The sequence below is a fragment of the Oryctolagus cuniculus genome, chromosome 8 (genome assembly GCF_051225735.1).
Source record: "Oryctolagus cuniculus isolate XC-2025 breed Fujian yellow rabbit chromosome 8, ASM5122573v1, whole genome shotgun sequence".
Classification (NCBI taxonomy): domain Eukaryota; kingdom Metazoa; phylum Chordata; class Mammalia; order Lagomorpha; family Leporidae; genus Oryctolagus; species Oryctolagus cuniculus.
Genome location: NC_142874.1, coordinates 30,965,726 through 31,036,270, shown reverse-complemented (window position 1 = coordinate 31,036,270; position 70,545 = coordinate 30,965,726). Strand labels below are relative to the sequence as shown.

Genomic DNA, 70,545 nt, shown 5'->3' with positions numbered 1-70,545 from the left:
AGGGAGTGCAGTGGAGGATGGCCCAAGTGCTTGGGCCCTGCACCCACATGGGAGACCAGGGGAAGCACCTGGCTTCTGGCTTCGGATCGGCATGGCACACCAGCCGCAGCGCACCGGCCACGGTGGCCGTTGGTGGGGTGAACCAATGGAAAGGGAAGATCTTTCTCTCTGTCTCTCTCTCACACTGTCCACTCTGCCTGTCAAAAAAAAAAAAGAGAGAGAGAGAGAGAGCGAGAGCGAGAGAGAGAGACTGAGCTGGTATCCTCTCCAGCAGTGAGACTGAGCCGTGACCCTCTCCAATACTGAGACTGAGCCGGGATCCTCTCCAGGACTGAGACTGAGCCAGGATCCTCTCCAATACTGAGACTGAGCTGTGATGCATGCAGCTGGGGCCCAAAGTTTCCACCATCTGTGCCCAGGACTTGCCCTCCAATTTGACTTAGTCGGACTTGGTAGACCGACTATGAGCGGAGCAGCAGAGTCAAGTGAGACCAGGCCCACAGAAGCATGCGTGAGAGGGGCACAGAGCCAACATAAACTCCCAGCACAGCAAACACCGGGGTATCTTCAGAGGGGCTGTGGCTCGCTTGCTGCTCTCCTGTCTTCTCCCCATTTACCGCAGCCTCCGAAGCTGCTAGGGTAGAATCAAAGAAAATAAACCGGGTGAGCTTTGGGGAGTTCCCAAATTGAAACAAAATTGCATCTCATTAAAATGTGCCGCACACTCACACACAGCGGACTGGAGTTCCAGGTTATAAGAATCCCCAGATCTCTGGGTAATTTATTCAGTTCCTATTCCCACAGTCTTAAGAGGCACCAAAGCACAAACCAGCAAACACAAATAATGAACAGCTTCAGTGCCTTTATCAATCATAAACACTGCACGGAGTCCCACAGCAGAGGCTTGCACTGAAATCTGCCCCCAGGGCTCGGGTGCCTGCTCCCTCCCGGGGGGTCTTGTGACCCAGCCTCACCCCCCACCCCAGGATACTATTCAAGGGAGCAACTGCCAGACTGAACCTGCTTTTGAGCCAAGAACAGTCAGTCTCACAGCCCCTGTCCATCAGAGGGACAGAAATGATGAAACCACTTCTGCGAAATAGAAATGGAATTTAAACCATGTAGGAAATTCTCGCATTTTCCAGCAGTCACAATGTTTAAAGTAAAACAAACAGATGAAATTAACTTTCATAATACACTTTAACCCAATAGATCCAAAATGCTGTCGCTTCAACATGTAATCTATGCGTTTACCAACGAGCGATATCGGTGCATTCGTTGTCCTGAGCCTTGAAAATCTAACATGTAGTTCACGCTGCTGACTCATCTCCGTTTGGACTAGCACATTTCGCGTGCTGCACGGGTGGTAGCAGCCATACCAGATGGTGCAGATCTAAGCCCTGAGCAAGCAATGGACGAACTAGTGAGTGAGTGAGAGATAAAGAGAGTGAGTGAGTGAGTGAGTGAAAGCCTAGGGCTCCTGGCCGGCCCCTCCCCCATCACACCTGTAGGCTGGAGCAGGCCAGAGGCCTGCAGACCCCAAAGTTACCACAAGTGCAGAAATGCCCCAGCTCTGCAGAAAGGGGCAGCAAGGCCCTCCTCTGTGTTTTTCCAAACACACACCCTTCGGTCCTCCCAACTCGCGTGAGACAGCGGTGGGGTCCGTGGGTGTCCCAGGATCCCACTCCCCCGCTGCCACCTGCGGGTGGGGGTGCAGACGGAACTGCACAGTTCCGTGCCTCTGGAGTGTCCCAGAGGCTGTGCGGCCCCTCCCACCGTGTCTGATCACTGCTGGGTCCCGTTGCAGCTCCTGGATACATCGTGTCCCCTGTCATCCTTCGGAGGACCCGCCTGCCTGCTGCAGAATGGTCTAGCTCCATGTGGCTTCCCAAGGACTCCCCTGCCCCCGCCAGCTCCAGCCCTCCCCTCCCAGACCGAGGCCAGCCCAGCGGGGCTCAGGCAGCAAGGCAGGTTCCAGGTGATTCTCTGAGCCCACCATGGAGCCAGGCAGGAGGCCCTTCTACCTTGAGCATCGGCAAAGGCAGCGAGAGAGTGAGTGCAAACACTGGGAGGCCCCAGGGCTATTTTCGAAACGCAGCCGATCAGAGAGGACAGTAGGGCAGGCTGGGGGAGGCAGGACCTGGAGGTACAAGTCCTCCTGGAAATCCCACCAAGGGAAGAAGCAGCTGACAGGTGTCACGGCCGGGGAGCAGGGAAGGAAGGGGACTGAGCACTTGGAGGGAACGGGGTTTCCTTTGGGGTGATGGAGACATGCCGCACCGGGCACTGGCAGCCGTCACGCAACACTGAGTGTCCCCACGGCCACTGGACCATACTCCTCAATGCTGGTAACAGCGGTAGGCTTTGCGTCGTCCGTGTTTTGTCACAATAAAGAAAAAAGAACACTCGTACTAGAATGTCAGCCTGGGTTTCTCTCTTCCCATCAGCCTTGGCTTACGCAGCCCAGCACCGACCCCTCCCCTTGGGCTTCAAACACCCTTTAGAGACAGCCCCCACACAGCGGCAGCACAGCTGCCCAGCCAGAGACAGAACCCAGACGGTGGGACTCGCTTCTAGGTCTGCAGGCAGCAGCAAGAAGCCTGCTCCAGGGTAGCAGCCATGCGAGGGGAGCACCCTAAGATTCTGCCCTCCCTCCACTCCTGGGCTCCCTGGAGGGCTCTTCAACACTTGTAAACGCCCCTTGAGTTACTGCCATGCTGAGCCTGCGCCGAATCCCTTGGGGGTAGAGAGCGGCATACGTTTCCACTCCTCTGGGGATCCCTTCAGTTCTCCTCAAAGTGTCCCCTGGGTTTGGAAGAAGCAGAGGAATTGGGGTCTAAGAAGTTGAGGTTTTTGACATCTGGTCTACCTTTCATGATTGAAGACCTGTCATTCTATCCTGTGTCTGTCCTGATCTTTCTAGATGTAAGGACCTCAGTGCTCCCCAAGTCTTTTTGATCATTTTTCTTTCCCTACACCTTTTAGACATCAATCCCAACTCCCCTACATATACATACCCTGCCCCCCAACTCGCTCCAAGCAAGAACAGGCTCCCCTGTCCTATCTGTGGGGGTACAGCCTGCCTTCCATGCTGCTCTGGGAGCCCAGGCTGCTCTGGCTTCCACACCAGGCCACTGGAGGTTGCACCTGCAGTAACTGATGCCCACCCTTGCTGCGTCCCAGAGCCCCCCACCTTCATCCTCGTCTGCGTTACACTCTCCTGCTGGAGACCCGAGGGAGCACCCCAAAGCCTCCCTCGCCCCAGAGCAAGTACAGGCCCCCTCAGCTACAGGGTGGGAGGCTCCTATACTCCCCAGAACATCTGCCGGCCCCTGAACCTCAGGTCCACCCCCAGTCCCTCCCCGCAGTCCTACCAGCCAGGTCTACCGTGCGTCCCCATGGCGTGCGTCCCCATGGCAATCTGTCCTCCACCACCCGCCTATCACTTTCAGTTTCTCAGGCGCAACTGATCACGTCTGAACCCCAGATTTACATGTCACTGGAACATTTCTCCCCAAGAAGCTGCCAGCCACCATGGGTAGAAATTCAAATTGCTGAGGAGTCCCTGAGCCCATACCACGCCCCCAGCCACTCTGGTCTCCTGCCACACATGTGGCTTACAGGGATTCTTCCTCCTCTTTTTTTTTTTTTTTTTTTTTTTTTTTTTTTTTTTTTTTGACAGGCAGAGTTAGTGAGAGAGAGAGATGGAGAGAAAAGTCTTCCTTTCATTGGTTCACCCCCCCAAATGGCCGCTACTGCCGGCACACTGCACCTATTCGAAGCCAGGAGCCAGGTGCCTCCTCCTGGTCTCCATGCAGGTGCAGGGCCCAAGCACCTGGGCAATCCTCCACTGCCTTCCCCAGCCACAACAGAGAGCTGGACAGGAAGAGGAGCAACCGGGACAGAACTGGCGCCCCAAACAGGACTAGAACCCGGGGTGCCGGTGCCACAGGTGGAGGATTAGCCTAGTGGGCCGTGGCGCCGGCCGATTCTTCTTCTTCAATTCCATGTTCTTGTAGAAAGATCAGTCTGGTCCATTTTTTTAAAAGATTTTATTTATTTGAAAGGCAGTTAGAGTGAAAGAGATCTTCCATCCACTGGTTTACTCTCTAAATGGGCCAGGCCAAACCCAAGAGCCAGGAGCTTCTTCTGGGTCTCCCATGTAGGTGCAGGGGCCCAAGCACTTGGGCCATCTTCCACTGCTTTTCCCATGCACATGAGCAGGGTACTGGATCAGAAGTGGAGCAGCCGGGACTCAAACCGGCGCCCATATGGGATGCCAGCACTGCAGGTGGCAGGTTAACCCATTACGGCACAGCACTGGATCCCAGTCTGGCCCTTTAAAAAGACACCTGGCGGGACTGGCCCTGTGGCACAATGGGTTGAGCCACTGTTTACAATGCTGGCGTCCCATATCAGAGCACTAGTTTAAGCCCCGGCTGCTCTGATCCCCATCCAGCTCCCTGGGAAGGCAGTGAATGATGGCCCTAGGGCAGGAGAGCCCAGGCAGGGAGAGGCAGCTGGGGAATACGCCCTCCCCAGGCATTGCTCCTCGATGTGTGATAAAGTTGGGGCGCAATAGAAAAAGCTTCCACCTGCAGCTCCAGCATCCCATATGGGCTATGGTTCCAGTCCCGGCTGCTCCACTTCCAATCCAGCTCCCTGCTAATGCACCTGGGAAAGCAGCAGTAGATGGCCCAAGTGCTTGGGCCCCTGCCACTCACATGGGAGTCCTGGATGGGGTTCCAGGTTCCTGCTTTCAGCCTGGCCCAGCCCTGGTGGTTGCAACCATTTGGGGAGTGAACCAGTAGACAGAAGGTTCTCTCCCCATGCCCTCTTTAACTGCCTTTCAAGTAAAATAAACAAATGTCTCTTTTAAAAAACAATAGAGACAGCATCTACAACAAACCGCCTGCACCGGCCACCATGTGGGTTCCACTGAGAACTTCTGGCTTAGAATCTGGAAGACCACATAGTAAATGAGCCCTCAGGGAACTTGAAGTGCAGCTCCATGCTCTCGGGACTTGTGCTGTCCCCCTGATTGCTGGTGGTGGTGATGATGGTGGTGGAAGACACAGTAAGATTCCTTTATGTTTCGCAGGTGCATAGCCACCCCTATAACCCTTTCAGGTTTCACTGAATTCTCACAATGACTTGAGCGCCACAATTCCTTTCTAAGGGAAGAGATTTGGAGAAAGGGTCAAGGATTCGCCAAGCACAGCCGCACTCTTTGCTCCGAGCTGTCTTCCAGAAATAGCTGACGGAGGAGAATCAGGCTCTCAGCCTGCCCCAGCTGCCCAGAAACCAGTACCTGGGAGGAGCCTGCTGGGTTGGGCTCAGCTCAGAGCCACAGCATCATCCAGCTGGCGAACAACCCACACGCCACTGAGGCATGGTCTCCCCAGCCAAGTGCTACACACAGGGCGAAGGCCCGCAAGCAGCCTCACTCCACGCCCTCATCAGAAGCATGATGGTCATGAGAGCCGGTGCAGGTGTGACTGTGGCTCTGCTGACGAACATGTGGCCCGAGACCAGTCACGAGAGCCTACCAGGATCTCACCTCCTATAAGACCACAGACCCTTCGCGAGGGAGATGGAAACCAAGTCTGCGTGCGTTCTTTGCAGTTTTACGCTGCATGCACCCTGCCTGTGGTTGTTCCCACGCACAGAGTCTTCTGGGTTGAAGTCCAGGCCTCCTTCCATCTCCCCACTTCTCCCATCTCTCCCTGTCCCCCTCTCCTGGCCTGGGCACGCCACAGTGTCTGCCCGAGCTGGGAGCCACTTGCCACGGCCTCAGCAAAGGGTCTCAGCATGAATCTAGGGCTGTTTTCCCTCCACGCTTTGCAGCGGATCCAAAAGGCAAGCCGCCGCCGTCAGCTGTGTGCAGAGAAGGACAGCACGTCGCCGTCACCGACGGGCCATTACCTCCTTTAGAAGTCAAGCACCAGAGATTAGATGGGAATTATCTGGATCTTCATCAGCCCGCTGGAATTGTTCAAGGCTCAGCAACTCATTGAGATTGGCCACTGGGTCATTGATTTGGGGGGTGAGGAGTGTGTGTGTGTGTGTGTGTGTGTGTACGCGCGCGCGCACATGCACAGTGCTCCTGGTCTCCACCGCGGATTGGATCCAAGGCTCCCGCAAGTGCCAGAATCTGTAGATGCTCACAGCCCTTCTCTGATGGGGCACCGCATTTGCATAGAAGCTGGCCCTGCCTCCTAGAGCCCTTAACTCATTTCTAGGTTGCTTATCTGATACCATGTGAAAGCTGTGTAACTGCCGACTACACTGGATCGTCTGGGGAACAAGGACGAGGAAAAACAGTCCGCACACGTTCAATACCAATGCCATTATTTTCCCAAGCATTTTTGATCCGTGGCTGGCTGAAGGCTCCAGGCTACGGAGGGTGGACAGGACTCAATCAGGGAGATGAAGGTAGGGAAGAGAGCAGTGAGACGACCCAGGGACACGCGGTCACAAGCAGCCGCCCGCACCCTCCGCTCGCTGGCAGCAGAAGGGACGCTGGCTCCCAGGGCTGCATGCAGACCTGCTCCCTGGGACCTGGAAACCTCAGCAGAGGTGCAGCCAGTGCCAGGTGCAGAGGGAGAAAGACCCCAGCCCTTCCTCCCAGCCTGCTCCCCGGCCCCGTTGGCTGAGACCAGCTGGGAAGCCCACAGACCCCCAGTGGCTGGCAGGTGCAGGGGCAGGCAGGGCTGGGCCGGATAGGCATCAGACAGCAGAAGGCCCAGGCCCAAGCCGGGCCGGCATCTCCCTACTCGAGGATGAAGCCCAAATGTTTAGCACGGCTCGGCTCCCTGGCTCCTGGGCCTCCCTCCCTCCAGGAGCCCAGCCCCTGCCTGCCTGGGGAGCCCTGACCCCTCCTCCACTGATCACCTTCCTGTCTGCACCCTGGCTCTGCCGGCCTAAGGTCAGCAGTCACTTCCTATGAGAGGTCCATCTTCCCCCAACTCACTTCCACCTCAGCACCCCTCTGCCCTCCCGCACACCTAGCACAGCGCCTGGGAAGTCATCAAGGCTCAGGGCCTATGTGTGGAGTAAGGAAAGATGAGAGCAAGCCCCGGGGCCGTCTTTCCAGAGGCACCACTCGTGACCTCATGATGACGTCATAAAGGCCCCGCCCCCAACACGGTTGCCCTGAAGATCCAGATTCCAGCACAGGGACTTTGGGGGGACACATGAAGGCCAGAGCACTCCTCCGAAGCCCCCAAGGACTCAGCTCTGCCTTAGGCCACTCAACAGGTGCCCCTACCCTGGAAAAAATCCCAGCACCGGACCTCATTTCAAACCCTCCCTCCTTCATCGACCTCTCACCCCGCCCCCAAAGAAACCTTTGGGTTCCCAGCTGAGGAGCACCCCCAACGCCCCCCCCCCAATCCTGCGTGCCTATGGACACGCCCACCATCAGCCTGTGACCAGGACGATTGGTTTTAGCAGCTCTGAGGGTGACTTGAAAGCTTTGAGGTGCACGCTGGAGCCACCCTGGGGGGCCCCAGGGTCTCCCTCCCAGGGAACGTCAGAGCAGAGAGCAAGGGGGTTGGGGCAAGGCCACTGCTGGGCGGAGTGGAGGAGGCTGCCGCAGGGAAGGCTGGGAGTGGCTCCGAAGTAGGCCAGGAGGGCCTGGGCTGGCTGGGCCCCTGTGGTTAGCACCACTAATCATCTCCCCAGCTCAAAATAGCTCTGTCCTCCAAGCCCATCTCCTGGGGTCAGCCCCGGCTTCCCATCAGCTCAGGCGGCAGCTGCTACCACTGCGCCACTGCCAGGCAGTCAGCACCGCACAGGAGGGTCTGCAGGGCCCCGGGCCCCCGACCCCAGGAAGCCGAGGCCCCCAGAGATCCCCTCTCCCTCCGTGTTCCCAGCCACCCCACCCCACCCCAGCTTGGGGGCTGCGTCCCAGGGCCCCTGCCTCCGCCTCACAAGAGGCTTAATTGGCAGGGCTTGGGGCCAGCCCTGGGGAGGGACTGTGATTGGGAGAGGATCCTGTCACCCTCATTTATCCTCAGGGTGCTGCAGCCCCAGGGCTCCCCAGGGCTGTCGCACCTGCTCCCTGGCCAGCAGCTGGGGTGATTAAAAGCTCACGGCCCTGTGCTCTGGCTCCTGTCATCCCTCAGCCGCCAGAGCACACATCCACCTTGTCGTCTCCTGCAGAGGCTCTTGTTGGACATGGCGCTTTTTGGGAGGTGGGGGTTTGCGTGGGGACTTCGGGGCCCTTAATTGCCTGGTGGCGCTGGGGCCAAGGCAGAGATGTGTGTGCTTCTGGACTCCCTTGGGTTCTCTGTTGAAGGTCACCAGGGGAGGTGGTAGCTTCCACGTCCTCATCCCGCAAGGCCTCATGGGAGCGGACACGTCTGCCAGCCCAAGTTGGGTACAAGGTCCATCGCGACACTGGCCATCGCCAGTGGCCTCTGGGCACGCTCCAGCCTTTGCCGGCTGGCACTGTTAATTGGCAGGCACAGGAATACAGTCCTGACTCCAGCACCTGAGATACGTCTCCTCCACCCAGAAGCCTCCAAACCTCTGCCGCCCATCAGTTCCAGTCTTCAAGGCTCACACGGGGTCCCACCACCTCCATGGAGCCCACCCTGACTGCATGTGTCCATGAGGTCTTTTCTTGGTCTGAGGCTGGGCTGTGCCTAACCAAAGAGGTTTGAGGGAACTGGTTCTACACCATGTCTGACAAACCTAGGCCAAGGACCGAGTCGTGTGCCTGAACTGCGTCTGCCCAAGAAAGTGATGAGTCCCCAGAAGGCCTGGGTGGTCTCTGGGGTGTGGGGTGTGGTGTGTGGGGGTGTGGGGGTTGGGGCTTGGCCCCTGCAACGTGCAGGTGGAGAACAGGGATGTGGGGGAGCACCTCCCCAAGGAGCCACCCATAGGCAGGTGACAAAATTCCACTGGGCTCAATCAAAGCAGAACTAGGACCAGGAGCTGCTGCAAGAGGCCTGGGGGAGTGCCCAGGGCCAGAGGGCGGGCACAAGCGCTATTGCCCTCCCTGGACTCTGGAGGCCCTGGCGAGGCTGCAGCCTGAGCCCCCAAAGAATACAGAACAAGGAACTGAAGTGGAGTGGACCAGGCCCCATAGGGCAGAGCGGACCCCGGCTGTGCACAGGAGCCAGTGGCCACAGTACCCCTCTCTCCACCCCAGCCAGGGCTGACAGCACCCGGCAGGCAGCGGGAGAGCCCAGATCGGCCTCTGCCCAGGCTAGAGGCAGCTTTCCAGGCCCACCTAGGCACAGGGACATCCTGGCAGGCCTGTGGGTGGGCTGTCAGGGAGCAGAGACCACCCTGTTAACCTTGAGCCAGGAGGAGAGGTGAGGGCACGGGTACATTCGTGTGGACTGGCCGGAAGTGAGGGCAGGAAGCAGAGGGGGTCCTCAGTGGAGCCCCAGCTTCGCCTCCATGGGGTCAGCGTGACAGTAAATGGGCCGGGAACGGGGTCTGGAGAAGGCTGGGCTGGCCAGAGGCTCACCAAGGCTTCCTGTCAAGCAGAGCCGGGCACCTGCCTGGTGGGGCTATACTGGCTCCAGTCGCCCAGTGAGGTCCCTGCCTCCGAGTGTTCAACCAGCCAGGTGAGGCGGGGACCCAAGAGACAGCTGGGCTGATCCAAGGAGTGAAAGTCGTCTGGAGAGAGCTAGCCCAATGGAAGGAACCCGGGTTGCTGCCATAGCTGGTGAGAATCAGGCTGAGTTCAAGTCCCGGCTGCTCCACTTCCAATCCAGCTCTCTGCTGTGGCCTGGGAAAGCAGTAGAAGATGGCCCAAGTGCTTGGGCCCCTGCATCCACCTGGGAGACCTGGAAGAAGCTCCTGGCTTCAGCCTGGCTCAGCTCCGGCCATTGCAGCCATTTAGGGAGTGACCAGCGGGCTGGATGAAGCACCCTGGGATCCTGGCTTCCAGGGAGGGGGTGGGGCCAGCCTGGGGACAGAGGGGAAGCAGCAGCGTCCTGGGACTAACCCTGGAGCCGTGCGAGCAGGACTACAAACCAGACCAGCACCCTGAGACAAGCGTCCCCCTGCAGCTCCCAGTGCTGATGGGGTGTGCAGCTGGCCGTGACAGCCACGCGCTGCGTGGCCTCGGGCAGACGCCTCAACGTCTCCGCAGCCCCCCGGAACTCCGCAGGCCCTGTCTCGCGGAGTTGTCCTCTGAGGCCCCAAGGAGACCGCTGGGAAACTTCACCCCACGCTGCCTGCCAATGTCAGCGGTGATGTATCAGGAAGGGCGCTCAGGGAGTCTTCCGGTTTCAGGGAGACTTCCCGCTCCGCGTGCCTGTGGCCGCTTCTCCCCCGCCTCCGCCTCCGCCTCCGTCCTTGCCGAAGCTCATTTCCTTGGTCTCTGACCAATCTCTAAAGCCTACAGGAGTCCATTTGAATTCTAATCGGATCCCCCAAGGTGCCCCTCCAGCCTCAGCGGGGTGTCATCTGTGAAATTAACGAGCGTGCATCATCTCGTTCATTGCTGGAAACATTAAATAGCCCAGGCGCCCACACTCCGGATTGCTCCAAACGGCCTCTCCCGGGCCTCTGGGTTTTTGTTTGGAGAGAGAGGACGGAAGCCGGGCTCTCTTCCTGCTCCCGGACCTGAGCCACCACTCCCACCTGCAGATGCAAAGCCCGACATCTGGCAACTAGGGGAGGTGGCAGCTTCCACGTCCTCATCCCACAAGGCCTCATGGGAGCAAACACGTCTGCCAGCCGAAGGAGGGTACAATGTCCATGGGGCCCCATCTGACCTTGGACTATGAACCTCCAGAATCCACCTCTTTTCTTCAGAGAGGCCGCCCCTGACCGGTGCCCCATCCCTCTTCCAGCTGGTTCCTCCCAAGGCAGCCACAGCATCTTTCTAGAGAGCAGAGTGCCCCCCTGTTGCCCATGGCCTAGTGAGACTCGGCGTCTGCCCTCCCAGGCTCCTCCTGCCCGTCCCTCCAGCCTCGTGTCTCACGCTCACGCCAAACCCAGCCTGGATGTCCCAGCCCCACTGCCCTGCTCTCTCCTAGCTCCAGCTCTGGCTCCCTCCTAAAATCTCTCTGCCTTTCCCACCCTCCCACCTGCTCTTTGCAAGGCTGGTTTATAGCCAACCTAGCGGACCAGTGCAAGCTTCATTCCTCTGTCCTGACCCGGGTCTTCAGATGCAGCCCAGGAGACATGGAGCAGGCGGAAGCCAGGCCTGTGCATCAGTGTTCGCTGGTTCCAGCTGCTCAGGGTTTCGGACGAGTGGGGGGGGGAGGGGGCCTTACCCAGGGTCCACCTTCGCCTGGGCTTCCCCATGGAAACAAAGCCTTCGGGCTGCTTCTCCTGATGAATGAGGGTCCCAGCTGCCCGGGGGGTGGAGAGGGCCTCAGAAGCCACTACACTCAAACCTCAGGTGTCCTGGAAGGAACCAAGGGCCATGGGTAACAGAGGCCCTGGTGCTTGCTGGACGCTGTCCGTGGTCGGTGCCCTCATGGTCTACAGCACTGTTTGTGCAGGTGGGACCAACACCCCCACTTCCTAGAGCCGCTTCAGAAGGGCTGCGCCGTGGGGCCGGCATTGTGGCTCTGTGGGTTCACCCTGCCTACAATGCTAGCATCCCGAATTGGATCGCCAGTTCGAATCCCGGCTGCTCCACTTCTGATCTAGACACCCTGCTAAAGCATCCTGGGAAAGACGCAGATGAGGGCCCAAGTGCTGGGCCCCTGCCACCCATGTGGGGGACCTGGCTGGAGTTCTGGGCTCCCGGCTTCTGTTTGCCCACGCCCCAGCTGTTGCAGCCATTTGGGGAGTAAACAAGTGGATGGAAGCGCGCACTCTCTCTCGCTCTCTCGCTCTCTCTCTCTCTAACTCTGCCTTTCAGATAAATAAAAATAAATCCTAAAAAAAGACAGACTAAATCAAGACCCCAGTGATAGACAGAAGTCTCTGTACCCACACCTGGTGCTTGCCCCGTTCCCCACGCAGCAGCTGACCCTTTGTCCTTTGCCCACCTTAGGGTTGGTGCCAGCAAGGACAGGAGGAGACGGTCAGTGCCACACTGCCACGGCGACACATGTCGTGCTAACGGAGTGAGAACCCAGCAGGTCTATGGCACGGATGGCCCAGTGGCTTCTGGCCAAGGCTGAACCCACGCCACGTCCACAGCTGTGAGGCGGGGAAGGACAGGCTGCGGCTCTCCAAGGCAGCAGTGGGCAGCGTGGTCCTTGCCCTTCCTTGGGCAGTGGACTCCCATCTACCTTTGGAAGACGAGACTGGGAAGCCGGAGCTGACCTGACGGATGCCTCCAGTTTCCCTCTGCACACATCCGCGTGCTGCCAAAACTAATATCTTTATTTCAAAAAAAACCTTCGATTCACGTAGGGCAAGCAGCGTCTGCCTGCGCTGAATGGGGCATGCACTTCTGTCTTTATATTACCCAGAGGAATGAACTGCTATTATGAAATCATTAAATTAATAACTGGGTAATATAGGCAGATATATAAAACAATCTGTTCATAGGACAAAAGAAATTACTCCGTTCCAAACATTCATAATTTAATTTAACAGCGAATTAAAGTAGCATACATAATTTTAGCCTCAAAATGTCAATAGAGTTATGTAAATACAGCACCAAGTCCTGTGGCTGCGTGTGTGCACGCATGCGGGCGTGCGGGGTTGTGGGTGTGGATGGAGGGCAGAGAAAGCGGACTTGGCGTCTCCCTCCTGTAGCCCGCTCCTCTCCACAACAGAGAAGCAATTGGCAGGAATAGATGAGGTGCCCAGCTTTTAATTAAGAATTTATTAAACATGCAAAGAGCTGTAGAGGGGAAAAAAGCCAGGAAGGCACTCGGCTGGCTGCCGGGGTGGATGCTGAGCAAACAGTAACGCTACAGAGGAGGGGGACCCAGCCGGGCTCCCTGGGGAGGGGCACGGGTCAAGTGGCACTGGGATTCAGGAGCGCGGAGACAAAGTTAGGGAGAAGCCGGCTCCTGGCTCCCATGCAGTTAGCGGAGGGGGGTGGGGAGGGCATGATTAGAAGGGAGCCAACCTCAAGCTGGGTCTTGCTGGCTCCATGTAGCAGGCTAAGGATTGCAAGCTTAGCATCGCTTCCCCGTGTCTGATATTTACAGCAGCCCAAGAGAATTGCAAGACAGATTTTGCTACGTTGTTTCATCACAGTGTTCCCAGGAAGAGCTTGGCGTATCAAGGGGACCCCTTTCTTACATGAGGAGAGAAGTGATGTGGTTGGGTATGAGACCAAAAGCACAGGCGATAAACAAACAAGGGGCTGGCATGGTAGCATGGGAGAGAACGCCACCGTCTGTGACGCTGGCAGTCCGTATGGGCGCCGGTTCTTGTCCCAACCGCCTTGGAAAGCAGCAGAAGATGGCCTGAGTGTTTGGGCCCCTGCCACCCACGTGGGAGACCCAGATGAAGCACCTGGCTTTGACCTGGCCCAGCACCAGCCATTGCAGTCATCTGGGAAGTGAACCATGGAGGGGAGATTCTCTCTCGCTCTCTCTCTCTCTCTCTCTCCCCTCTCTGTTTCTCCTCTCTCTGTAACTCTGACTTTCAAAATAAATAAATACATATTTTAAAGTAAATAAATAAGGAGGAATTTTAAGCATCAGTGGACGCTATCAGAGAGTGGAAAGACAGGCTACAGAATGGGAAAATGAGAATAAATAATAGCCAGTACAATAAGGGGTCAGTATCCAGTATACATAGAGAGCTCCTACAACTGGACAGCAAGAACAAGGGGCCTAACTCGAAACTGGAAGAGGGGCTTGAACACGTATTTCTCAGAAGGTTTTCACATGGACAGGAAGCACGTGAAAAGATGCCCACCAGGGCTGCGCTGTGGTGTAGCGGGTAATGCTGCCATGACTGCAATGCTGCCATCCCATACAGGCGCCGGTTCAAGACCCAGCTGCTCCACTTCCGATCCAGCTCTCTGCTGTGGCCTGGGAAAGCAGTAGAAGATGGCCCAAGTCCTTGGGCCCCTGCACCTGCCTGGGAGACCCAGAAGAGGCTCCTGGCTCCTGGCTTCGGATCAGCCCAGTTCCGGCCATTGCAGCCAATTGGGGAGCGAACCAGTGGATGGAAGGCATATCTCTCTCTCTCTCTCTCTCTCTCTCTCACTCTCTCTGCGTGTGTGTATGTGTAACGCTGACTTTCAAATAAATAAATAAATCTTACAAAGGGGGAGGGGCTAGGGGAATAACTTCTGCAAGGTATATTTTGCCACAGCGTAAAAAGAGAAGGTCACGCGGGCAAGTTCCTCTCCCTGCCAGTGCAGGCAAACTCGGAGAAGACCTGTTCAAATGTGGCTGGCCAGCAAGAGCGGCCGTGTGAACCCTCGGGGCCACACACCTGCCGCCCCAGTCACCCCAGCTCTGCATCCCCAGCCCTGCTCCTCCTGAGCTCTTCATCTCAGTCAATGCCCACCCAGAGCCGGCTTAGAAACCTCAGCCTCTCCTCTGCCCTCCCCACCGTAGCCTTCCAGGCCCAACAGCCAAGTCCGTCAGATTCGTCCTTCCGTGTTCTCCGCATGCCCACAGCTGCAGCTCTGGTCCTGGCTTCCCTCAAGCGTAGCTTGCCGTTCCTCCTGTTGATCCTGTCCTCCAGACAGGCCCCATCCCACGCGTCTCGCCCGCCCTTGCTCTCGCTGAGAAGCCGTGAGCAAACTCCCGTCTCTGTTCCAGGCCCTTGTCTAACACCAAGGTAAGATTCCCAAGTGGAGATGCGTACCAGGTGCACAGAGTGTCACCAGAATTTGTTGAGAAGACGAGAAAGTGAATGGACACGCACGCATGAGCGCGGGGGAGACACCCATTGCGAGTGGGCCAGAAGTCACAGGTTGGGCAACAGCTCCAGCCGCACTCGATGGTGGAGAGAGGCCACGCCCCCACTCCTGGCTCTTTCGCAGGGTGGAGTGTGGCTCCTCTACATGTGTGAAGCACCTGGGAATTTCACAAAGTCCATGTGCAGCTGGATACCCATGTCTGCATGACACCTCCCCTTCTGGGTCCTGGATGAAACAGGTGCATTCTGGGAAAGGGGCATTTTGATTGACAGGTAAAGAGGTAACATGACATTATGACTGGGGCTAGAGGAGAAGCCCATGGGTCCCCAGGGGAGTCTGACCAGCAGGGCTGCGTGTAGAGTCATGGTCTCCACTTGCTGGGGCGCTCCCAGGTGACGAAAGCCATTTGGCCACCAGATCTGGCTCAGTGGGGCTCATCCCAGAGGGCCCCTTAACCCATTGGAGGTCAAGGGCTCCTTTGCTCCTTTGGGTATCACACAAGAGCAGGAGGGGACTAGGTGCTGGAGAAACCAACTCTGGGACTGGAGACTGGAAGTTTCAACCCCTCGCCTCCAGCCTCTCAGGCAGGAAAAGGGGCCAGAGACCAGGCCAGTGGCCCATGGCAGAACCCGTGGTGCCTGTGTCATGGAACCGCCACGAAAAACCCTGAACGATGGGGTTCAAAGGCTTCTGAGTCTGTGAATAGGTGCATGGGCAAGAGGGCGGGTGGCACGCCCCAAACTCCAAGGGGAAGGTCAAGGAAAAAAACAAACACGGAGCAGCGTTGCTCTGGGGCACTTACAGTGCGGTAGGGAGCCCCTTGTTAAACCGGATTCCAGCGGCTAAGCCTTTGCCCCAGCCCGCCAGCACCTACGCACGGCACAGCACGCGGGCTGACCTGTGAACTGAACCAAACGGAAGCACTGGCTCGGGTTGACTGTTTGCAAAACCCCCTGCTTCGCCTGCATTATCTAAGACAACAAGCCCTGCCCTTCTTAGGAGACACTCTGCTTACTTAACAAGCAAACAATGTAACCACCATCACCCTCCTGATCTTTTGCAAGAAGATATAAATGTGTTTTTGTTAATAATGAGAGAGAGAGAGAGAGAGCGCTTCGCTGCATTGGCTCACTCCCCAAATGGCCACAATAGCCACAGCTAGACCAAAGGGAAGCCTAAAGCCAGGAACTGCATCCGGGTCACCCATGTGGGTGGCAGAGATCTAAGCACTCGGATCATCCTTGGCTGCCTCCGCAGGTGCATTAGCAGGGAGCTGGATCGGAAGCGAGACTCGAACCAGCGCTCTGGTATTGGGATGTCTAAGCTGCAGCTGACCCTGCGGTGCCCCCACCCCTACTCCACCCCTACTGCCTCCAGGATCTTAAGCCTTAAATATAATCACCGTCATACCAAGCCATAGAGCACATGTCCAAGCCTGCTGGAATCTGTTATCCCAGATCACAATCCTCATTATCCCCAAATAAATGTGATTTTCTTTGTGGCCAACTGGGTTGATCTTACCCTGGGAGGATGAGAGCCCTCGCACCCGGGATGCTTCTGAACTTCTCCCCGGGTACCTCTGCACCTGACGGCTCATCCACACCCTGTATGTAAGTAGAGTGCTGCCCTGAGCCCTGTGAGCTGAGACGGCAGATGGTAAAACCCAAGGAAAGGGTGGCAAGAACCCCCGAGTTCTAATCAGGCGGCTGGGACTTGTCATTGGCAGCCCAAGGGGGGGCCCTTCTTGTGGGACCCTTAACCCATGGAGTCTATGCCAACTCCTGGGAGCTGGTGTGAGAGTGGGGTCGCATCGTGGGCCCCGCAGTTGGAGTCTGGAGACCTGACAGGATAAGCCCTCACGTGTGTGTCAGAAGTGTTGTTAGTAAAGGAAGAGTCTTCACACAGCTCCCTACCCCGAGAGCCAGGATCCGCTTAGAATTCATTCATTCAACGAAGAGAACTCTCTGGAGCCGGGCTCTGGGCCGAGCGAGCGCTGGGGATACAGGGCAAACAGGCCCCAGCACCCTTCCTGCCAACAAACCAGGGCTCCTGAGATCAGCACCAACAATTCAGGGTGGCCCAGGGCTCAGAACACGGCCTACGAACTGTTTGACCTCCCCACACACCTCGGTCTCGGGAGATGCTGAGAGCATTTATTCAAAGAGTCGGTGTTGGAACAGCTCCACGGGCCTCCCTAGAATCGCACCAGGTAAGCCTTAGCCCCCGTGAGGAGCCCTGAGCTGGAGGAACCAGGCAGGTCTCTGTGCCTCGCTCCCTGGCTTCCCCGCTGCTCATCTGCACGGCGCTCAACATTCTACGGTAATATTTTCACATCCACCGTCTCACTTGCTCCTCCGCGGTGGGGAAACGGAATCTTTAGCATTGGCTTGAAATGAATTTTTGATATGTTTCATAGGCGCATTTTGATTGCTTCTGATTAAGCTGTCAAACCAAAGAAGGGCCTCTGAATTAAACACGGTAGCCCTAGTAAACCCAGGGCCGAGAGAGTTGGGGCTCAGGGTGTCTCAGCGCTGGGCCCGCCTCCACTGAGTTTGGGGCACCAAGCTCATGGGCCGCTGTCGGGTTGGAGGGACACAGACAGAGGCACACCCGATGACATGATAAAGATTAGCAGCAGGTACACACTCAGTACGAGGCAGAGACAACGCAAGGTAGGCAGTGTGTTGTGGGGCAGCTCGGGACACGGGGGCTCTGAGAAGGGGCGATGTTCGAGGCTTTCCCAGGTCAGAGGTGAAAGACCTCGATTCCTAGGTCTTGAGTCTTCCTGGGAAGGCCAGATCCTCATGGAAACCCCCCCACCCCCAGCCCCAGTCAGATCCTAACACAAGCACTCCACGCTGTTCCCCACTCAAAAATCCACCGCTGCCTCGCTTGGAGTGGCTCATTGAGAAGTTCCAGTCCCACATCCGAAACTGAAAGACACGATGCTTTCCATCGGTTTGAAATTAATTTGCTGTAATTCACACCAGTGTATTTTGATTGCTTTTGATTAAGTTTAACAAACTAGAGAAGTCTACTGAAATGAAACATCAAAGTCAACAGCCCCTTTTCCAAGGCTCCTCATGCAGAATTATGAGCCTTGTCATTCTTGCTAAATATATCCACTCCCTGACAGCCCCTGCGTCGGAGCAGCGGTAATTAACACAGAGTCCCCAACTCAATCCCAGAGAAATCCTCTAAAATCTAACATCCAGCAAGGCTCATTTGCATACGTGCAGCATGCATGCCTGAATGAACTGTTTTGAAACCAGGATGAAAAGGAAGGGCCTCTCAGGGGTCAGGGTTGCTTTGTGGAAATAAATAAACGAAGCGGGCTGTGTACTTACTGTTGGGTTTGTGGTGAAGAAGAAAAACAGGCCCTTAGCAGAAAGTGGGGACAAACAGGTAAATTGACTGTGGCGCTGTCACTTTACAGCAAACCTCACCAAAAAGTAATGGGAGATAATGCGCTCGCAGAAGTTCATTGGCAGCTTCGCAACAGAATTGCCATTCATGTTGTCTTCTTACAAAGTGGGGAGAAATTTAACTATTTTTCTAAGGGAAAAAGAGAGAGAGAGAGAGAAAGCTTCTGCACCCCTCTGTTTCCTTTCATCCAGGAACTAGCAGGAAACAATGCCATGAGCCAGGGAAAGCCAGGGCAGCCGGCCCTGTTCCCAGCTCCCGATGGGTGCAGAACACCAGGCAGAGGGAGAGCACGCAGCCTGCACGGGGTGCTAAGCCCCACGCCTGCCGGCCGCTGCGGCTCCCTGCGCACGTGGGCCATTCCTGATAGTAACACAGAGAGCGTCAGCCCCTGTGCGAAGCTTGCACGGTCGCTCTGAATCCTACGAGGCAGCCTCTGTTCTCAGGTCTTTGCCTGGAACTTGAGACAGGCTTGAAGAAGGCAGCCATGCTAAGGGGGTCCCGGCTTTCACCACAGCCTCAGCCAGTGCCCTGGGGCAGGGGTTTCCAACCCGGAAATGGCTTCAGGAGGCCATACGGTCTCTGAGACTCTCGAAGACGCGTTGGTATCTGGGCCCGGGGGAGGCGGGGGAGGGGTCCCGAAGCGCTCCTTTACCTCCGATGGATAAAGGGCCCCTGTATGGGACGAGCCCCACTGAGCCAGATCTGGAGGCCTAGATGGCTTTCGTCACCTGGGAGCTCCCCAGCAAGTGGAGACCAGGACCCTGCTGGTCAGACTCCCCCTGGAGACCCTGAGCCTCTCCTCCGGCCCCAGTCACGTAGATGAGAAAGCATCAGCTGGATGGCCGGGCAGGACTTCTCCGGCAGGGAGAAACGCCTGAGCAAAGGTGCCGGCAAGGAGCCTGGGGACCACCGGCCGCAGGTGGCATTGCTGGGATGTGCAGCGGGAGGCCAGGACCTGGTTCCTCAGGCCCTGCTACGAGCTTGGAATCCTCCTTTGTTTTTTGTCTGAGAGGCAGAGAGATCTAGACACACACACACACACACACACACACACACAGAGCTCCCATCTGCTGGTTCAGTTTCTAAGGCCACAAGAAGGAAGGAACACAGTCACCCCTGGGCACACCACCGAGTGGGGGGGCCAGCGCTACAGCACAGCTGCTTCAGGGCACGGTCCAATTCCCAGCCGCTCTGCTTCTGGTCCAGCTCCCTGCTTGGGCACCTGCCACCCACGTGGGAGACCAGGATGCAGATCCCGGCTCCAGCCTGACCCAACCCTGGTTGCTGTGGCCATTTTGGGAGTGAACCAGCAGACAGAAGACCTCTCTCTCTCTCTCTCCTCTCTCTCTCTCTCTCCCCTCCCTCTCTGACCTTCAGATAAATAAATCAATCTTATCATTTATGCTCGCAGCCACCCAGACCCCTCGGGTGTTTATCTCTAGGTATGGGTTGGAAACAGCAGCCAAGGAGGAGTTGGGTATGGCTGAGGGGCACAGCTCGGGCTGAGCCTGGCCCTCCAAACACAGAGCCCTGTCCCTTCCCCCACCAGGGTCCTGGGACTCCAGCTCCCTCACGGACTCCATCCATGCCCCTCCCACCTGCCACTTCCTGTTCCCTCTTTTATAGTAAACGGTGAGAAAGTAAAATCAATAGGAAATAATCCACATTAAAAATGACTCCATTAAAAAGACAAGCCTAAAAACATAAAAAAAAACAAAAGTACAGCTTTAAAAAAATCCATTGGACAAAATCACCACCGTGGGCAAGGAGGGAAAGTTAATCTGAATTTTAAAATCTCGGGGCCAGCGCTGTGGCGTAGCAGGTAAAGCTACTGCCTGCAGTGCCGGCATCCCATATGCACGAGTTCAAGTCCCAGCAGTTCTACTTCGATTCCAGCTCTCTGCTGTGGCCTGGGAAAGCAGTGGAAGATGACCCAAGTGCTTGGGCCCCTGCACCTGCATGGGAGACCTGGAAGAAGCTCCTGGCTCCTGGCTTCGGATAGACACAGCTCCGCCATTGTGGCCAACTGGAGAGTGAACCAGCGGATGGAGGATTCTCTCTCTCACTCTCTCTCTCGCTCTCTCTCTTCACCTCTCCTTCTCTCTGTGTGTAACTCTGACTTTAAAGTAAACAAATACATCTTTAAAAAAATAAAAATATCAAAGAGTTGGCGTTGGTGCTATGAAAAAGCAGGTTAAGCCACTGCCTGCGACACCAGCACCCTGTGTCTGAGCACCAGTTCTAGTCCCAGCTGCTCCTCTTCCCACCCAGGCCCCTGCTGACACACCTGGGATAGCAGCAGAAGATGGCCCAAGTGCTTGGGCCCTGCCGCTCGTGACGTGGGAGACCTGGGTGGAGCTCCTGGGCCCTGACCCACTCTGGCTACTTAGGGAATGAACCAGCAGAAGAAAGATCTCTTTTGCTCTCTCTCTCTCTTCCTCTGTCACTGTGCCTTTCAAATAAACAAATCTTTTTTTAAAAAAGATCTCTGAGAGTAAAATCATCCCAGCTCGATGCAAGGAGCGCTGATGTTCAATTACAGAGGAGGAGTCAGAGGGTGGAAGCCCTCACACTGGTGGGCGAACTCAGCAGTCACTGAGCTACAGCAGGAAGGCTGCCTGGAGGAGGCGGCGTTTTCCCCAACCGTTGAAGCTGGGCTGCAGGGGGGACAGGAAGTCTCCTCGGGAGCGGATGCTTGCGAAACACCGAGTTGGGGAGGTAGAGGGCGCTGCACTCCGGAGCGACTGGGTAGCAGCACCCCTAACCGAGGCAAGCGGTTTCCCTGGGGCAGGCGACATGGAGGGGTCAGCTGTTGGTCTGCCCAGGAGTTTGGAGCAAGGTCAGACACGCCTCCCACGCAGCAGGATAGAGGGGTGCTCCGGAAGCCTCCGCACCACCTGTGGCCGTGCCCCCGCCGGCAGGGTTGAAGCAACATCACTGACTCAGGGTCCGAAGCTTCGGCCCCCTCCACGCCCCGCCCTGCGAGGCCTGCGTGGCCCGGCGTGGCTTCCCGGGGTGTGGCCATGAAGGCTCCTTCCCTGCTCCAGCAAGGGTGGGGGCGGAGAACACGCGCAAAGCACACAGGCGCTGGCACAGTGGGCAGGACTGCCCCGGTGGCTATGGGGGCTACGGAGAGCGTGTTGACCCCAGCCCCTCCCGCATCCCACTCACACGCCTCCCCTGCACACGCGCGTGCGCGCACACACGCACCGGCTCCGCCAGGCTTCAGCTCACATTAGTGGAGCTGTGTCGGCCCAGCAGAATCGGACAAAGGGCATGGCGAGGACTTGGCTGGAGGCTGCGTCGACGCCACTCAGAGGCCCCGCGACATTGTGAGATCCTGACCTTCCCTGTGTTCCGTCGCCCCCCTCATCTCAGAAGCCTGCTGACCGCAGGTGCCCGGGGGGTGCTTCGTGCCTTTGGTGGCAAAACACGAGGCTGTGTAGTCCGCCAGCTCTCCCCTGCTCTCCACCACTGTGAACCCCAGAGAGGCCACGGCTGCCCCAGGCTGACGGCCAAAGCCCTCCTGCCCCCAGGAGGCTCCTCCTGCCCCCACCCTGTGAACTGAGCCCTGCACGAGGGCTGCTCTCCACCCCAGCCTACTCCCCTCGGGGTTCTGCGCCCTGTGGGCCCAGCACATCTGCAGAGGGAGACCTGCCTGTCCCCTCGGCCCCCGGACGACAAAACCTCCTTGCGATGGCAAAGGACTTAGTCTGTCCCGCACAGTGATGGCGGCCGTGCCCTGGCGCTGGGCCCTCCCGTCTGCCCCTCCATGCTGTGTGCACAGCAGGGCCCTTCTACAACCCTGTGGTCCATTTGGATTTTAGCCTCTCTCTGGGTCCATTTAAAGCTCTTCCCCTCCCAGCCTGCAGCTGAGGGCCTGAAGGAGCCCAGCGCTGCGTCTGCTTTGTCCTGTCTTCCTCCACCTCTCCCTGGAGGCTGGGTGCTGTGGTGAGGATGACCCCCTTGCCCCTCCCTCCTCTCTGTGTTAGGGGGTGGGGGCAGGGAGGCAGATGAGAGGAGGCCCCTTTTGAACTGGCAGCCCTCCAGGGGCATAGAGGGGTGTGTTAGGGACTGAACTGTGTCCCCCGCTAAGTTCCTGCTGAAGCTCGAACCCCCCAAGCGAGTGTGCTTGGACATGCCTTTGAGGGTGTGTGCGAGTGTTAAGTGAGGTCCTGGGACAGATGCTCTTTGGAGAAGACCAGGAGACACCAGAGAGCGCTCTCTCTGTCTGCCCACACGGAGGAGCGACCTTGCAAGGACACTGCAGGAAGGCGGCCAGGAAGAGAGCCCGGCCCAGAAACCAGCCCTGCCAGCCCCTGGCCTTGCACCTGGCTTGTGCACAGAGACTCAGGCGCCCGGCACACCTGCTCATGGGGCCACACCCCCTCCCCTGCCCTGCGCCCTCTCCTGGGTTCTCAGGCTGCTCCTCTCTGTCCCACCCCGGCAGCTCAGCGCTGTGGGTCGCTGTGACTCCAACGCATGCATCATCTCTCTGCACATTTGCTTCTGCCTCTCCCTGCGGCACAAGCCTGCGCGTGGTCAGGTTGCACCTGAAGTGAAGTTGGCAATGGGCTGAGCCTGTGTCCCACGGAGCAGCTGGGTGCTAAAGGCTCGGTGGGGGGATGGGGTGGTAGGAAAATCCAGCTGGTGAAAGACAGCTGAGGCTTGGAGGAGAGCACAGAGGGAGGGGCTGGGGGCAGGGGGAGGGGCTAGGGAGGTCAAAACCAAAGAGAAAAGGAGGGGAGTGTTGGGGGATGGGGATCCCCGAATTATGTTGTTGGGGGTCAAGAACCCCGGCTGGTCACAGGAAGTCCAGGTGCTCGTCTCCCGGCATGTGAGAATACAACCGGGAGCTGTGGGCATAGCAGGATTTATTGGAAGGTGGGAAGATTATTTTTAGGCAACCCCCAGAGAGAGAATCACTCCCATCCAGGCTGGGTGGTGCTCAGAGCAGCAGGGCCTGACTGAAGAGGCAAAGGAAGCCGGGTCTGGGGCGCAGCTGCAGGACACGTGGTGGTCTCCATGGAGGTGGCCCATGCCCGATGCAGGGAGAGGCTCAGGCAATGCAGGGAGAGGCTCAGGCGCACGAGCAGTGGGTGTGCCCAGGTCTCCGTCTGGCTGCACCTGCACGGAGGGGGGTGGGAGGCGGGCAGTGCTCTGGGCTTGGAGGTGCCAGTCCTCAGTTCCTTGTCCCTTCCTGACTCCCTGCCTCACCCACATTGGGCAGAGAGAGGGAGAGGGATGGGAAAGAGAACTTGGAGAGGCAAGGTGCTCCTGGGGAGCCGGGCCTGCAGCCCAAGAAAAGCAGACGCTGTGGCTTGAATATGCGCCCCCCAACATGCAGTGCTAAGAGGCGGGATGCTGTTTGGGAGGGGCTTGGATTGGATCAGATCTCCACTGTGGAGGCCCCGGGGAGACTCCTGGTGGACAGACGAGGACAGACACGTGTGCTCCGCCCCTGTCTCCTGCCACTCGACGCCCTGTGCCACCTCTGCACTCTACCAGCAAGAGGTCAAGTCCACGAGACCCAGCTGATCTTGGCCTGGGAACCTCCAAATCCGTGAGCCAAAATGAGCTGTGCACAGTGTGCGAATCTCTGGGTGGCTGTGAAACTGTATGAAATGCAGGCCAGACCCTGGCCACGGCGCACACACGCACACACACACACCTTGGCCCTTACTCACACGCGGTACTCAAGCCTGTGTTTGCACAGCTGGACATATCTGTGGACACACGTGCCCATGGACCACAGCTTACTGTGGCCTTCATGCTTCAGCCTGGGGCACAAGGGGCCGTCCCAGAAATGCACACCATCCCCTTCTCAAAACAGCTGTGAAAAGGAGGAGGAATGAAGCATGGGCCCTGCTCCTCTGGGCAAACCACGCCCAGAGGCACCACGTGACCAGCTCCTGTTCTTCGAGCACCGATTACGTTCCAGAATTTTCCGTGCATCGCCTCTCACCTCCCCCCTCCCCCACGGAGCTCTGCGGGACCACTGGTGTCCCCGCTGCACAGACGAGCCGGCTGAGGCTTAGGAAAGTTGGGGCGCTACTGATGAGTCCTGTGGGAAGTCCGAGGCAGGTGTGAAGCCAGAGCCCCGGCTTTGTCCTACAGACAAGGGCATAGACAGGCCAGGTGGGGAGCGATCAGCCTCAAGAGGCACCCACTTTTCCCGGCTCCCTCCTCCTGCATGCTCGCCACGCCCAACACATTTTCCTGTGTATGGAAGAGACTTAATAAGCGGTTACGGGAAATGACAGAGTTCTGCAGGCAAACAAAATTGTGATGAAGCAGAATCCTGCCAGCTCAGACTCGAGCAGGATTAAAATAAAACCAGGGACCGTCTATTTTCAGTGGCAACGGGCGAGTCACGGCGTGAGCGCCTTGTGCCTGCTGGCCAGCGGGCCGGACGGAGGAGCACGCACACGCTTGCCACACACGAGGTCGGTCAGCGCCCTGTCCTGGCTGCGTCGTCCACCTGCCGGCTCGCCCAGAGAGAACGGAGAAATGCCAGCCTTGACCCCACAGCCCCCGAAGAGCCCTGTCACTCAACAGAATCGGGAGGCAGGACCAGGGACCCCCGCTGTGTTCTGTGCCTTGCACGTGCCGCCCAGAGGACAGAGATGAAGTTCTGGTCCCGGCATGCACTTGGCCTCAGAGGGGCCGGGACTGGAAAATGGTCAGAATCCAGGGTGGAAAAGCTCAGCCTACGGGCTTGACTCTTAGTTAACCTGACAATTCAATTACTCGGGCTAACCAGTCGCGGTTAATCAAGGTTACAGTGGAACTGGGATGGACGCTACAGATTACTTCCACCCTGCTGACCAAAATGTTCCATAAATATGACCTTTCCCCAGGAAAGACGGGAGTGTGGCTTTCACTTCTCATCAGCTCATCCTGCCGTGCCCGGCGCAGCTCTTTCTGCAAGTACTTGCGGGCGGCAGGAGAGCAGCGAGGAGAGGCAGCCTCGCCCGCACCCGGCCTCGGCTTCCTAATGCCGGGCATTCTGACTTTCCCCCGAAGGGCCTCAGTTTGCTTCTCCGGAAAGTGGGTGACAACAGCCACCCTCGGCGGCTCATTACTGAGTCCAGTCTCGAGGGCAATCGTGGGATTCTGGGAAGGCGAGACAATAGAGGAGAAACCCAAGAAACAGGGAGAGCATGAAGGAAGGCAGGGCTAGAGCAGAAAAAGTGACGGATGGAGGCATCGGCCACCCGTGTGCCCCCGACGTGTCACGGTGGGCAGGGTCAGAGGGGAGACGGGCGGCCCCTAAGGCAATTTGCAGGGCTCCCGAGACAGACAGCGGTGACCACGGCTTACAAAACAGGATAAGACAGCCCGTGCGTCCTTGGTTTCATATTCCAGCACTGTTTATCCATAAAGATGTCAAAATCCAGCCCCTTAGCAGGGCTACACGCAAGGCTGAGTAACCGATGACATCACCCCAGTCCTGCAGGTCCCCTCCCAGCCGCTGGCTCGCGTGGAAAACCCTGCACCCCCGCCTCAGCCATCGCACCCTTGCTCAGGGGCCCACTTCCTGAAGGTGCAAGAAAGAGCAAAGTCTGCGCCTTTTTAGCAAAAATGCTACATTAGGCGTGACTGCTGTTTTATTAAAAACAGTCCTTAGGAAAACCGGGTACTGAATCTAGCCTGAACTTCCCCTCGTGAGATAAAGCAAGCTTTCCGAGTGATAATTGGTACAGAAATATCGAAGGCCTCGTGAATTTGCATGCCATCCTCACTCCGGGGCCATGCTAATCTTCTCCATCTCGCTCCAAGTCCAGTGCGTGTGCTGACGAAGCCAACACAGGGCATGTATTTTTATTCTCATCACACCGAGAGGCAATGAGCTCAGGGTTATTCACCCCCTGAAGGTGTGTGCAGGACAGGCAGCCCCGGGCAGCCGTGGCAAACCCACGCACCTGAAGCACTGGCAGAGGGGAGAGGAAGGAGCTGTCCCCTGGTAGGTGCTGAGCTGCGGGGAAGCCGTCCCTCCCCAGTGGAAGGTGGCGGCAGGCAGGCAGACCCACATTCTGCCCTAGGGAGGCTGGGGACAGCTCCAGCACGCAGATGAGCCAGGCCCCAGCACCCAGAATGGCCACAAGGAAATCTTTTATGTTAATAAGCACACAGGCCAACACGTATGAGCTTTCAAAGCCAGCACAGATGGCAGGCTACTTTCAGAGCCCTGCACACAAGTCACGTAAACACGCCAAGGACACACGGCCTGCTAGTGGTCACGGTGGAAAATGAGGCGCGACGAGCGAGGGCAGACCTGGACTTGAACCTGGGCACTTTGAACCAAAGTTCGTGCGGTGTGCTACTTCAGTTCATCCAGCAGTTAAAGCTTTAGGAGCATCTGCTGGGGCGACGTTTTGTGTAGTAGTTAACACGCCACTTGGGACACCAGGCATCCAGGTTCAAATCCCGGCTCCACTTCGGATCCCCGCTTCCTTGGAGGTATCAGGTGATGGTTCCAGTACTTGAGCTCCTGTCACCCATGTGGGAGACTCCGATTTGGTCCCTGGCTCCTGGCTTCAGCCTGGCCCTGCCCCAGCTGTTCCGGGAATTTGGGGCGTGAAGAGGAATGAAGCATCTATGGCAGACGGTGCCGTGGCTCCTGCACTGTCTGCACTGGGGTCTCCCCTGGCACTGGGAGGTGACCGCACTCCTGTCTCTCCAGGGCTCTCCTCCTGGAAGGCAGTGGGAGCGTGCTCTGAATACAAGAGTACTTCAAAAACTTTGTGGGAAATGGAATTACAACAGAAGTTTATTCTAGCACAAAAGAAATTTAGAAATCCGTGTGGAGTTCTCACAGAATACACCTTCCCTGGGAATGTTTTGAAGTCTCCCCTGTATGCCTGGATGGATTGTTTTAAACATTTTCCACCAATATACACTTGTCCTTTTTTAAAGATTTATTTTTATGTATTTGAAAGGCAGTGACAGAGAGAGACAGACCTTCCATCTGCTGGTTCACTCTCCAAATGGCTGCGACGGTTGGGGCTGGACCAGGTTGAAGCCAGGAGCCAGGAACTCCATCCAGGTCTCCCACAGTGGCTGCCAGGGGCCCAGGGACTTGAACCATCTTCCATTGCTTTCCCAGGTGCATTAGCAGGGAGTTGGATTGGAAGAAGTGCAGCCGGGACTTGAACAAGTTATCATACAGGATGCCGGCATCAGAGGCGGCAGCTTAACCCACCGCGCCACCACGCCAGCCCTAAACTTCTCTTTCAATCCCATTTTCCATGAGCACTGTGAAGCATCTTCGCATAAAACAGAGTGCACTTCCCATTCATCATTGCAGAGGGCTCAGGTCCCACTCATCCAGACGGCGATATCAAACCATTGAGAGACAATAGAAATGATGGCGTTCAGAACGTGTCCCTGTTTCCACTGCTCCATCTACTGAGCCCTCACCATGATTATGAAATTGGCCAGATAAGTCCAAGTATCAAGAACTGCCAGTCTGGGGGTGGCTGTCCAGCCCACCTCCAATGTTGCAGAACCCAGGTTCGACTCCAGCTTCCTTCTAATGCAGACTCCGGGAGGCAGTGGTGATGGCTCCCGCGGTTGGGTTCCGACCACCCCATGGAGACCTGGATTAAGCTCCAGGCTCCCCCATTTCAGCTCCAGTCTAGCTCAGGCTGCTGCAGGCATTTGGACAGTGATGGGAGCGGTCTCTCCTTCTGTCTCTCTGCATCTCTCTCTGTTGGTCTGCCTCTAGAAGGTATTTGTAAAAAACAATTTTAAGAATTATTTATTTGAGGCCGGCGCCGCGGCTCACTAGGCTAATCCTCCGCCTAGCGGCGCCAGCACACCGGGTTCTAGTCCCGGTAGGGGCGCCGGATTCTGTCCCGGTTGCCCCTCTTCCAGGCCAGCTCTCTCTGCTGTGGCCAGGGAGTGCAGTGGAGGATGGCCCAGGTGCTTGGGCCCTGCACCCCATGGGAGACCAGGAAAAGCACCTGGCTCCTGGCTCCTGCCATCGGATTGGTGCGGTGCGCCGGCCGCAGCGCGCCGACCGCGGCGGCCATTGGAGGGTGAACCAACGGCAAAGGAAGACCTTTCTCTCTGTCTCTCTCTCTCACTGTCCACTCTGCCTGTCAAAAAATAAAAAAAAAAAAATTATTTATTTGAAAGGTAGAGTAACAGAGAGAGAGATTTTCCATCTGCTGGTTCACTCCCCAGATGGCTGCAATGGCCTGGGCTGAGTCAGCCCAAAGCCAGGAGCTCCATACAGTTCTCCCACATGGTGGCAGGAGCCCAAACACTCGGGCCATCTTCTGCTGCTTTCCCAGGAGCATTAGCAGGGAGCTGGATCAGAAGTGGAGCAGCCAGGACTCAAACCAGCACTCGTATGGGATGCTGGAGTCGCAGGCAGCAGCTTTGAGTGCCATGCCACAACGGCAGCCCCTAAAATATTTTTTAAAAGAACTGTGGGTCTTTGATGAGCTTGCGCACTGGTTCATAATCAATAAATAGGCTGTAAGAGAACAGTCCACAACCATGCCTGATGTAATGTTGTACCTGGTGGGCATCACGGCCAGGTCGGTGGCTGAGAAGGCAAATCAAAGCATTTGTCCAGGCCTCACGTAAAGCACCAGCCTACAAAAGCCAGGCTTCTGTGAGTAAATCGTGGCCCCGTTTGCTACCGAATGCCCCAAACCCAGTACGTCTGCGCAAGAAACAAGTGCAGTAACGTCTTTGTTTTCCTTGTCTCGTGTGGGATACGCTGTCGTTTTCTGTCCTGTCAGTGTTAGCGAGCAAGATCCTGGGGCTGGGAACCCCCCACTTTCCGGAAGTCTCCATCCACAGTGCCAGGCACAGATGACGGTCCCCCAGCGGCAGCCTGGAGATCAGCTGCACACGCGAGAGGCTGCGCTAAGAGCCGACACCGGCGTCAGAGACAGGTGCCTGCAGGAAGTCCGCCGGACGCAGGGCCCGCCGCTCTCCATCCCCAGGTAACTGTCCTGAAACCCGTTTTTATTACAAGATCTATCAACCACACTCAGTCATCTCACTAAACTGTATCATAGCTGAATGTTTTCCAGGCAGGGTAGAATTTCTCTGAATGTGCTAAGGTCCTGGTTGGGTGCTTCTGATGTGGTCTTTGCCTGGGCTTTCTCCAACCCAGGTCTCTGGTGGGACTAAGTGTCAGGAGGACGAGGCTCACTTCTGCAGCGGGGCCCCATGTTAACCCTCCTACATGCTGTGAGCGAGATCTTGGGGATGATGCTTCCTTTCTACCTGATTCAGACTAGCATCCTCCGCCTGCCGCAAACCCAAATTGGGCTGTCTACACAGAGTCAACAGTGCTGGGGGCAGCGCGGTAGGAAGAAATGCAGGGAGAATGTCCCCCACGTGTGTTCCTCAAGCCCTCACTCAACCATGGTTCGCCTCATCCACGAGTTCCCTGGCACCAGCGTGCTGGTTCGGCAGGTTAAGCCACCACCTGCTATGCCGCATCCCGTAAGAGCGCCATCGTGAGTCTCGGCTGTTGTGCTTCCCGTCCAGCTCCCTGCTAATGCACCTGGGAAAGCAGAAGCGGCCCAGTGCAACCCTGCCCCCGCCACCCACATGGGAGACCTGGGTGGAGCTCCTGGCTCCCGGCATCAGCCTGACCCAGCCCTGGCTGTTTGGCCATTTGGGGAGTGAACCAGTGGATGGAAGATCTCTCCTCCCTCTCTCTCTCTCTCTCTCTCTCTCCCTTGTTAATTCTCTCTCCATCACTTATTTATTTTATTTCAAATAAATAAATATTTTAAATGAGTTTGTTGAGAAAGTGCAGCTTCTAATTTAGTGCTGAATACCCCAAAATCATCAGCTCCAAGAGGAAGAAGAATAAATAATGTTCGAAATAATCCTTTTTAAAAGATCCCATGTTCAAACACACAGTTACCTCCTGGCCGGGGAGAGGGAGTGGGGGGGTGGCCTGTTCTGAGATAAGTCTCCCCAAGCTGGCTGGGAACAGACCCGGGATCAGGAGGAAAATACCCTGGCCTCTCACTTCCCGAAGGCAAGGGTCCAAGCACATGGGCCATCTTCCACTGCTTTCCCAGGCACATCAGCAGGGAGCTGGATCAGAAGCGGAGCAGCCGGCACTCGAGCCGGCACCCATATGAGATACCAGCACTGCAGGTGGCAGTTTTACCCACTGTACCACAGCCTCAGCCCCACCATCTGATCAAGGCCAAGCAAGGAAAGCAAACTCCTCTTGCAATTCAGCTCTCCACTATGGCCTGGGAAAGCAGTAGAAGATGGTCCATATCCTTGAGCCCCTGCACCCACGTGGGAGACCCGGAGGAAGCTCCTGGCTCCTGGCTTCAGATCAGCGCAGCTCCAGCCATTGCGGCCAACTGGGGAGTGAACCAGCGGATGGAAGACCTCTCTCTCTCCCTCTCTCTGTAACTCTACCTCTCAAATAAATAAATAAAAACATAAATAAAAAAATAAGGGAGCAGGGTGCTGTCGCTTCTGTGGTGTGGAGGATGTGGAGGCGGAGTGGCCTGGATCAGCCGGAACTATAGAGAAGGGTGTGTGGAGGTGGGGAGCGGGGAGCTGGGGCTTCCGAGGTGGGCTTTTCAAGCAGAGGGTGTGTCTGACAGGAGCCAGCAGGGGCAGGAGCAGAGGAGGAGACCTGACGGCCAGCGCACGTGGCTGGGTCTGCGGCGTTCCTCCCTCCATTCACTACTGGGCACCTAACAGGTGACACTGGGGACAAGGGGCTCAGTGGTAGAAAGAACGCAGGCACACGCATATGAGAAGGATGGCCCCAAAGGGGCCAGCGTTGTGGCGCAGTGTGGTAAGCTGTCGCCTGCGGTGCCGGCGTCCCATGTAAGCACCGGTTCAAGTCCCAGCTGTTCCGCTTCTGCCCCAGCTCCCTGCTGATGTGCCCGGGAAGGCACAGAGGATGGCCCAAGTGCTTGGATCTCTGCCACCCACATGGGGGAGACCTCATTGGAGTTCTGGGCTCCTGGCTTTGGCCTGGCTCAGCCTCAGTCATGTGGGCATCTGGAGAGAAAACCAGCATATGGGAGATATCTCTCTCTCTCTCTCTCTCTCTCTCTCCTCTCTGAATCACTCTGTCTCACAAATAAACAATCTTTACTTAAAAAAAAATACAACACCACTGGATACCAGGCAAGAAAGAACAGTGATCCCTGGGAGACAGGACACAAATAAGATGACCCCACAGGACTCGGGGAGAAGACCTCTCTGTGGGTGCCAAGGACGGGCAGTCAGAGGGGTCCACAGACCTCAGTAGTTGCAGAGAAAGAGTGCAGAGCCCAGGGAGACCAGGGCAGCAGCTGGAGTTCTCAGGACGGAGGTTTGGGGGGGGGCCCGGGGCATGAGGAGATGCCCCCCCCGGTCACCCACTGAGTGCTGATGGGCACAGGTGTGCACAGGAAACTCCCCCCGCCCTGGCACACCCAGGGATGGAGCCACCGGACTCCCCCAGGGCCTGGAACAGTGCCTGTACCCCCACCCCGGGCTTCCTGCTTCCAGGCTCTCGCCCCGGCAGTGAGGAGTAATAAGCCGCAGACGAAGCCCGCAGACCCCAGCATGAGATGCAAAAGGTCGAGCTGTTCCCAAATAAACTAGCTCCACCACAGAACAGGACTCGCCAGCCCTCAACACAGTAAAATGCACAATGGCTGGCACCCCGTCAGGAACGGCCAGGCACGCCAACAAACGGGGAAAGCCGAGCCTAGAGGAGGCGGACGAGGAGCCCATGGAAACCAACCCAAAACACTGGAACCAGCGAGCACGGATCCTGGTGCAGACGCTGTGCATAATTCACAAGGCAGGGACATGGAGGGCACAGCAAAAGATGGAAGTCCAGAGGGGAAAACGAGGACTCCACCGTGTGGGATACAGACAGCACCAGCCACTGCAGGAGGAAGTACCGGAAATCCTGAAGGAGTGTCCATCCAAACTCTACACGATGAAACTCAGACAAGAGAAGTTTCTTTTAAACAGGACGGGCTGTTGGAAAACTTCAAGCATCCTCACGTGTCTGTAATTGAAGCCAAACAAAGAGGAGAGGGGACGGAGGGACAGAAAAACATTTAACAAAGAACAGCTGAGTTCTTCCAAGTCTTGTGCAAGCCACAAAGCCACAGACTCAACAGTCCCAGCAGACTCCAAGCACAAGCTCCATGAACCAGCTCTCCAGAGGCACACGGAGAACCAGTTTGCTCAGAAATGATCACAAAAAGAAGCCGCCAGGGAGGCACGCGCTGTGCGTGTGCGTCCCTGCTGCAGCAGACGCCGCCTTCGAAACAGCACAAGCCCGAAAGCACCGTCTTCCCGTTCCAGGAAGGAAGCTGTTCCCATCTAGAATTCTCAGAAGCAAGCATATCTTTAAAAAAACAAAGGCAAGCTAACGCCTCGGAAGACGATTAGAGCGTGAAAGCGTTTGTCACCAGCAGACCTGGGGCACAGGAGTTGTCAAGGGGAACCCTGCAGGCAGACGAAAAATGAGGCCAGATGAAAATGGAGACGCCCAGAGAGGAGGACGGGGCCCAGCTATGGTAAACACATAGGATTTGCTTCTGATCATGGATACGTCTTTTTTTTTTTTTTTTTGGACAAGCAGAGTGGACAGTGAGAGAGAGACAGAGAGAAAGGTCTTCCTTTGCCGTTGGTTCACCCTCCAATGGCCGCCGTGGCCGGCGCACCGTGCCGATCCGATGGCAGGAGCCAGGTACTTATCCTGGTCTCCCATGGGGTGCAGGGCCCAAGCACTTGGGCCATCCTCCACTGCACTCTCTGGCCACAACAGAGAGCTGGCCTGGAAGAGGGGCAACCAGGACAGAATCCGGCGCCCCGACTGGGACTAGAACCCGGTGTGCCAGCGCCGCAAGGTGGAGGATTAGCCTAGTGAGCCGCGGCGCCGGCCAGGAAATGTCTTTTCAAGATAATTACCCAGGGGCCGGCACTGTGGCATAGAAGGTTAAGCCTCCACCTGCAGTGCCGGCATCCCACTTGGGCGCTGGTTCGAGTCCCAGCTGCTCCACTTCCGATCCAGCTCCCTGGTAAGGCTCCTGGGACAGCAACAGAAGATGGCCCAAGTGTTTGGGCTCCTGCACCCACGTGGGAGACCCAGAGGAAGCTCCTGACTCCAGGCTTTGGCCTGGCCCAGCCCCAGCTACTGAGGCCATTTAGGGAGTGCATCAGCAGATGGAAGACCTCTCTCTCGAACCCACGCCCACATGAGATGCTGGCACTGCAGGCGGTAGCCTTACCCACTACACCACAGCACCGGCCCCACACTGTAGGGTTACTACAAAGGAATCATGTCTATGGCTTAAAGGTAGACTGAGAAGTTAAATATGTGAACTGTAAACCCTAAGGCAACCACTAACATGACAAAACAGAAAGTCACGGATAATCAGCTTACAGTGGAATAATAAAATAATGAATTAACCCAAAGGGTCTTATGATGGACCAAGATGAGAGCAAAGAGTGGTTAGGACAAAGAGCAAACAGCAAGCAAGGCAATAGATTAAAAACCACACAATACTCACATTCAACGTGATGGTCTAAATATCCCACTTGAAAGATGGAGACAGTCTGGGGAAAAAAGCAAGACCCACCTGTGTGAAGAAACACACTTTAGGGACCAGCGTTGTGGCACAGCATTGTCCCAGCATTCCACATCATAGTGCCAGGTGGAGTCCCAGCTGCTCCACTTCTGATCCAGCTCCCTGCTAATGCACCTGGGAAGGCAGTGGAAGATGCCTCAAGTGCTTGGGCCCCTGTCACCCATGTGGGAGACCTGGATGGAGTTCAAGGCTCCTGGCTGTGGCCTGGGCCAGCTCTGGCCATTGCAGCCACTGGGGAAGTGAATTCTCTCTCTCTCTCTCTCTCTCTCTCTCTCTCTCTCCCCCTCTCCCTTTCCCTCTTCCTCTCCCTTTCTCTCTTCTCTCTCTTTTTCTCCTGTTACACTACCTTTCAAATAAATAAATCTTTAAAGAAAAAAAACACCCATACTTTAAATATAAAATCACCAATGTGTTGAAAGTGAAAGAATGGAAAAAGATATATCATACTAAATGCTAATCATAAGAAAGCCAGGGTGAATACTAACATCAGATGAAATTTAATACAGAAAAAATAACTAGAGGTGAATTGGGTCATTTCATATGACACAGGGATCAATTCGTGAAGGAGACACAGCAATCCAGAAAAAAATAATGCCCCTAGAAAAGCTTCGAGATATAGGAAGCAAAAATGGATGGAACTGCAAGGAGAAATAGATAAATTCACAATTTTGGTCAAGAATTTCAGTGTTTCTTCCTCAAAAGCTGCCAGAAACAACAGACGGGAAACCAGTAAGGCTATAGAAGGTGTAACAGGAGTGGCCAATCTGACATCACCGATGGTTCTGGAGAACCCCACCCAGTGAACGCAGGAAGCACGATACTCTCAGGTGCACACGGAGCATCAACTAGGATGGCCCGTGTTCTAGTCCAGACACGGAAGTCACTTCTAAAGCATTCGAGTCAGACAAAGCACATTGTCCAACGACACAGGAGGAGACGAGACGGGAGCATTGTCCAACGACACAGGAGGAGACGAGACGGGAGCGCATCGGCCAGCTCACGCACGCCACCACTGAAAGGCGTGACAGGAGCCTGTCAGGATGGAGGAAGGTTGATTTCAGGCTCAACCTGGGCAGGCGTGGGTTCAGGTGTGTGGGGAGGCCAGAGGTGGTGAGACGCAGTCACGGGGTGGGCCAGGGAGCAGAGAGGGGCACAGGCCACCTGCTCTTCCTCGCCCTTTGTGTGGTCTCCCTTTTCCACCCTCCGCAAAGCTACCAGAAATTCCATCATGGGGCCCCACCCCAGCAACCTAATTCAATCCAGTCGCTCCCATTAATCCATCAACTACCCATTTAGGACTTTGGGGTTGATGAGTTTGGGGAGGCCAAATCCTATCCAAACCCTAACAGTCAATAACAGAAAGCGTGCAGATATTTGCTAACACTCTTCAAAGCAACTCACAAATCAGAGGAGAAACCAAAATGCAATATAGAAATTATTCTCAACACAATGAAAATGAAAACGCGACGTAGCGAACATTTCAGGCTCGCAGGGAAATTTTCAGCAGTGACCACATTTGAGGAGAAGAAAGGACTCCAATCTTTGGTGTCCACCTTAGGAAACTGAACGTGGAAAAGCAAAGTCAACCCAAAATAAATAGAAGAAACAAAAGATCAGAGTGAAGAATCAGTGAAGGAGAAAACAGGAAACCGGGCAGCAATCTCAGGGGAACTGAAAGAGAGCTCTTTGAGAGTCTCAGGAGAACGAAGAGAAGCCACAGAACACCAGCATTTGGAGTGAGAGTGGTCGGGCACAGGCCACCTGGCACAGTGGCATAGACGGCAAAGCCACCACCTGTGGGGTCAGCATCCCATACGGGCGCCGGTTCAAGTCCCAGTTGCTCCACTTCTGATCCAGCTCCCTGTTACGTGTCTAGGAAAGCAGTGGAGGATGGTCAGAGTGCTTGGGCCCCTGCACCCACGTGGGAGACTCGGATGAAGCTCCCGGCTTCCGATTGGCTCAGCTCTGGCCGTTGCGGCCACTTGGGGAGTGAACCAGCAGATAGGAGATCTTTCTCTCTTTCTGTCTCTCTCTCTCTGTTTGTATCTCTGCCTTCCAAATAAATAAATCAATGTTTAAAAAAGTAAAAACAATGAGAGGTTACAACACTACATACTCTACAGACCGTAAAGAAGAAGAAATTATGAAAAATTTTATGCCAATAAACTAGGCAATTTAAATGATATGGACATAGTCTTTGAAATACACAACTATTGGGGCTGACACAACTATTGGGGCTGTGGCACAGCGGGTTAACAACCTGGTCTGAAGCGCCAGCATCCAATATGGGCACCAGTTCAAGTCCCGGCTGTTCTTCTTCCAATCCAGCTCTCTGCTATGGCCTGGGATAGCAGTAGAAGATGGCCTGAGGGGCCGGTGCCCCAACTCACTAGGCTAATCCTCCACCTGCGGCGCCGGCACTCCGGGTTCTAGTCCCGGTCGGGGCGCCGGATTCTGTCCCGGTTGCCCCTCTTCCAGGCCAGCTCTCTGCTGTGGCCTGGGAGTGCAGTGGAGGATGGCCCAGGTGCTTGGGCCCCGCACCTGCGTTGGAGACCAGGAGGAAGCACCTGGCTCCTGGCTTCGGATCGGCACAGCGCGCCGGCCGTAGCAGCCATTTGGGGGGTGAACCAACGGAAAGAAGACCTTTCTCTCTGTCTATCTCTCACTATCTAACTCTGTCAAATAAAATTTTTTAATTAAAATAAAATAAAATAAAATAAAAAGAAGATGGCCCGAGTCCTTGGGCCCCTGCACCCACGTGGGAGACCCGGAAGAAGCTCCTGGCTCCTGGCTCCTGGCTTCGGATCGGCACAGCTCCGGCTGTGTCACAGCCATCTGGGGAGTGAACCAGCGGATGGAAGACCTCTCTCTCTGTCTCTACCTCTCTCTGTAACTCTTTCAAATAAATAAAATAAATTAAAAAAAATGCACAACTATCAAAGCTCAATCAGGAAGAAATTGATAACGTGAAGAAGCTAATACACCTTAAAGAAACTTTTCCCCCCAAAGAAAATTCCATTTCTAGATGGCACAATCTTCAACATTTTAACAATGAAATAACAGCCAATAATAACCCTCCTAGAAAGTTGAAGAATATTTGCCAGCTCATTCTCTGAGGCCACCATTACCTTGATACCGACATTATAATAAATTATAATTTATATATAACATCATACATGATATAACAGTATAACTTATATAACATTATAATAAACCCATCAAATGTATGTGTATATGCAAAAATGAGCTCTGATCCAAACCTGGCATCATATACTGAAAGTATTTTAAAATGGATCATAGACCTCAATGTAAAATCTAAGACTACAAAACTTATAGAAGAAAATACAGGAGAAACCCTCTGTAACACTGAGTCGGACAAAGGTTTCTTAGATCCTACAGCAAACGCATAATCTGTGAAGGAACAAATTGTACACCAAAAGGCAACACTCCTGATCTTCGAAAAAACACTGTCAAGAGAACAAAAGGACGCGCCTCAGACTGGGGCAATCACACAGCCGCTAAAGAACCTGTAGCTGGACCACACAAGGGAACTGCAAGACGCTCGTGGAAATGGAATTAATAGGCAAGCTTACTCGGAGGCAAAAAAAAATATTTTGAAAATCATCCATCTTTTTTAATACTAGAAATTTTCCATGTGCTTTTCGAAGGTCCCCTCATGAAAAGAAAAGAAAAGAAAAGAAAAGAAAAGAAAAGAAAAGAAAAGAAAAGGGAAAAGGAAAAGGAAAGAAAAGAACTCTCAAAATGCAGTAACAAGAAAATCGACAGCCCAAGGAAGCCACAGATTGGTGTGCGCACCCTAAGGTGAGCTCCAGCCAGTCGTCCCCTTGGAATCACCGCTCCCTGGGGACAGGTGGAAGCCGTGACTTGCTTCCGGCAGCCAGACCACGGCAAAGGTGCGCGGACATCACTCCGTGGGGACCTCCCGCCACCGACTCCATCCTGCAGGCTGCAGAGGGAAGTCCTTCCCTGCTGCTCTCCTGTAGGAGCACCACGGTGGGTTTTGAGGCGAGATACGCACAGCAAGCCCCTCCAGGAGCTCGGAGCAGTCTCCGGGTGGTGCAGCCGCAAGCAGCCCGGCCCAGCCGCACAGCTGCAAGGGATCAGGGCTGCCGGCCGCGGGACAAGCTCAGAACAGGGTGCTTCCCGAGGCAGGGCGCCGGCTGAACCACGCCCAACTCCTGAGCCGCAGAAGCCACCATGGTTGGGAGCATTTGCCAAGTAGTTCGGGATCAACCAAGTGAGATCCGTGGGTCACACACGAGCACCTGAATTAGTAACCGGGGAAATCCGTAGCTCTGATCACAACAAGGGGCGGGCTTTGGTCCAGCAGTGGAGGCACCCAGGCCCCACACGGCCGTGCCTGGCTTCAATGTCTGCCTCTGCCCCCGGCTCCAGCTCCCCGGTGCTGCAGACCCTGGGAGGCAGAGGTGACAGCTGGAGAAATTGGCTCCCTGCCACACACCTGGGAGACCTGGGTTGAATTCCTGGCTCCCAGCTGCTGGCACCCTGGCTCATGTGGGCATTTGAGGAAGGAACCAGCAGTTGGGCACGCACTCTCTAACTCTGTCTTGTCTGCCTCTCAGATTAAATAAATAAATAGCAGATAAAAATGTAGAACACGCACAGTGCAGTACCACCACCGATCCTCTTAAATCGCTGGACGTGTTGGCAACGAGGCAAAAGAAGGGGGACTCACATACACTGCTGGGTGCTGGGGGGACCAGCGCTCCAGAATCCAGTGTGGTGGCTTTTTTTTTTTTCAGGCAGAGTTAGACAGTGAGAGAGAGAGAGAGAGAAAGGTCTTCCTTCCATTGGTTCACCCCCAAAATGGCCCCCATGGCCGGCACACGGCACCGATCCAAAGCCAGGAGCCAGGTGCTTCTTCCTGGTCTCCCATGCTGGTACAGGGACCCAAGCACTTGGGCCATCCTCCACTGCACTCCCTGGCCACAGCAGAGAGCTGGACTGGAAGAGGGGCAACCGGGACAGAATCCGGCACCCCGACCAAGACTAGAACAAGGGGTGCTGGTGCCGCAGGCAGAGGATTAGCCTGGTGAGCCTTGGCGGTGGCTTCTTGAGAATTAAACAGATGCCTGCCATGTTATCCTGTCCCAGGGGACCCTGAATGGGTTCCTGAATTAACCTCTCCCGGTACTCACCCAGCAGAAAAGATACGCACACATTTACACAACAGTCTGTGCATCAACGTTTAGCATCTTCATTGTAGTAACAGAAACTACAAATACCCCATATAGCAACTATCTAGCAATTAAAAAGGAATGAATCACCTATACTGCTACCACGTGGATAGGTCTCCAAACCCGTTGAATAACAGAAGCCAGAAAAGAAAAAAAGAATCTATACTGTGTGATTCCACTTGTATAAAAGGCAAGAAAATGTGAACGCATTTGTGGTGGCAGAGAGAATTTTTTTAAGATTTATTTATTTATTTATTTGAGAGGCAGAGTTAGAGAGAGGGGGAGGGAGAGAGGAAGAGAGAGAAAGGGAGGAGGAGAGAGAGGGAGGGAGGAAGAGAGATAGAGGGTGAGAGAAAGAGAGGGGGTGGGAAGAAGGAAGAGAGAGGGAGGGAGAGAGAGGGAAGGAGGAAGAGAGGGAGAGAGAGAGGGGGGGGAGGAAGGGAGAGGGGGAGAGAGAGAGGGAGGGAGAGGGAGAGAGAGAGGGAGAGGGAGGGATGGAGGGAGGGAGAGTCCACAGCGGCCAGGGCTGGACCAGGCTACGACAAGGAGCCTGGAGCTCCATTTGGGTCTTCCGTGTGGGTTCAGGGACCCAAACTCTTGGTTCATCTTCTGCTGCCTTCCGTGGAGCATTAGCAGGAAACTGAGCTGGAAGTGGTGCAGCCGGGACTCGAACTGGTGCTCATCTCATAAGAGGCACCAGCGTCGCAGGCTGCGGCTTTAACCTGCTCTGCCACAACACAGGCCCGCAGGAGTAATTGCTTATGTGGGGCAGGGGGGGCGGGGGTGGGTGGTGTGCAGGGAAGACAGGTACAAAGAAGCACAGCAAATCTTTGGAATTCAGGGCTTGGCATTTGGCATAGAAGTTAAGATGCCTGTGTCTCACATCAGAGTCATTGTGTTCAGGGCCTGGCTCTTCTCCCATTGCAGGCATCTGGGGAGTTAAACAGCAGATGGCAGCTCTCACTCTCCCTCTCCTCTCTGTCTCCCTGCCTCTTTCTCTGTGTCTATCCATCTCTTAAATAAATAGATAAATATTTTTCTTAAATCCATTTGGGAGTGATGGATGGGTTCATTATCTTGATTGTGAGAATCGCTTTGCTGATGCATACTTGTGTCAAAACCCACAAACATATGTAGCTTATTCTGTGTCAATGACACCTCAATAAGGCTGTTAATTTAAAAACGAAGAAGAAAAAGTTGAGCACAGAGAATGGCAGAGGCGATGATGTGGGTGGGCTTGCAGGCTCTCGGGGGAGGAACCACTTGTGCCTCCACAGAAGCAAGGAAAGAAGCAAGACAGGAAAAGCCGTGATTGTCTTCAGAGAAGAGCAGTCCGGGCAGAGGGAGGCGAAGGTGCAAAGGGCCTGCACAGGGGCCGTGCAGAGCCTTTCAGAGCGCAGTGGGGCTGGGACAGAGACCTGGGAGCCCTCTTGCGAGAGAGACGAGGACGCCCTGAATGGTGGTGCATGGTGCCTCTTAACATTTCGCAATTAACCTTCTACACCACCTCCATCACTCTAAACAACAAGGAGGAAGGTTGGAAGCAAGGAAACGCGTTAGTGGGCCGTGGCAACCGGAGCCAGCACTGACCTGCCCCCAGACTGCTGTGGGGCAGGTGGCAGAAGGGCTCACAGGCAGGACTGACGGAAAGGCAGAGCAATTTTGTGTTGTAGATGAGTTGGACACAGACAGACATCAAGATTTTTTTTTATCTAAACTCCTGGGAAAATTAATTGTGCACGACTAAGACAGGGAAATCCGAGTTGCCGGCTTCTCAGCCGAGGATGAACTAAAGTCAAATGCAGACAGACAGCCACGGTGACCTCGGGCCAGCTGGGCACGTGGGTCTGTAATCAGGGTTCAGAAGTCGGAGCTGGGCCTACAGAGGTCTGAGGATAGAGCCCTGGGGAGCTGCGACACGAAGAGGCCAAGACGACAAGAAAAACACAGCAGAGATGCGGGTTAAAGATCTGCGGTGAGCCAAAGGGAGGGTTGGGCTTGAGAGGGACAGCGGCGGCTAACTGGTCAACCTGAGCATTCTACACTGACCACTGACCACCAGGCGACTTTGCCAGGAGCTGTTGGGGGGCGCAGGAGGTGAGTAGGGAAAGCAGGTGTGGGCTGAGCAGGATCCTGGAGAATTACAGGCGAGGAAGCCGAAACAGCACGTCTCCACGAGTCCGCTGTCAAAGCAAGCAGAGAAATTGAACAGCAGCAGAAGAGCGATGTGGGGGTCTGGGGAGGCAGTCTCTCTCTTTTTTTTTTTCGAGCCTAGAGATATTATAGCATGTTAGCATTCTGATGGGAGCACTCCAGTAGAGAGCAGAGAAGTAAAAATTAATGATGCAAGAGAGACAGAAAGACAGGACAAGTGCAAGACAGGAGTCCTTGAGCTGTTTAGGTGCCAGCGGGAACACGCACGGAGAGGTGAGAAGATTCCAGCCGTGGAGGGCTCTTGCCCAAAGCTGCCTCCTCAGATCCAGGACACTCCCAGGAAGGAAAGGAGCAGACGCTAAGAGGCAAGAGCGCCTAGTGCATCCCAGGGACTCCCTGGCCCTAGGAGCCTCACTTCCCAGAGAAGGTAATAGGGGCCCAGGGACAAGCAACCTCCTGTGTCACCCGCAGCCAGCCCCAGCCACGCTGAGCCTGCAGGGGCAGCTCCCTCGGTCTCCCCGAGGGGGACACTGTGGCTCGGATATGAGTGAGTCCTGGTGGCCTTACCAGGAAAGGGAGAGATTGTGGTGGACACACACACACACACACACACCTGTCACCATGTGATGCCCTGCTCCTTCCCAGGACTCCACCAGCCAGAAGCCGTCACCGGATGTGACCCCTTGATCCGAGCCATGAGCCAAACCCGTCTGCTTTTCTTCATAAATTACCCTGCCCCAGGTATTATGTTGCAGCTCAAAGAAAATGACCGTGACATCCGAGCACTGTGCCTGGGTCCAAGGTCAAGGCTGTTCAGAGTGCTTTCACTCTCCCCACTTGGGCTGTGGTTCAGCCACACAGCTGAACATGGACCATTGGTTTTCTTACCGCCCTCTTCCCCCACAGATATAAAACCATGGAACTCTAAAGCAAGAGCAGACCTCAGAGGGCCCCTGCCCACTCCCATTTCCATAAAAAGAAACTGAGGTGAGAGGTGACCCACTGCCCAAAGACAAAGCAGTGCCCCCGCCGAGCTGTCAGACACCAATCCCCACCCTCGTCCCCAGAGACCAGCGTGCACGCACCCGTGTGTACAAAACCGATTTGGAGATGCAAATTGGCTACATCCAATTTCATCCGACTGTCCTCGAAATTTAAGAGCTGTGCTGACATGCACAGAGCAAGGGGTAAATCGTCCCCCGGAGAGAAATAGCCTCGCGTGTCCCTGTCCAAGGTGCTAGCTAGGCAGGCAGAGGCCAGCAGATAGAAGTCTGGTGTGCAGATCCCGCTTGTGAAAGGCAAGGGGTGGAGGCAGATGAGGGACCCCCCGCATGCCCTCTGACTTGGAAGTGGGTGGATGGAGGTGTCCAGGCCTCCTGTGCACTTCCCTTTGGTACATGATGCCCACTGATGGACGTGGCTGCCTGCTCTGGGCTTACAGATAGAGGGTGGAAGAAGCAGTGGTTTAAAACATTAATTGGGACCAACGTTATGGCAAAGCAGATTAAGCATCCTATACGGATACCAGTTTGAGTCCTGGCTTCTCCATTTCCAATCCAGCTCCCTGCTAATGCACCTGGGAAAGCAGCAGAAGATGGCCCAAGTGCTTGGGCTCCTGCACCCACATGGGAGACCTGGATTAAGCTCCTGGCTCCTGGCTTCAGACTGGCCCAGCCCTGGCTATTGCGGCCATTGAAGGAGTGAACCAGCAGATGGGAGACCTCTCCATGTCTCTGCCTCTCCCTCTCTATGTAACTCTGGCTTTCAAATAACTAAATAAATCTTTTTTTTTTTTCAAATGACATTGTTCCTTTCAAAGAGACTAGGCGCCTTCCCTGTGTGCCAGTGGCTCCAGCACAGGCTATAAAAGGAGCGTGCTCATCACACACCCCGAGGCCTGACCCTCAGCCTGGACAAAGGAGAGCGCCACGGATAAGCTCGGCGCGTCTCAAGCAGCAGAGACAGCACTTCAGACAAAACCTGATCAGGAAGACGGCGGCCAGTACCGCGGCCGCGCTTGCCGTACGCGGGGAGCTGAGCCGTGCACCCCGTGCCTCAGAGCCACCTCTGCAGGGAGGGCTGGACACCTCTTGGGAGAACCAGGAGTCCCTGGATCTAGCTCACTCCCCGCAGGTCACTCTGCCCCTCCCCCTTCAGGAGACAGACAGCCCCGCCCAGTCCCAGCTGTCAAGCATCGTCCACACCTCCCTCCGCACTAGCAGCCGCACCGCTCCCACTTGAAGAGTCTCTGCTCAACACATACATTTGTTTTCTCAGCCTGCTCTTCCCTGCAGCTTGCTGGCAGCTCTCAGGCCCTGACACAGGCAGGCTGCACAGGCCCCGGGCCTCACCTCGTGCCTCTGCCTCCTCCGTTGGTGCCGTCAGCACCCTGCTGCTGGCCCTATTTTGGGACACACCAGTGGTGTCTGGTAGCGGCGCGGCCAGTCAGCCCTCCAGATATGCAGGCTCAGCACCCACAGATGCAGCCAAATGCAGATCAAAATACTCAAAAAGTAAATAAATTGCATCTGCACTGAACAGACACAGACTGCCTGCTGTGACTCCGTATTCGATGCAGTGTAGACAGCTGCTAACCGGGCACTCGACGCAGGCGCAGTGACACCTGCACCCCACATCAGAGTGCCTGGTTCAAGTGCCAGCTCCTCCTCTTCCAATACAGCCTCCCACTGATGCATCTTGGGAGGCAGCAGACAATGGCTCAAGTGCTTGGGTCCCTGCTACCGCGTGGGAGACCTGGATGGGGTTCCTGGCTCCTGGCTTCTCCCGGGTCCAACTCTGGCTGTTGCGGGTATCTGGGGAATGAACTCGCAGATGGAAGCTCTCTCTCTCTTTATCTCTCTCTGTATATCTCTGTCTCTGCTGCTCTTTCCAGTAGGTCAAGAAGGTGTTTAAAATGGACCCTTTTGTTTACAAGACATAGCATTTGCATTGGACCAGATATTTTCTATCTAGAGATGATTTAAAGTATTTGGGGAGATGCAAACAGGGCACCATCTTATATAATGGACGAGAGCATCTGCAGCTCTTGGTATCCACGGAGAAGTCCTAAACCCAGGCCCCGGGGGTGCTGCGAGCTTTCTTGCAGTCTGCAGGTCCACAGGGAAGTCCGGGAGTTCTGAAGGTCAGTGTGGCCAGGAGAAGCCGCCAGCCAGCAGGCCTTGGGGAAGACGGCTCTGAGGAATGTCTTCCCCTGCTCCCAAGTTTCCCAGCAGAAGGGCGCACGGGTCCCCCCAGCAGTGACTTGCACATCCCTGTACCCCTTTCCGCGTCCTTCCCTTCCTTGTCTCACCTCCCCAACCCCTGTAATGTTTCCTGTGCTCACCTCCCAAGTCAACTCCATGCACTCGTGCCTTTTGCTCAGTCCTGCTTCCGGGAGGAGTTCATCTAAGACGTTAAGTGGCGGAAAATGGGTCGGAGGCAGATCCCCCCGCATGAGGTCTGGCACAGGGTCGTAGGCCCAGCGGACGGACGGGAAGCAGAATCCCACTGCTGGTGATGAGTGGGAGGGGCGCAATGCCACCATGCATGCCCCGGAATCACAGAGGCGGGAACTCCCACCGGTGCTGAAATGCGTGGGGGCGGGGTCCAGGCGGAGCGCGGTGCACTGATTTATGCAAGGTGGCCGGGGTGCCAGGATCAGCCCCCAGGGCCCGCTGGGATGCCCACTTCTGACAAGAGCAGAAACCAAGAGTAAGCAGATGGAAATTTTTACAGCAACTTGACACCATCATTTCACATCTGTTAGATCTGCTAATTTCGAAAATTGGACTTGTGTCATGGATGTCTTTTTTATTTTATTTTCCTAGTAATTCAGCAGTCCACAAAATTTTTATTTTTTTAGAAAACTATTCCATGGGGCTGGAGCTGTGGCACAGCTGGTTAAGCCACCGCCTGCAGCATCAGCATCCCCTGTCGGAGCCCGAATTCCAGTCCTGGCTGCTCTACTTCCGAACCAGCTCCCTAAGGAGTCTGGGAAAGCAGCGGAAGATGGCCCAAGTGCTTGGGCCTCTCCCACCCATGTGGGAGACCCTGATGGAGCTCCTGACTCTTGCTTTTGGCCTGGCCCAGCCTGTCTGTCTATCTATCCCTATCTCCCCATCACTCTGCCTTTCAATTAAATAAAATAAATAAATAAAAATTTTTAAAAGGAAACGATTCCTTAACAACACATCGTCTGATAAACACTAGCCCCGACCTGACAACTGTGGGGACCATGTTGTGACAGTTGCGGAGCTGGCCCACTGTTTGGTAACTGCATCCGCAGTCCAGGCAGCCTTCAACACCAAGGGCAAGGCCCCAGCAAGGACTGGGCAGGACCCCGAGACCTGGGATAAGGATTTTTGGGTTGATGCACTTGAGGACCTTGAAGACCCAGTTGGCTTGCCTGGGGAAGGATGTCCCTTTGTATGGGAGGACATGGGGCTTTCCAGAAAACACACACACACACACACATATACATATACACATACACACATACACATACACACACACATATACACACACATACACATATACACATGCACACACATACATATATACATACACACATACACATATACATACATACACATGCACACATACATACATGTACACACGTGCGCACACACACATACACATATACACACACATACATGCACACACATATATACACACACATACACATATACACATGCACACACATACATATATACATACACACACATACACACACACATACATACACACATACACATATACATACATACACATGCACGCATACATACATGTACACACACACGCACACACACATACACACACACGTACAAACACACACAGCAGCAAAGCCAGCAAGCACTCGAAGACTCTACCTGAGAATGGATATTCAGAGTGCTGGACAGCTCCCTGACACGGAGCACCGTCTTAGGACTGAAGATTCCGTGTCCTGGCGAGGACACTCGGGGGCCGATCTTACCTGCTGTTGGACAACTCCTTGAAGCCTGGAATAATAAAGCCCCACAGTAAATGAGATGGAAACGCCAGGATTGCCTTGGGAGCTCCAAGATGTACCCTTGTTGGAGACCAGAGGACATGCTAACTGCCGGGTGCACAGGAGGCCCCAGGGGACGCCACACAGTGCTCGGACATTAGGATCGGTAGGTGGGACCGACACTGGGCAGACAGCGGCAGAGGCTGCTGTGGTCCTGACTGTAAGCAGGGCTGACATTCTGGAACAACCGAGACCAAGTCAGCAGCAGAATAGAGACAAGGACATAACAGCAGGGAGGCTGGACTGGTGACCAGGAGCCCTGGCCTGCAGGGACCTCTTAGAGTAACTAATGATCGTCAGCATTCCCAGATGTGAAATCAATGTTCTTGGCCAACAAAGGTCTCACTTGGCTTACAGAACCAAAATTGACCGGGCAGGGTGAGCAGAAGGCGTGATGGGAGGCACTACGGCAGCTAATAACGACTTTGCACAACAGACCATCCTTGGCTCCAGGGAGCACCAGCGGAGGAAGAGACCAGGCCCCTGGAATTCTGACCGACCCTGCAAAAATGCCATGAAATACAGGGACAGTAGCAAGAGCCCCACCCCTTCCCTAGAAGTTTGTTTGGCCACTGATCAGAGCAACTGGTGTGAGAAAGAGACTATCCAGAAATGTGTAGCTCTATGGTCATTTCCCAGATTCCTGAGATTGGTATAATCTCCGTGGACACATCGGGCAGTTAGAATGCTCACGCCGGCTCCCTGGCCTGTGCCGTGAGGTCGTCAGCACAGGACAGCCCAAGTGGAAGCCTCCCCGGCCACGTCATCACCCACCTCGCCCCCCGCCCCCCACAGACACACACGTCTACACTCACGCCCGCATGTTCAACACACAGAAGAGGAGACTGCTCTGCACCCCGACGGCATCATCACCATAGCCTGATGTACCCTGGTAAGGTCTGCGCGGCACAGGTGCAGGGGAGAGAAGCTGCCACATCGGAAGGCTTTAAAGCCCGGTGGCCGAGGCATGTTCAGGGCTTTCCTTCGAAGTAAAGGGAAAAAAAAAAAAAAAAAAAAAAAACCACTGGATCTTGAACATCCTGCCTTTAAGAGAGTGGCTTTGGGGCCGGTGCTGTGGTGCAGTGGACTAAGCCTCCACCTGCAGTGCCGGCATCCCATATGGGCACTGGTTCTAGTCCCGGCAGCTCCACTTCCGATCCGGCTCTCTGCTATAGCCTGGGAAAGCAGTGGAAGATGGTCCAAGTCCTTGGGCCCCTGCACCTGTCGGGGAGACTGGAAGAAGCCCCTGGCTCCTGGCTTCAGATCGGTGCAGCTTCAGCCATTGTGGCCATTTGGAGAGTGAACCAGCAGATGGAAGACCTCTCTCTCTGTCTCTCCCTCTCCCTGTCTGTAACTACCTCTCAAATAAATAAAATCTTTTTTAAAAAGAGAGAGGAAGAGAGAGAGGCCCCAAATTCAGCACCATGGGCAATGGAAGATTCCATAATGCCATTGGTATCTAGAGGGACAGTAATGATGGGTGGAGTCATGGAACACAGCCCTAGGGTTCCACAGCAAGGCTATTCCATCTGCAGTGCGGTGGTCAAAACCTCATAGAGAAAGCAGCTCCCCGTGTGCTACTGGGCCCTGGTAGGGGCTGAGCACCTGACCGTGGGACATCAAGGACCAATGAGACCAGGGCTGCTTGTCCTGTTCTATCGTGAGGTGTGTGGACACGGAAGAATTCTATCAACAAAGGGGCTTGGCATGAACAGGACGGGGACCACGCAGGTCCTGAGGACACCAACAGGTGGCCCGGATTCATGTCACTGCTTCGTCGTGACGGTGTGGTTCCCTCACTCACACTTGTTCCCTGCCTCCAACCTTTGAAGTGGGAAAGTCCTGGGCTGAGCTCATGGATAAGTCAACTCCATACGCTCGCTGGGCACACACTTGGTCTACTGCCTGCCCACAGCCTGGGGCAGGGGGACCCTGGATGTCAGCAGTGCGGCAAAATCCTCCCTGTCCAGAGGGCACTGAGCACTTCAGCTGATGGCTGCACTGACGAGGTAGGAGAAGGGGCCTGTGCATGGATACTCACACGCTCACATCCTCACATAGTGGTGAATGGCTGGGCCAGGGTGGACAGCAGCCTGCAAGCTGCAAGACTGGCGGGCTTTGACCCACGGTGCCCCACACAGAACCACTCTCCCAGGGCTCACAGGGTGTGTGATTGACTGTTAACATCCCCCAGAGACCCACGTCTCAGTGGGAGAAGAGCCTGCGCATGGCCATCACACAGAAGCTGCTGACATGATAAAGTTTTGGAATGACCCGGTGAGGGTCACGGATAACGACACTTGTCAAGAATGACCACACTGTCTGAATCAGTGGGTACTGCGTGATGCTGTGTCCCCAGTAACTAAAATGCAGAGGTCTCACAACCAAGGCTGGCATCACTCCAAATAAACCCCTTGTGGAATTGGCGCACCTGTCCCCGCACCATCGGGATCTGGTGAACCTGGCTTCAGGAACAAAGAAAGGGTTTCTCTAGTCCAAACACGAGGGCTGCTCTCTGGCCATCTGGGACTCCTCGTGCCAGCGAACCAGCTAGCAAAGAAAGGTTATTAAAGTAGCAAGAGACCTTCACCCTGACAATCACAATCAATAGGGATTTCTGCTATATCGTGGGGCAGACAAGCCTGCTGGGAACACAGACAATGCACTGGGCCTCTCCTGTGCCCAGAGAGAACCATGAGTGGGCAACTGTCTCAACCTATGCCCTGACAAAGTAGCAGTGGCCAGGGCTCAGCCCCTGGGGAATTACGGCTTGGTCTGTCCAACCAGGCAAGCAGCACACAGCAGAAAAGCTGGCCGAGCAGGAGGGGAGTGGAGAATGGGTGCGGGAAGAGCAAGATGATGGATATCAACTGTAACCTCAGAAGCAGCCACAGCCGCAGGAACTGGCTTGTCTCCCCAGCTCTCCCCCCATTCCCTTTTCTCTAAGAAAGGAGAATCAATCATCACTGGGAAGAAGCAGTGAGGATGCAGCTTACCTGGAGCAGGGGAGGATCTGAGCCCGGCGAGGGGTGGATTGTGGCAGGTGCTCTGTGTCCCCTCAAGCTCCTGCCACTCCAGTACAGGCTGAGAGGATGCCCCTGCACCTGCTGACCTCACAGGGAGCACCGGGGAATCGGCACACTCAGAGGAAGCTGTCCGCCAAGGACAGAGCGGTGTTGGGGGACTTGGACCTAGACTTGGACTTGGACTCAGTTTCCCCTTGTCGTGTCGTGTCCTGTCTCCCAGGGCTCCCCAGCAGGATGAGCACCAGCTGCCCACAGACATCACCTGCTTATCAGCGTCCCTTCTGTTGTTTCTCTTCCCTTCCCGCCTCGCGTCCTCTGCCCTTCTCAATGCTACCTGTGACCATCTCCTAAACGGACTACTTGTGTTGAGAGTCTTGGAGCAGAGCTTGCCTGGGAGAGAGCGTAACCTAGACATCCTCCCAACGACTCCGACCTTAGGCTTCCTCCTTTGCTCACCCTCTTGGGATCCCAGGCATTGAGCTGAAGTCCCAGGCTCCCTCACGGGATGGAGGCAGTTTCTGGAGTTCCTCACCTTTTAGACCCCTGTGGGGGAATATGGCCCCTCACCCTGCTCCTCTGCAGCCCTGGGCAAGCCTACGGTATCGCTAGTGTGGAAATCAATCTTGCCTGGCAGATTTAGGAGACCTGGGGTAGCCCACACCCTGCCCCAGGGCCACACATTGCTCAAGTTCATGTCCATGAATCCCCTGCTGCTGTTTAAGGAAAGTGGCCCAGGCCAAAGAGCTAGAGTCCCTGGACCGAGGCAGGCAGAGGGGAGAGCGTGACCCCAGAGATGGCCTCTCGCCGCTACCCAGAGCTGTCGTGCCCCTGCAACGCCCCAGAGTCAACAGCACCCATCCGATCAGTCAGTATTTCCTTCCCGAGAGCACTTGAGGAGCCAACCCTTCCCGAAAGCACTTTCCTTTCCTTAGGAGCAAAGGGGGATCCCACTCTTGTCGCTTCGGGGCAACACAGCGAGCGAAGTCTCAGCACAGCAGCTAGGCAATGAAAGCGGGAAACAGCAGCAATCAGTTCAGAAAGGAGGAAGTCCAATTGTCTCTGTCCACGGATGGTGCAATCTTGTGTATAGAAGACTGCCTTGCCGGCACCACGGCTCAATAGGCTAATCCTCCGCCTGCGGCGCCGGCACACCGGGTTTTAGTCCTGGTCGGGGCGCTGGATTCTGTCCCGGTTGCCCCTCTTCCAGGCCAGCTCTCTGCTGTGGCTAGGGAGTGCAGTGGAGGATGGCCCAGGTGCTTGGGCCCTGCACCCACATGGGAGACCAGGAGAAGCACATGGCTCCTGCCATCGGATCAGCGTGATGTGCTGGCCACAGCATGCCAGCCACAGCGGCCATTGGAGGGTGAACCAACGGCAAAGGAAGACCTTTCTCTCTGTCTCTCTCTCACTGTCCACTCTGCCTGTCAAAAAAAAAAAAAAAAAAAGACTCTGCCAAACACCTGCCAGAAACAACCAGCAACTTCAGTAAAGTCTAAGGATGCACACACAATGGACAGAAATCAGTCCTGACCAACAACAGCCTCTTCAAAAACAAGCAGAGCAAAAGAAACCAAGAAAAGAGCCCCACTTGTGCCGGTTCTAGTTCCAGTGGCTCCACTTCCCATCCAGCTCTCTGCTGTGGCCTGGGAAAGCAGCAGAAGATGGACCAAGTCCTTGGGACCCTGCACCCACCTGGGAGACCTGGAAGAAGCTCCTGGCTCCAGATCGGTGCAGCTCCAGCCACTGTGGCCATCTGGGGAGTGAACCACAGATGGAAGACCTCTCTCTCTCTCTCTCTCTCTCTCTCTCTTTCTCTTTCTCTCTCTCTTTCTCTGCCTCTCTGCCTTTCAAATAAATAAAATAAATCTTAAAAAAAAGACATAAACTCTCACAGTTCCTGCACACTGATCTTTGACAGAGATTCTATGCACACAGGATGGGGAATGGACTTTCTTCAATATGTGGTGTTGGGAAATCTGGTTATCCACAGAAGAATGAAATTATCTCACCAATGTTTACGAAAATAGACTGAAAACAGGTTCAGGCTTTTCCCACAAGACCTGGAAATGTAAAACTCCTAGACAAAAACATGCAGGGAAAAGACCCCTGACATCTCCCCTGGCAAAGTTTTTTTTTTGGATGTGACATGCAAAGCACAGGCAACAAAAGCAAAAATCGACAAATGATATTATATCCGACTAAAACGTTTCTGCCCAGCAAAGGAAGCAGCCAACAGAGTGAAGAGACAGCCGACAAAATGGGAGGAAAGATCTAGAAACCGTGATAATGGAGTTAACCTGGCAAGCATCTGGTAAGGAGTTAATAGCAAAGGTAGATAGATATTATATATATTATATATATATTACAGGTGTATGTGGAACACAGACAACTCAATAGCAAGAAAACAGATAACGTGCTTTTAAAAATGGATAAGAGATCTAAGTAAGCATATCTCAAAATCAGACGGACAGCAGGTATGGGAAAAGATGTGCAGTATCACTGACTGTCAGGGAAATACAAATTAAAGCCACAAGGACCTGCCACCCCACACCTGTTAGAACGACAAAAGATTCGTGATAGCGAGGGCAGGGAAAACGGGGAACCTCTGTATACTGCTGGTGGGAATGTGAATTAGTAGTCATTATGAAAACAGCAGGGAGGTGCCCCCTCCAAAAAAAAACCCTGAAAATAGATGATCCTGTCATCTTGACTCTACTGGGTTTGGACCCAAAAGAACTGAAATCGGTACCTCTAAGAGATCCACGCCCTGCCATGTTCACTGCGGCATGAATCACAAGAGCCAAGATACAGAATCGCCGGCGCCGCGGCTCACTAGGCTAATCCTCAGCCTGCGGCACCAGCACACCGGGTTCTAGTCCCAGTCAGGGCGCCGGATTCTGTCCCGGTTGCCCCTCTTCCAGGCCAGCTCTCTGCTGTGGCCAGGGAGTGCAGTGGAGGATGGCCCAGGTGCTTGGGCCCTGCACCCGCATGGGAGACCAGGATAAGTACCTGGCTCCTGGCTCCTGCCATCGGATCAGCGCAGTGCCCAGGCCACAGTGTGCCAGCCACAGCGGCCATTGGAGGGTGAACCAACAGCAAAGGAAGACCTTTCTCTCTGTCTCTATCTCACTGTCCACTCTGCCTGTCAAAAAAAAAAAAAGATACAGAATCAGCCTGAGTGGCCATCAACCGACAGATGGATAAAGAAAATGCAGGGTGTGTAAATACACAAAGGACTGGTCAAGACAGGAATTGTGTCATCGACGCATCATATGTGAGCTTGCAGGACATGAGCCACTCCACAGGAGACAGGCGGAGCCTAAGCCACATCTACAGAGGCAGAGAGTACATGGCAGTCCCTGGGGGCTGGCTGGGGGCAGGGCAGGGGGTGCAGGCCAGGGGAGGATGTTGCCCAGAGGGTGCAAAGCCCTAGTTAGATTGGCAGAACAAGTTCTGAGAGCTAGCTGACTACAGCTCATAACCAGGCACTGTAGCCTTGAAAACTGCTGAGAGGTTGGATTTTAAATGTTCTCACAAAAATAATAACAACAATGATAATAATTGGGGCCGGTGCTGCAGCATAGTAGGCTAAGCCTCAGCCTGCTGTGCCGGCATTCCATATGGGCACTGCTGGTTCATGTCTTGGCTGCTCCTCTTCCAGTCCAGCTCCTGCTATGGCTATGGCCTGGGAAAGCAGTAGAAGATGGCCCAAGTTCTTGGGCCCCTGCACCCTTGTGGGAGACCTGGAAGAAGCTCCTGGTTCCTGGCTCCAGATCAGCTCAGCTCTGGCCATTGTGGCCATCTGGGGAGTGACCCAGTGGATGGAAGACCTCTCTCTGTCTCTCCCTCTGTCTATAACTCTACCTCTCAAATAAATAAATAAATCGTTAAAAAATAATAAGAAATATATGAGGTAATACAGAGGTTTAGTTAGCTAGATTTGATCATTTATCAGCACATACCTAAATCAAAACATTGTGGTGTGCACCATAAATACACACTAATTTTAATTTGTTAGCTTTGTAACAACATCTCTTTATAAGATGTTAGATTGGTTTAGGGGACCCTCAGGACCTTGGTATCCCTGAAATCACTCCACCTGCACAGCCACCACCTCTTCTGTGTCTGAATCACCAGAGAGAATCTTCGAGAACCCTTGGCTCATGGATGCCAGCAATGGAAGAGACCCTTCTACCCTAAACACAAACACAGAGGGAAGGGGGGAGGACCCCAAAGGAAAGGGAGGAAGGAGGAAGAGAGGCACCCGGCTAAGGGCTCCAGGGAAGCTGAGGGAGGGGAGAGAACCCACGATTGTGTGGCTTCCCTGGAAAAGGAACCCAGGGCAAAGCCAAGCAGGTGCAGAAGGCAGGCGGCAGGGCCGGGGGGTAGGGGTGGGGGGTCCACCAGGGCCCGGATGTTCCCAAATCCTGGCTTCAGCCTGGCTCCACCCCAGCCACTGCTGCCATTTGGAGAGTGACCCAGCAGATGGAAGATTCTCTCTCTCTCTCTCTCTCTCTCTCTGTGTGTCCCTCTCTCCCTGTCACTCTGTCTTTTGAATAAATAAGTCTTTATGAAAAGTAAGAGATAAGCTTATTGAGGTGCAAAAAAGTGTGAAATTCATGCATGTGAGGTCTTTAAAAACTGCACAGAAAATGTGAATTATGAAAAAAAAAAAGACTTCCTGCATTCAACCTTTTGTGCACCAAAATAAAAATCTCATTTAAGGGCCGGCGCCATGGTGCACTAGGCTGATCCTCTGCCTGCGGCGCCGGCATCCCATATGGGCGCCAGTTCTAGTCCCGGTTGCCCCTCTTCCAGGCCAGCTCTCTGCTGTGGCCTGGGAGTGCAGTGGAGGATGGCCCAAGTGCTTGGGCCCTGCACCCACATGGGAGACCGGGAGAAAGCGCCTGGCTCCTGGCTTCGGATCAGCACAGCTCCGTCTGTTGCAGCCATTTGGAGAGTGAACCAACGGAGGGAAGACCTTTCTCTCTCTCTCTCTCTCTCTCTCTCTCTCTCTCTCTCTCTCACTGTCTGTAACTCTACCTGTCAAATAAATTAAAAAATAAAATAAAGATCTCAGTTAATTCTGTTCTCCTCGAACTTGGGGCAGTGCCCCCACCCACCTCGGCTGCCCCAGAAAATCAGGCTGCGTACACAGAACGCCACTGCTCCAGGATTCGGGAGTGATGTGCGAGCCAGCAGCGGCAGTGGGGGATGTGGGAGCCGGGATGGGGATCAGACCCCAGGAAGACCCCATGGTGACACCATTCAGGTCCCACAATGTGTGTCGGCTCTGGTCTGATGATTTAGACTGGCTGTTTAGTTTTAAAACCATCCCAAGTGCCTCTGCTTCAGCCCAGCCATCCCCAGCCCCGCCCCCAGGCTTGCTCCCAGTTCTCTGCCTACCGTGGCTCCCTGCTTCCCCTGCCCTGATGGCCCCTTTGGCATTTGCCACGTGGTTCACCTGCCACCTGACACCACCTGGGGCTGCTCCCACGGCTCCAAAACACAAAGCCTGGGGCAAGAGCTTTGGGACTTGGTAGCCGTGGCTAGGACCCAGGACTCAGAGCAAAGGGTTCTGGGCGTGGGGGATGGGAGAGGCCCCTGCGGGCCCCGGCTGGTCACATCAAGCCTGGCTGACCTTGGCCGTCTTTGTCAGCACAGGACGACCGTGCCTGGCTGGCCTGGGTCCCTGTGTTTGTTCCAGTAAAAGCAGGCCTGTCCTCTCCTATCAGCTTCCGGGCTGTGAGTCCTCCTCCCCCTGGGGAGGTCAAGACGCAAGAGAAGATGTCGCTTCCCATCGGCGTCCAGCCCCAGAGCAGGGAGAGGGGCCGTCTGTGACAAGCTCTTGCCCTGTCGTCATGGCCTCCCTCGTCTTCCGGGCTCGTGGGGTTGGGGGAAGCAGGCGGGGCAGGGTGGCCCAAGAGTTGCCCACAGACACTTCGGCATGGGCCAACTCCTACACTGATGTCTGTAGCAACAGAACAGGTAGCATGGAGTCCACTAATTCCATCAGTTCTGCACATTTGCCGAGGCCAGGCTCCCGAGAGGGGCCTCGCCCCTGCCCTCGTGGGGGAAAACAGGCTGTGGCGATCCTGTCCCAGGGACCCCAGGGGCTGGAAAATGCAGGTTTCGGGGCCACTGGGTACCCGGGAACCCAGCATGGGAGTCTGGGAGCAAGGCACTCCGGGGTCAAAATTCAGGCTCTGCACTCCCTAGCTGTGGGACCCCGGTGAGCACCCTCGCTCCGTTCCATGGAGAGAAAAGTGGTGATGTCAGGGTCGTTTCAAGAAATAACAAGGCTGACCCCCATGGGGCTGCCACGAGGGCCCTCTCCCCACCCCCACCCCTTGAGGGCAGCAGACAGAACAGAGCCAGCCCCCCGGGCAGGGGCAAAGGCTGGCACGCCAGGAGGCCACATTTCTCCAGAGTCACAGTGCCAGCCCGGAAGAATGGGCCCCTGTGTGCCCTTTCTGGAGGTCACAGGGCACCCCCTCCAAGGACGTCCGGCTGCCAGGAGCTGCGGGCTCACAGGAGCCCATTGTTCGGGGCGGGAGCAGGGCTGGATGCCCGGCGGCGCTTAGGGCTCAGCTGTTCAACCCCTTCACCCTGCAGCCGCCACTGGAGCTTCTTGCAAGCTCCCTCTAGGGAGGTTCCCCCAGTGGTGGCCAGGGACAGCCCCCAAATGCCTGCTTCGATTGTGATTTGACATTTTCCTGTAACCGTCCTAAGACAGTAAAAAGAAGGAATGTGTGAACCGAATCGGGGTTGCAAACATCGCCACATGGGATATGTACAGTGCAGTGTCACTCCAGCATGGGGAGAGCGTGAAAGTTTGGACTGTGTTTTGCACCTGCGGTACAGGTCAGTCAGATCAGGCATATCTCAGGGGTCGAAAGCCACCCGTGGATGCCAAGTGGCCACCATCCTGGACAGGACGCCCCCTTTACCACCAGGCTGCACCCACTGCTCACCAGGAGATGAGAGGCCAAGCCCAGGACCACCTAAGCCAGCCCGATGGTGGCCGCATTGTCCCTTAAGATCCTAACCCTAGCCAGCACGGTGGCTCACTAGGCTAATCCTCCACCTTGCGGCGCTGGCACACCGGGTTCTAGTCCCAGTCGGGGCGCCGAATTCTGTCCCGGTTGCCCCTCTTCCTGGCCAGCTCTCTGCTGTGGCCAGGGAGTGCAGTGGAGGATGGCCCGAGTACTTGGGCCCTGCATCCCATGGGAGACCAGGATAAGCACCTGGCTCCTGCCATCGGATCAGCGCGGTGCACCAGCCGCAGCGGCCATTGGAGGGTGAACCAACGGCAAAGGAAGACCTTTCTCTCTGTCTCTCTCACTGTCCACTCTACCTGTCAAAAAAAAAAGGGGGGGGGGAGTGGGAAAGGGGAGGGTTGTGGGTAGGAGGGACGGTATGTGGGGGAAGCCATTGTAATCCATAAATCGTACTTTGGAAATTTATATTCATTAAATAAAAGTTAAAAAAAAAAAAGAACTCTTAAAAAAGAAAAAAAAAATCCTAACCCTGACAAGTGGAGGACGACACCGAACAGTGCGTTCCAGAGTTGGACACTGCACCGCCCAGAGCTGCGGTAATTGGACACCGCACCACCCAAAGCTGCGGCAGGCAGGGTCCCGGCCGGGAGACAGATGGTGCACTTGGCTGGGTAACTGAGGAGCGCTGGCTGAGAGCACTGTTATAAAATGCATGGGAAGGGTGAGAGAAAACCACGAGGGAAACCACGCGCACCACTCCCTCCGGCCCGAACAGGCTGCAGGAAGGAAGGGCTGGGTGAGCTGGAGAGGAAAGTTGCATGGAGAGGGCCACTTAGCTGGGGCTGCAGGTCCACCTAACCCACAGCAGTGCCACGGGAAGCCCACACCCTCTCCTCCCGGCCTCCAGAGTGAGGCTAGCGCAGTCTCCAGAGACAGGAGGAGGCAGGTGCGCGATGGGTGTCACAGCAGCAGGGAGCCGAGTTCCGAGCATGGCGCCTTGAGCGCCACCTTTACAGACACTCAGGGGACTGTCACAGCAGCCAGACGGAGGGAAAGCAGGTGGCTGGGGAGCCGGGTCACACACAGGCGCAGGCGCCGTCTATGTGGACCTACGGGGCCCTCTGGGTGTGAACCTGGCCACTTCCTGGGCCCGCGGTTCCACGCTGTGGAGAAGGAAAGCTGGGGTGGGAAGAGTTAAGAGAACCACTAAGCAAAGCGGGGCTGGAACCCAAGCTCTGACGCAAAAGCTCTGTGCAGCTTCCATCCTCATGAGAGAACAAGGGGAGTGCGGAAGCCAGAGCCACACGAGGTGTGCCTTGCCTGATGAGCCGACGGGGCACTGGGTGACTCAGACACCTCTGCTGACAGCGGGCAGAGGGCAGAATCCGAGCTGCCGACAACAGGTGCCTGAGTTCAGAGAACTGCGGTCTTGGCCCACCCTGGCAGGTCTCCATGAAGACCAAACTCCCTCCTCCGGAAGTCTCGCCCCATCAACCTGGACCGGAAGCCCACCAGCAGTCACAATCCAAATGTCTGTCCCATGCAGGAAAACATTAGTTCAAGGGCACAAGAGGACACAGGGCTTCAGTGTAGAGTCCCTCTGTCCTGCCAGGCAGCCCCAGGGCTGACCAACAAGAAAAAACGGTACGTTTCCACCCCGGCCTGCGTGCATGGAGAAGGGGCCGAGGCACCTGGTTGCACCCAGGCACGTGTTCAGCCGGCTTCTCCCATTTGCACAACACCTTTGGTTTGAGAATCCAGGTCATCATTTTTAATTTTGTCTGTGTCCACAGCAGAGGAGCACCAGATGGGGAGAGGGTCAGCCAGGTTGCCAACAGCGTCGTGACGGATGGAGCCAATATGCTTGGCTCGAGCCGATGGCGACAACAAGAGAAGACAGAACGCAGCAGGGGCGGGGCGGGGAGATCCTCCACAGCCATGCGTTACACCCACGGGCACAGCACGGCCGCCTGGGAGCCCTCACCAGCTGCCCCGCGCCTGCGCCCCACTCCTGCCCCGCGCCTGGGTGCTCCGGTTCAGTGGTCTGAGGTGCGGCCAGGAATTAATATTCTCCAAAGCAGTTCAAGGCCATCCAGAGTTGAAAACACACTGCTGGTCATCCAATTCTCTCTCTCTCTCTCTCTCTCTCTCTCTCTCTCTCTCTCTCTCGGAAGCCTCTTCGCGTACATCCCAGAGTTGAAAAACCCACTGCTCTTTATCCAATCCTGCTCTCTCCGAAGCCGCCCCAGCTCCTCTCCCTCCGCCCCTACAGCCTGTCCGGCATTGCAGCCACCGCCACCCGGCAGCGTTCGCAAAGCTGAGCTCAGGATAACTGCTCTCTGAGCAAGCGGGTGGTTAACCATCCCGGTGCTACCACCACAAGCCCAGCGCCCCTCCTAACAACCCCACCCAGAGCTCAGCACCGGCCTTCCTTCTTGATGTCCCCTGTGGGACCATCCTGAGACTCCCAGAGGCCCTGGACCCCAGCGCAGCCCAGCCCTACCGCTGCCCTGGCCAGGGGTGTCTCACACAGAAGAGAAGGGACCCGCTCCAGGCTGATCTGCCCCGCGGCTGCGGCTGAAATTGCACCGTTGGTGCTGATGTATTCCCGGGAGCTCTAAATCCAGGAGCCATTTACCAAGCCACGTCCGTGTTTATTTGTGAAATTATGTGGACCTTTATAGCACACTTGCAAAGGCGAATAAATCCCGGTGTGCATGGCCCAATCTGTTGTTCTCACCTGACACTTGTGTGTCATGATTGCCCTGCTTTCAGGCTGGTTATGGCCAGGGCTGTTGGGGGATTTATTAGGAGCGTTCTATAATGTGTCGTACAAGATGTTATTGAGGCTGTGGCTTTGTTTATGGGAGAGAGGGGGTGGGAAGGAGGAAAGGGTATGGGAGGAGGGAGAGAGGGAAAGAGAAAGAGAAGGGGGGGTCACAGAGCAGGCTCTCTTGCGTCTGGAAGCATCTCCCAGAGATGGGCTTCTCTTTCCGGCACCCACCCCAACTCCCGTCCCTGCTCGCCCACCACTTGGCAAACTTGGATCTCGTACTTCTGCAATATTATTGATCTTCAGAGGTGGGGGTTGGGGAAGGCACAGACATCAAGGAGATTTTTAGATAAGACTGGGGATGAAGAGACCTCCTTTATAGCCAGCGAAGCATCAGCCAGTTCTGCCAGAACCGAACCCTGCGTGCCGTCTGCTTATTCCTCCCAAAGAAGGGGAGAGGAAACGGGAGCTGACCTTGGCCAAGGTCTTCCGAGGACTCCCTGAGGCTTGCAGACGGTGCGTCCTGGCCACCGGAGGGTTGCGCCGGAGATGCTGGGGGAATCCAACTGGACAGCTCCAAGATCCACTTGAAAACTATTTACGGAAATCCTTGACCTGACAGCAACTGAGAGGGGCAAGTCCAGGGTCACACCCCAGCCCACGGGCTCCTGCAGGGAGGAAGAAGCAGGAGCGTCCGCTATGCACAGCTCTGTGTGCGACGCTGACCTGACCACACGAGGACTGCGCTCGCCCGTGAGCGAGGCCTGCAGAGCCTACCGGAGCTGTCCCAGGAGGCCCAGGCTTTCCCACCAGGCAGCAGTGTGCAGAGGGAGGCTCCAATGCGAGGAGCCGTCCAGCCAGCCAGTCAGGCCAGGCTCTTGCCCTCGCCCTTGGGCGTCTCCGGGAGTTACAGTCCAGGGGCTTCCCAGGGATTCACAACACAACAGCCACCAGGTGACACGACAAGGAGCACGCGTGTGATTCTCGGAGCAGTCTCACTTCCGCATTTTCCACAAAACACTTGGCCAGCCAGCACCCACGAGCAGACAGAGCACCCGGGGCTTCATTCCTGCCAGGCTTCCTTGGGGAAATGGCTGGCTCTCAGGAGGAAGCAGCCATGCCCCTCCCCCCAACACCAAGCAGGGCCAGAGAGCCAGGAGAGGGGGCTGCGGAGTGTCAAAGCAACCCAGGAGCCAGTCTGAAGGGCCCCAAAGGTCAACACAGGAACAAGGCGAGCAGCCAATCCAAGACTTCCTGTTGGCTCAAACCCGAAGTGTGCGGTAAAGGCGCCCGCGTCCAGAGTGCTGGAAATAAATAAATAAAAAAGCAGAGGAATCCAGGAGAGACAAGAGACCAAGCTCCTTCTCACTTCCAGGCAGGGGGAAGGTTGAGTTCCCTTCCAGACCCTGCCCCTTGTGTGTGGCGGAGAGTGGATGGAGAGGAAGAGGAGGGGCCGGGGTCACTTCCCAGAGGAGAAAACCGGCCGCCTCAGCTCAGCCAGGAGGTCCCGGCTGGACTCCCCAGGGACAAGGCAATGAGAAAGACGTTGCCCATCCTGACTCCAGGAGAACTCTGGAGGAACCCAAACCAAGGTGTATTCAACCGGATCCCTCACCAACACCTCTGCAAAGTCCCGGCCAGCAACAAGAAGTCAAGTCTGCCTCGGACACCCATGTCCTGTGCCAGACTGCCTGGGTTCGAGACCCGGCTCCGGCTCTGCTCTGGATTCCAGCCTCGGGCTGATGCAAGCCCGTGCGGGAGATCCAGAGGGTGTTCCCAGCTCCCAGCCTCACGCTGGCCCGGCCTCAGACATTTGGTTTGAACTACAGAGGACTTGCATCCCACAGATGGACAACAGCGGGGACACCGCAGGGGACCTTTCAGGTCCAGGGTCGCTTCCTCCAGGGCTCACACAGCTGGCATGCAGAAGCCAGCTGGACGAGGCCAGGGCACTGCCACCATGCCAGGTTCCCTCCCTTCCCCAGGAAGTGAGGGAGGGGAGTTCAGGAGCAGCCTCAGGGTCTCTAAATTAGACGCTGTGATGCCCCCGATCAGACAGAGGGAAGCTCCATTTGGGGCGCGGGTCAATGGCTTTTAAGAATTCTGTGCAGGCTTGGACATCCGATCAGAGCTGCTCAGGGACAAACTCTGGGCCACGCTCATGTCCGTGCACTGAGAAGCCAGGACGGGGCTGCAATATCTGAGAATCAAAGGAAAAGGGGGGGCGGGGAGAGGGAAGAGGCCTGGAGGGGGAGGGGACGTCCTCCGCCCCCACCCCCCGCCCTGTGTCACCACCTCCAGGCACACCAGCCCTACCACGGGAGGCATAGTGGTGAGCAAACACCCAGGCTGGCTTACTACACCTGGTACCTCCTGCTTGGCAGCCTGGGGAGACTGGGAACAGACACACACACACACACACACACACACACACACACACAGACGGAAGCTGCAGCCGCTTAAGCACCGGGATTCGGGAGTCCCGGGGCACCTTGCCCCCGCCTCCCCGTTCCTCGCCAGCAAACTCGAGGAAGCTTCCTAGCGATTCTCCTATTCTCCTTGTCGGTGGCAAGCCTGCCTCCAGCACTCCTCTCCCTGCATTCTTCATGAGATAAGGTTCGTTTCTTGAGGCTGAGGAGGTGTTGGCTTTGAAGTCAGGCCAGCAGCGCAGGGTGGGGGAGGGTGGGAGGGTGGTCACACTCCAGACCCACAATCCCCTGCACGAGTCACTAAGCCACTCCCAACCTTTACTTTCTCATCTGGAAAGTGGGAAAAGTCGCTACTTGAGAGATTGTTGGGCTGGTTACAGGAGACAGCGTGGGTGATGTTCCGGGGATACAGCGGACCTCCCCAGAGAAGGGGGCAGGGGTCATCCCTCTCAGAAAGCCCACCGATGGGGACAGGCCTTGTGGTGCCGTGAGCTAAGCTGTCACCTGCAGTACCCGCACCCCAAATCAGAGCACTGGTTCGAGTCCCGGCTGCCCCACTTCTGATCCAGCTCCCTGCTCATGCCCCTGGGAAAGCAGCAGAGGATGGCCCAAGCGCTTGGACTCCTGCCACCCATGTAGAAGACCCAGCTGGAGCTCCTGGCTCCTGGCTTCAGCCTGGCTCAGCTCCGGCCACTGAAGCCATTTGGGGAGTCCATGAGTGGATGGAAGACCTCTCTCTCTCTATCTATCTACTATCTTCCAAACAAATAGATCAGAGTGCAATGGCAGTGGGAGAGTATCATGGACTCCAGAGCAGAGTGGGGGCTGCCCCTCAAGGGGAAGTCTGGGGCCAGAGGCAGGTGCACACCCCCGCCCCCGTCTGGCTGAGGATCCTCTTGACCCCTGGCTTTGCCCAGAGACCTCCCTCATGGCCATCAGATGCCCCCCAACAACACACCAAGCCCGCCCCAAGCAGGGATCCCAGAGGGCTCGGGACCAGGGACACATCCTGTCTGTGTGTAACCCAGTCCAGGGGGCTAACAATTCATCATTGTCTCTGACTGGCGAGTTACACATCAGTAAGGCAGGATGGATGCTATAATTGCACACTGTGCCTAATTACAGGGCACAGTGATGATAATAATAGGATTAATTAACCTGCAAAACACTGAACACAAAGGGATCTAAGGCAGCGAAGCAGCAGCCAGAGGACCTGGGACCCAGCGGGAGGGAGACACAGGCCTGGGTCACCAACAAGAAGCCCCTTGGCAAGGCGGTCGGCAGCCAGGACAGGTGCACAAACCCCCAGCTCCCGGAGCAGCGGGGCCTGGCCTGTGGCTGCAGGTGACAAGAGCTCCAGGGTCCCCAACCCGGACGCAGCCTCTCTCATCAAGGACCCAGCGGCGACGGCGGCAGAGCTGGAGAGGAGCCCAGAAGTGGGGGATGAAGGATGAAGGATGCCGGGGCCGCTCATCCCACTGTTCTTCGTGCCTCACCCACCACAGGCCGGAGACGCAGGGCCAGCCTCCTCCCCTGGGTGCTAAAGAAGCCGGCTGCCCGCTGGGTGCTGCTGGGTGATGAAGTTTGTTGCCCCATCAGAGCTCAGAGATGCTGACGGCGATCAGACACGCACTGCCGGGGTCGCTGGCACCGCCGTGGCGCCAGTGACCTGCCCTTGGTCTTGGGTGCAGGACACAGTCAACCTCCAGCACCTCCAGCCTCCTCCAGGCTCTCCAACACTCAACACTCCAGTCCCCCAAGCAATGGCAAAGGGGCCCGGAAGTGCAGAACAGCCGTGTCCCAGCCGCCCCAGCAGCCATCACTTTCCCTTCTCTTCCGGGGCCCCGTTGCCGCCCCTCCTCCTGTCTCTCCTCTGGGGTGCCTCCGTCTGCCCAAGGACTGCTCCCAGGGTCAGCCCATGTGCTTCGCTCTTCCAGCTCTGGCCCCGTGCCCCCTGGGCTGTGTCCCACAGGTGGGGAAGTCCTGTGAGCTCTGCCCCTCCAAGCCAACGGGTGCTCTGAGTGCATGCCCGCTGCGTGCAGAGAGCACCGTCACTCTCACTTCCTCCTGACCCTGCAAGGGAGGGATTATGATGCCTCTTTCCAGATAAGAAACCGAGAGCGGAGGAATTAATTCATTAATCTGCTGGAGCCGGAAGGTGGTGGGGCTGCCGTAGGAGCTGAGCTCTCCCTGGCTCTCGCTGTCTCTCGCGGCTACAAATAGACTTGAACTTGCAGTTCTGTTTCTACGAACCAGAGAGGCGGCGTCTGACACCGCCCACGTTAGAATCCCTTGTAGTACACCAGAAATGCGGGGCGCCCCTGAGATACTGATAGGGAGTTTGCGGGTTGCCGCCTCTTGCCGGCAAGTTCAAGGTGGCTCCCGTGTGTGTCCCATCGAGGCTGCGCTAGCTGCTGTGACAGGCGAACCTCATCCCTGCAGGCTCCTCCTGAGGTCCAGTGGGCAGGCAGAGGGGCCGACTCGGGGCTGCAAAGTCTTTTAGGGACTCAGGCAGAGAAGGGGAGGGGATATGCACTGTATGGGTCACCCTGAAATTTACCTGCTGAGGCCTGACTCCCTGGGGCGATGACATTAGGAGGTGGAGCCCCCTCAGGAGTGGGTAATGAGGTCACGAAGGCAATGGGGTTAGTGCCCTGATAAAAGAAAGCCCTCCCCGTCCTTCCACTGTGCCCAGACTCCATGGAAAACTGCCACCTGTGATACAGGAAGGAAGCCGTCACCAGACACCGAACCGTGGGCACCTTGAACTTGGCCTCCTGGGCTTGCACAGCTGCGGCAATCAATTCCGCGGTTGATGGCATTCTGTTACAGCAGCCTGAACAGGCGAAGCAGCATCCGGCCGGAAAGAGACAGCAAGGAAGGGGTCGTCTGAGAGGGTGCAGGGAGCCAGGCATGGAAGCTGTCCATGTTGCTTCTGCGCATGATCCACCGGCCAGAGTTCACCCTCACGGTCACGCATGGGTGACAAGGCACCGAGAAATGCAGGTCCTGGCCGGGCAGCCTCCTCCCAGCACCAGGTGTAGCGCGTGGAAGGGAAGGATTCATCTCAGCAGCCACCCGGCCCCCTGCCCCACCACCCTTGGTGCTCTGTCTTATAAAGGGACAGAAGTCTTGCCCTCGCCCTCGGGGGATGCTGGTGGGGCAGGGGGTTGAGAGCAGAACAGAGAGGGGGAAAAATGCACAGCGCAGCTTTTGTGTGGTCGGGATGTGAGTGATGGGAGGTCGACAGTGTTTCCCAAAGGCTAGGAGTGTGGGTGCCAGATCAGACTGCAGGGGGCTGCACCCCAGCTCTGCCAGGTGCCCCCCTGGGACGGCTTCAGGTGCTTCTGCTATAAGTTGGGATCGATGGCATCATTATAGGAACGGCATGAAGCCAGTGCGGCGCTGTCATCCCACGCTTCACCTTGTCTGATTGAGTCACGCGCAATCCGGTGTCACAGGAGTGATGATGACCACGGTCACCCCCGGCCAAGTGAGACCGTGAGGAACCCTCCCCCATGGCCATGTGCCTCCGTGAGCCACGGAAATCAGAGCCATGTGGGATTGCAAATACACAGAAGGGTTTGCGGGAACTCTGGGAGGACACTGGGAGGCTGGGGTGGCGGGGTGGGGGACAGAAGGATGACAGATAGAATATAAAGTCTTACATTTATATAATATAAGCCTTGAAGCTTTCATTTTACTTTAGAGAACCCCGAAGCAGAACTCTGAGATGACGGCTCACAAGGCACTGCGGGTGTGAGAAGGATCGGGGGACCCTAACCAGCAGATCACAGAGGATCGGCGAGCAGGTGCACACTCACGTGTTTCAGATTCCAGTAAGATGCGTCAGAGCTGTGTGTGCCTTTTTCCAGGACCCCTGTGTTAGCGACCTCGCATTCCCCAGGGCCATGCCGGTTAGGCCAGCCTGTCCACACGGTGGAAGAGGCCCTGAGAAACCGGCCCCACCCTGCCTCTGCCACCTGCCTTTTTTCTGTAATGTGGGGCAGCTGGGGAGCCTTGAAACCACACCCAAGACCCAAGTGATAGGGAAAACCAGGGATAAACCTGGAGCCTGAGACCTCATAGCTCATTCCTTCCTGGAGGTGCCACAAGTTTCCCAGGATTTTGAGTTGATTCACTCATCAAACACCCCACTCTCAACCTGAGACCTGGCAGTCACGGGCAGGACGCACTGCCTTCCTGGGTGCTGTCTGCGGATCGTAGGTCACGGTTTTGTGCAAGGGACTCGCAGCCCTCATTCTTCTACTTCCTCGTCTCCTGCACATTCGTTCAACACCTGTTACGTTCAGGGCTCCCCTCAGAAATGAGGCAGACTCTGCCACTGTCAAACAGAAGCGTCAGGAAAAGATCGTAAGTATAAAACAAGCAGCATGAAATAGACGCTGGCGGATGGGAGACCAGCTCAGACACCAGAGGGTTAATGCCATGCTCCCCACTGGGTACGGTCACGAGCGCACACACACACATGCGGGCACACACACAGACACGTGCACACGGACTCACATGCACACTCACACATGCACACACACTCATACACACACATTCACACACACATGCGGGCACACACAGACACGCGTGCACACAGACTCACATGCACACTCATGCACACACTCATACACACACAAGTGCACACACATTCACACACACATGCGGGCACACAGAGACATGCATGCACACAGACTCACATGCACACTCACACACACATACACATGCCTGCATGCACACAGACACACACATGCTTTATGCATCTGCACTTTTGTTCACGCTTTTCCCTCTACCAGGACTTGTTCCCAGCTGGTTGTTTCTTTGCTTGGCTCTTCTTGGTTTGGTCTTGGCCCAGGCAAGGGCGTCTCCAAAGCCCCACCCCTCTGAGTGCTCTCGTCACTCGCCGTGGCTTAGCGACATCCACATGGAAGCTTACTGAGCACACTTCAGCCTCTGCCCTTCCCAGCACCCAGCACGCGACCAGTTCCCAGCAACTGCTGACCACCAGAGCAGGTGCACTGAGCACAACAGGTAAGATGCCACTGGGGCACCACACCCCACATCGGGGCATGTCAGCTGGGGTTCCAGCTCTAGTCCCAATTCCAGCTTCCTGCTAGTGAGCACCCGGGGAGGCAGCAGGCAATGGCTCAAGGACTTGCGTCCCTGTCACCCATGGGAGAGACCTCAACTGAGTTCTGGGATCCTGGCTTTGGCCCAGCCCCAGCTGTTACAGGCATTTGGGAAGTGAACCAATGAATAGCCTCTCTCTCACTCACTCTTTCTCTCTCTCTCTCTAGCTCTCTCCAACTCTCCCTCTATATCTCGGCCCCTCGGGGCCGGAGAGTGGGGATATGAGCGTGAGTATCCCCAGGGAGCTTTCCTGTCCTACTGACCTCGCACATCGCCTCCTGGGCAGGTGGATCCTTGGCGAAAAGGGCTGGGTGCATCTCACGCAACTTCACACCCAATTTAAAACCAGGGCAAAGGACCTGCGTGGACTTCTCTCAGAAGGAGACGTGCAAGTGGGCAACGGGTACATGAAAAACTGCTCAGTATCCCACATCCTCAGAGAAACGCGGGTCAGAGCCACGCTGAGATGAACACCTTACACCAGTTAACAACGGCTGTCATCAAAAGACGCCGTGCGGGAACAAGGCTGTGGAAAGCAGGGATCCCGTAGGCACTGCGGGTGGGAACGCAAAGTGGTCCAGCCACTCTAGAACACAGTTACGCTGATTCTCAGACAAGTAAAGACAGAATGACCGTGTGACCCAGAAATCCCACACCCAGGTGTGTGCCCAAAAGGGAAGGAAATGGGTCCTGAGTGGATCGCTGCACCCATCACAGCAGCCGAGAAACGGGAACAATGCGACTGTCAGGAGACAGAATGGATACAGAAAACACGGTGATGCTCAATGGACTAGTACGCGGCCTTTCTAAAGAAAGCAGGCCTGCTTTTGTGACAGCGTGCGTGAACCTCGAAGAGATTATGCTGCATGACCTAAGCCGCCCGCAAGAGGACAACTGTCACATGATCATGATACTGATACATGACAAGCAGAGGCTGAGAGGGGTACGTGTTGGGGGGGGGGGGCAGGGAGAGAGAGAGAAGGGGAGGCGTCGGTGCAAAGGAACCAGGTGGCAATTAGGGGGCAGAGGCAGAGCAACCTGGCTGTAACTAACAATACTGTATTGCACACTTGAAATGCTCCAAGAAGATACATGGAGATTGTCCGTCCCCCCAACACACCCACCCACACCCACATCCCCCTCCTCGCCCTCCACTAACAGCACAGGTGTGAGAGAGTGATGGCTACCTGAGCTTGGCTAGGGTGGTGCTTCCCCAATCTACATATCAAAGGATCAAGTTGTATACTGTGTTATCCCTGGGGTTCAGTCTGTGGGGTAGGTTTGGGACTGGGAGTTGGGTTGGAGGGTTGTGTTTGGGGCTGATATTTGGGATGACAAGTCGCATGTCCCTCCCCCTCCCCTGCAAATCACACTTTTCATGAGGTCTGTTGGGAGCTGGGTGGTGATCCAGAGGTCAGCAGCAGCAAGAGCGAGACACGGTGTCTGTTACGCTGACAGCCCTTAGCAGGCGGGCGGCCCTGACCGTGGGTCCACGTTACCCAAACAGCAGTACCTGGAGGTGAAGGCGATGCCCTTCTGAAATGATCAGACTCCACAGAGTTCGGTGGAGGAGCCAGTTTTCCTTAAAAGAAACAGAATAGCTCAACTGACCTGCAAACAACCCCTGGCCTCCTTTGAAAAGATTCCTTTCTTCGAGCCAATTCCCAGGATCCCTTCTTGGGTGTCAATTCCCTCCAAAGCCAAATCTTTCCGGGACAGGAGGCTGCTGGCTGCCCTTTGGAGGGCCGAGAGCAAAGAGCCCCGAAATTTATGCGCTGCATTAAGCGAGATGCCTCGGTCTCCAACTAGGTTAAATTGCTTTCTATATTTAAATCACCTGCTAGCTGGTTAGATGTGGGAGCCACAGCTGTGAAACGGATAGTTCCAGCCAATAAATAGAAAGGCATAAATCCTAATGGACTAATCTGTTATAATTAGACAACCCTGTGTGACTCTGACATGGAGCCCGACTCCAGGGAGAGAAAAGAAGAGAGGAGAGGAAAGGGGGAGGGGCCAGGACCAGGGGGCGCTTGCCACAGCTGGGACACCTGCCCGAAGGCGGAGAGGGGTGGACAGAGCAGGCAGTGAAGTCCATGCACCAGGGGGCAGGTGTTCGGCTTAGTAATTAACACGCCACCTCGGGCTGCCCGCCTTCCGTATCAGAGCGCCTGGGTTCAGTCCTGACTCTGCTTCCTGCTGTGTGCACCCTTGGGAGACAGCAGTGCCGGCTCAGGTACTCAGGTTCCTGCCATCAATGCGGGAGACCTGGATGGCGCTCCCGGCTCCTGACTCTGGCCTGGTGCAGCCCCAGTTGTTGCAAGCATTTGGGAAGTGAGCCAGCAAATTCATCTCTCTCTCTCTCCCTTAAACAAATAAAAAGTTGAGAATTTAAAAGAAGTTCAGACCAAAACCAGAAACTTACATTATAGAAAAGAAATAGCAGTGAGTTCCTCCCCCTGCCTCTCTCCTCCCCTCCCTTCTCCCACGCTTCTCAAAGATGCCCTTGGAATGACAAGGAAACTCAGAGAAACTGACCCAGTGTACTTCCCCCTACTCCTGCCCAGGAAGCCCTGAAGGGAGTGACTTCCCAGCAGGGAGAGGCATCCCGACCACATACCGAAGGCAGATCCGGTTCCAAGGGCCTGAATCAAGGGGAGAAGCTGCGCCCCCAGCTGGCCGTGGAGAGCGGCCACAGCACTGGCCCAGGTGAAATCCCTCCTCGCCCCAGATCAGGATAAGGGGGAGGTTCAGGGCGTGGAGGGCCAGGGATGAAGGCTATTGGCATCCAATCCAATCGACAGTTTCAGTCTCAGCCGTCTGGAATTCCAGGAAGCTCTGAGCCCTGGGTGCCTGCTGGCACCGTCCTCTGTCTGAACAGCACCTCCAGGACCAGAATGAGCCCCCCACATACCATAGCCAACCGAGTGCGCCTCCACCCCAGGGCAAGCCCTCGGCTCCAAGGAGACCTCTTTGCTCCGAGAGAAACAGCTGCGGAACTTAGTGGTTGAGATGAGGCATGAGAACCAGACGGCACCCAGGCCCGGAGCTGCTGGCTGTTGAGATGCAGCCTTCCCAAGCCAGGTGCACAAACATGCTGTCAGCTACAGCTCCAGCATTCTCTCAAGGTAGAGAAGTCGCCGCCTGCATTGCCGGCATCCCATATGGATGCCGGTTTGAGATCCGGCTGCTCCACTTCCGATCTAGCTCTCTGCTATGGCCTGGGAAAGCAGCGGAAGATGGCCCAAGTGTTTGGGCCCCTGCACCCATGTGGGAGACCTGGAAGAAGCTCCTGGCTCCTGGCTTCAGATCAGCACAGCTCCAGCCACTGCGGCCATCTGGGGAGTGAACCAGTGGATGGAAGACCTCTCTCTCTCTCTCTCTCTGCCTCTCTCTCTGTGTAACTCTGAGTTTCAAATAAATAAATAAATCTAAGCCGGCACCGCGGCTCACTAGGCTAATCCTCTGCCTTGCGGCGCCAGCACACCGGGTTCTAGTCCCGGTCCGGGTGCTGGATTCTGTCCGGGTTGCCCCTCTTCCAGGCCAGCTCTCTATTGTGGCCAGGGAGTGCAGTGGAGGATGGCCCAGGTGCTTGGGCCCTGCACCCCATGGGAGACCAGGAGAAGCACCTGGCTCCTGGCTTCGGATTAGCGCGGTGCGCCGGCCGCAGTGCGCTGGCCGCGGCGGCCATTGGAGGATGAACCAACGGAAAAGGAAGACCTTTCTCTCTGTCTCTCTCTCTCTCACTGTCCACTCTGCCTGTCAAAAAAAAAAAAAATCTTAAAAAAAAAAAAAAAGAAAAGAAAGAGAAGCCAATGAGGTAGCCCAAAAGTTCAGATAACAGACACTGGCCAGAGAATAAACTGGATTTTTTTTGTTTTTAATTTAACTTATGTGACTTCCCAGAGCCCCAGGAGGCGGGAGATCCCAGCTGGGCAGCACCGTGGGCCATCAGA

General features: G+C 55.7%; 1 long non-coding RNA gene and 1 other non-coding gene across 6 annotated transcripts; both read right to left on the bottom strand.

Moving 5' to 3' along the window:
• Nucleotides 1–25,897: 25,897 nt before the first annotated feature.
• On the bottom strand, nt 25,898–26,004 carry LOC127488279 (U6 spliceosomal RNA). The gene has a single exon (XR_007915876.1). It is a non-coding gene; the product is annotated as a U6 spliceosomal RNA (small nuclear RNA).
• Nucleotides 26,005–31,938: 5,934 nt separating this feature from the next.
• On the bottom strand, nt 31,939–70,330 carry LOC149124956 (uncharacterized). Of its 5 annotated transcripts, XR_016211803.1 has the most exons (6): nt 69,210–70,330; nt 68,106–68,174; nt 46,046–46,174; nt 44,521–44,866; nt 33,727–33,795; nt 31,939–32,213 (listed from the first exon to the last, which is right to left on the bottom strand). It is a non-coding gene; the product is annotated as an uncharacterized LOC149124956 (long non-coding RNA). The 5 variants fall into 5 exon arrangements; XR_016211805.1 differs by lacking the exon at nt 68,106–68,174; XR_016211801.1 differs by lacking the exons at nt 68,106–68,174; nt 69,210–70,330 and adding an exon at nt 68,204–68,437.
• Nucleotides 70,331–70,545: the final 215 nt, after the last annotated feature.